General features: G+C 41.1%; 1 protein-coding gene across 1 annotated transcript; it reads right to left on the bottom strand.

The window, feature by feature from the left end:
* Positions 1–28,018: 28,018 nt before the first annotated feature.
* CXADR (CXADR cell adhesion molecule) lies at positions 28,019–49,966 on the bottom strand (the record flags this gene model as incomplete). Its single annotated transcript, XM_082014322.1, has 7 exons — positions 28,019–28,286; positions 28,637–28,775; positions 29,122–29,244; positions 30,746–30,901; positions 31,264–31,468; positions 32,138–32,307; positions 49,909–49,966. The coding sequence occupies 7 exons, from the start codon at positions 49,964–49,966 to the stop codon at positions 28,019–28,021; spliced, it is 1,119 nt and encodes a 372-aa protein (XP_081870448.1).
* Between the last annotated feature and the right edge of the window lie 22,123 nt (positions 49,967–72,089).

The following is a 72,089-nucleotide window of genomic DNA, read 5'->3' as shown; positions in this document are numbered from 1 at the left end:
GTTCCAATGCTTGACCACTCTCTCAGTAAAGAAATTTTTCCTAATATTGAGTCTAAACCTCCCTCCCTGGTGCAACTTGAGGCCATTTCCTCTCCTCCTATCGCTAGTTACCTGGGAGAAGAGACCAACACCCACCTCACCACAACCTCCTGTCAGGTAGCTGTAGAGGGTGATAAGATCTCCCCTCAGCCTCCTCCAGGCTAAACAGATAATGTAAAGATCCTGTACCTTTGCACTTGATAACAACTAGATGTAAAGCTGTGACGTCAGAAAACTCCTATGTTTGATAGGAGTTTTGATGACTACTACTTCATACATATCATTAAGCCCAAAGACATTCGGGAGCTCAGGAAACAGAAACTACCCTAAGTTTTGTTGATTTACTTATTCTTACAGGTACAATTTCTAACCACAGCAAAATATAAGTTGGTCGCATTTTCTGCCACAGGAGGAAGCTTGGGGCAGAAAACATGCTTACTTTCAAATCCAGTTTCTACACATATCAGTGACTGCTGAGCAGCTATCACTCTATATTCTTTTGCCACTTCCAACGTGGAAACAAGTAAGTTAATGCTCTAGGAAAGAAGAGGGACAGAGATAACCATAGCTTATGTAATTTGCTGTGATTTCTCTGAGCGCAGTTCGCATCAGCAGAAGATTTTTGTTTAATAAGGATGGTGTTAGTGAAGCCAGTAATAAAGTATAAGACAACATGTCTTCCTATCCTTTCACAGAATATCATTATGCATCTTCCTTTGGAGAATATGTTCTACACAAAAAAACCCTCACCTACCAGATCGAAAATGCATGATACCAAGAAATCCTTTTGCCTCTAAGTCAAAAGCTAAGCCACAGACTGTGTTGTTTCTTTGCCTGTATATAATATTTACTTGTCTGTCAACTACAGCCCAGTTATCTCTGCACACTGTGAAAATCAGCTGTCACACAAACAGGCATACTACAGCTGCCTCCTTATTAGGTATTTATCTGTATTCACTACAGGTTTGTCATTCATCATATCGTGTGAATGATGGATTTCACAGAGCTGCCTTCCCATTTCATTCACCTATTTGTACCTCTTGGCGTGCATATCTAAGGAAGGTGGGAGAGGCTGGAGTCCAGTACAATTGGACAATGCTCAAAAATTCATCGAATTACTAGTAGGTTGCCATATATATCAGTGTCTTTTGTACATATATATATGTACATATACACACATGTATATAGACTTTATTTTTGCTTTTTCTATGGTAAGCTAACACATGCAGAACTTCAGACATATGATTTCAGTAAAACTGTTCATATGTACAAATCAAACATTTGCTTAGGTACATGGCCATACTGGTACCCAGGCAGCTTAGAATGACTGAAGGGACAGGAAGACTTTATAAGCAAATCTATTTACTATTATTATGATAACAAATGATTGTATGTGCCAAGTTTCAGGTGCCTTTAGCACCTTGTCATGTCTTGGAGGAATTTTAAGAGAAGCAAATATATTTTATGAGAATCTGGTGTCATCTCTTTCTGTCATGTACACATCTACGGGTTTCCAATCTGTCACAAGAGGGAAACTCATTAAGTCTTATTTGCTATTCTTCTAAAGTTTGTCATTAATGCTTAGTAACAATGTATTCTAAATACATGTACGTTTACAACCCTGCTGGAGCATGTCCAGAGAAGGGTGATGAAGGAGAAGGGTCTAGAGCACAAGTCTTACAAGGAGTGGCTGAGGGAACTGGGGTTGTTCAGTCTGGAGGAGACTGAGGGGAGACCTTATTGCTCTCTACAACTACCTGAAAAGGGGTTGTGGCGATCTAGGTGTTGGTCTCTTCTCCCAAGTAACTAGTGATAGGATGAGAGGAAATGGCCTCAAGTTGTGCCAGAGGAGGTTTAGATTGGATATAAGGAAAAATCTCTTTACTGAGAGACTGGTCAAGCATTGGAACAGGCTGCCCAGGGAAGTGGTGGAGTCGCCATCCCTGGAAGCGTTCAGAAAACATGTGGACATGGCACTTCAGGACATGGTTTAGTGGGCATGGTGGTGCTGGGTTGATGGTTGGACTTGATGATCTTAGTCTTTTCCAACCTTAATGATTCTGTGATTCTGTAAAGCAACCAAGGAGATTGGGTCCTGTATCATGGTCCTTCTATCAATTCTTGCAAGCCCCCTTTACCATGTCTTTGAATAAGTATTTCTTGTATTAAAAAAGTAGATTCTGGTGTTTGCTTTATGGCAGAAGATCGTTGGTATGATTCACTAGCAGCACGCTCTAGATGAATGAGAACATACAGAGTTGCATTACAAATATACATAAAAGACAATATGTATTTGTATTGCTTATTGTAGAAACATACCTGAATGTCTTCGTCACAGCCCTGGTGAACAGGAAGGGTAGACTACATAAACAGTGTGGCCAGCAAGAGTGTTTTTTTAAAGGAAGATCTCTCCAGCTGACGTAATGCATTTTGCCAAACTTGACCTCGTTCCATCCCAGCAGTTTAGAGGTGTCACTTTTCATATTACTTTGTTCATTGCGGAAACTGGTGTCTCACCTAGGACAGTAGGCACCAGGGAAGCAACCCTTCCGCCTGTTTCAAAGAAGCTTCAAGAGTGATTGCGATCTTCTCTTCTTCTTGCTTACTTCTAGCCTGCTGCAGAGTCCAACGGAGAGATCAAGCTGATGATACAGGGGAGGAAACCCCTGACAGAATGACAAATTTGGGATTGAATCAGAAGTAACCAACTGAACTTCAGCGGGAGCAGGGAGCAAGATTCCCAGCGCTTCTTCAGGCTTGCTCTGAACAGAGAAACAATGGTGCAAATGCGCTCTTCATCGGTGAATCCCGAAGCTTTAGCTTGCTTGCACCTCTCCCTGGTGTGCTGGGGGGCGGGGGCACAGCCAGGACTATGGTCTGGAGCTCATACTGTCTAAGCAGAGGAGACAACAGTGCTGCTGGATCTAGACTGGCCTTAATATAAAGCTGCCTGGATCTAGACCTTCAGCACGTGTTTATTTCCATCATCACAATAATGGCTGGCTACTTCTGCTTTTCTTCCCCAGGGACTTTATACTTCCCAGAAAATCTGAGCTTTCCTTCAAAGCCTGCTTTCCTCACATACCAGAACAGGTACTATTTCATACATAGAACATGCATAATTTCCCTCCTTTTAGTGCATGAGGCCCAAGGCAGTTCTTGTCCTTCACTTGTCTTCCCATCCCTTTACAGCCCCACCCCGAGTCTAGATCTGGACCCTCGGTGGTCCTTAGGCCAGCACGCCAACTTTGTGAGGTGGGGAATGCAGTGAGTAATGGTTTTATCTCTATTAATAAATGGCCAGAACCTAGGTCAACAGGGAGGCAGCACACCGATTTATTGTGTAAAATCAGGACCTCACAGGTACAGTCATGATGGACTAAGGCGTTAAACTACAGAAACAAGGCATTACTATTTATATATGGCTGGTTGTGTTTCTAAGCACCTTGTTACTTAGATCATGACAGCCCTACTAAGCTGAAAGACAGATTAATGTAGCAACATACGCTGTCAGTAAAATGGTAATAAAGCTTTTCTTCAAGCATCATTAAAATGTGAATGACAAACTAAAAAAAACAGTGGAACTGAACCCTGTCCAGATAGCATTGTCTTCTCCCTGTCTCACAAATCAAGCTGTAAACTGCAATGGACAATCAAGACAGAACCTTCAAATCAGTGTTTAAACCTACATGCAACTGCTGTCAACCAAAATGCAGTTTAGGCTGCTTCCTACCACGCCTCCTCCCTCTCCCGAAAGTCTGGCCATTAACTTTCAGTTGCTTAGTAGTATGTCACATAATCTGTTTTCTAGACACAAACACTGCCAAAATACTGTTAATTAGTGTATGAAAGTCCATTTGATAAAATAATGTTCTTTTAAAAAAAAAAACAAAAACAAACCACAAAACAAGCAGTGAATCGGCTCATGTGGGAGCTGTCTGCTGCATTATACAAAGTGCCTGCTTCTCTGGACAACTAATCCAAAGTAATCCTCTTTTGAGATCACTGATTCACCATCTGATTTGCACTCTGATTTGCACTGGGAATGCCTGCTTCTGCAAATTATTCCAAAGTGCAAGATTATTTTTCACTGCCTACACTTTGATCTCTGGAAACTGAGAGACAGCACAGCCTTTCCCACAGCTGATGAAATAAAACTGAAAAAAATAAGATCCACACATTCTTATAAAGTCTCCTACTGGAAATAAACCTATAATAAACATCTTATTTTGGCAGTCATGCCTCAAATATATATGCGGGGAAAGCTCATAAGTTAAAAGCTTTGCTTTTAGCTTTTCCATAATCCCATCCTCCAGCTTCCAATTTCCTCTTTTTACCTAATGACTTACAATTCTGCCGATCATTTCAACCAATGCCTAGGTATACTTTCTCTTCTTTTACTCATACAGCTGTCGCTGCTGGAAGAATGCCGACCTGGTGCATGCACTGGACTTCGATACAGGAAACCTGGTTTGGGGTTAACTTTCTGCTGCAGGGCTCCTTTTCGATCTGTGGTATCGATCTCTCTCAGCCAGCCTCTGGCTTGGTTCCTGCTCTGTAACATAAAGACAACCATCTGCCCACCCCTTCGTCTCTCAGCGTTTGGTTGTCTTTACTATTTAGACTATAAGGTCTGTGTGGTAGGATGGGTTTTTTACTCTTTGCCTGTAGTGTCTAACACAGCGAGGCCAGTCTGGGTCAGAACATTTAGACCTGACTCTACCATAAGAATAGCAATTGCACATTATTTGCTAGTGGTGAGAGTTAGTATGTTTAACATTTTAACCAAACTAGCATCTGAAAGAAGAACATTAGTAGGTTTCTGTTTTACTACATTCCAATTCCTTAACTACATCATAAAGGGTAACAATACTGTACGCGTGAATATACGCGTGGAGGGGGTGTGTATATAAAATACTGTGGATTGGGTTTTTTTACCTTTTATACTTGATTCATATTTTTAGTTAAATATTCCCACAATAAATTGCCCTTTCATTAAATAATTCTAGCAGTTAGAGACTAAAGAGGAAAAAGTATCAAATATCATGAGATACGATAAAACTGCAGAATCTAGCACTTTCTTTGTACTTGTATGTGCCATTTCATAATCAAGGATGTATAACATTGAAATAAATCAGTAAGGAGGAAAGTTTTAGAGTCTTGGTTTTTTTCTCTACAGTTTCATAGATTAAGTTAATGTTAACTAAGTTGATAAGATAAATCAGGATTACAAACTGAGGAGAGATAAAAGGACAGAAATATTTTCAGACTTCAGAAAGTTTTTGATTCATGGCTATGACAGTCTGCCCAGGGTGCTGGTGTCCACTTGAGTTTCTGGATGATGTACAGCAACAATAGTAACAGTCATTTAAAAAACATTGACATTACTAATTATCTTGAGGCTAATTTTACGAAGCCTGTCAGGTTTCTTAGATGGTTGTATGATATACCCAGCAGAACTGAATATGGGCAAGATGCTATTAACCACATTTCTCTCTTCTGTGTCTGACAAAATACATTGTAGAGTCAATTGATATTCCCTACAGTAACTTCCAAATAGCAGCAGTGTTCAAATAAGCAAATGCAAAAGAGCTTCCCATTGCAAGCTTTGCTGCTTCCGTAGCAAAACTGTCTGAAACGGATGTTTTCATAATGCACTCAGGTTAGGTCTCAGAATTTGATCAACATAGATTTCCACAGGCAACTGCAGTACATCATTTGCATCGCTTCTAATGAAGCTGCAGTTTTCATTCTTAGCTACATCTTGTTGCCTGAGCAACAAGGGTTTGGATTTGGCTTTCTTTGTTTTTCCATTCTACTTGATCAAATTAAATGGAACAAAAAGAAAAATCATCACAGAGCTCAGCAAAAAGTGCTGTGCTTTTCTAGCCTCATCTCCCTTTCATTCAATAACCTGTCTACAAGTTGTGCCCCAACAGAAATAAAAAAGAAATTAAATGGGTACTTGCTGCACAAGTTTACAGGCGCAGAGCTTCATTAGCAGCATCCATAACTTATGGCGTGCCTTGACTCTAATAATGAAAGTTACTTGACAAGGAAAATAAAAAAAAAAGTAGAGAGAGAGGAAGGTAAAGAGGGGAAAGGGAAAGTGGCCAGCAGGGAGAGCAGCAGCAGGGTCCAGAAGGCCCTCTCCCATGTGGTAGCTGGCAATGATGATGCTGATGCTTTTTTGCCGTGCTTTTCCTTTAGTCCTATATACCAGTTCCTAATGGCCCAGCACTTGTGACCAACAGTGACATCAAGAGACCTGCAGTGCCTGGAAGAAGGTGCCTCTCTGGTGAGGTTACGTGGCCAGTGGGAACCAAATTGAGAGGTATAAATAAGCTTCATGTAGGTTTTTCAAGCAGTCTCCCAGTGGCATGAGTGCTTGCCTTTCATCCGCTTAGAAGTCAAACTGACAAGCTAAAGACATCCATAGTCTTATTTGTGGTTTTGCTTTGTAAATCTTATTTTTCAGGGCTTGTATACCAGAACGATGTTGTCATGCCTGGGTTGCTCACAATGAAGACATGAGCTGAAATCTGAGCAGAAAAACTGTTTCTAGCCTTATGTTTGTGTACTGCCAATTTTTTTTTCTCTTTCTTTTTTATACTTCTGGAGGAGACAGTTCAAATGCAGATTTTCTGAAAGTGTCTATTTAAGATTAACATAACTTGCTATTTGGAAATATAAAACTTATATCCAAATGCAAATCTTTCAGAGAAGGCTTTCTACTGAGAAATATGTTAAGCTTGATGTTCCCTTTCCCTTCAGAATAAATTAATTGTACATGAAGAAAAGCAGCCACAGTCAAATGCATGGCTTGTTATATCCTATGAATTTCCACTGTGCCTTAAAAATAAGTAACAAACATAAAACGCATTTCCTACAGTGCTCATTGCTGGATAGAGTTCATGCCAATTACAAGGTTACATTAACATCTCTGGGAAAGCATGAATAATATCAAAGTTGGGAAACACTTTTATTTTGCTAAATAATAGGTCATATCTTAGATGTTTTTAGATAAAGGAAATAACATTTTGACATCTAATTGCTGTTATATTAACTTTAAATATCCATCCCTATTATAGTATTATGTAACTGTTAACATTGTTCTAAAGCAAAATTGTATAATAAAATTGGAAAACCACCTCAGGGAGTGCATATTATAAAAATATATATATAAACATATAAAATAAAATATCTGATATAAATATACATACATATGTATATATTACATAAAATCAAAGAATAGACTGTATATCTATTCTATATATAGACTGTATATCTATATATATACAGTCTATTCTTAAAAACAGATTTTAAAAAACAAATAAAGAACAGCAACTTTAGCAGAAATTTTGCAATCATAATTGCTTAAGATTTCAACTTCTGCTTAAATTCCTTTTATTAAACATATTTTTCCCTGATGAGCTATTGGTTTATTATTGATTCTTATCATAAGCCCCTCTTCAGTGATGTACTCTTGAAATCTCACTCTTTCTGAATACGCACATTCCCCGTACATGAATCATCTCACAGCAGGACAAACCTAATCCTTACTCTTCCGCATGAAAGCGCAGTGCCAAGCCAGTACATTCAGGGGACACAAGAGAAGAGAAGCCGCCACTAATATCAGCGTATGATACATCGTTTATCTTCTTCCGTACATTTTCTCGCTTCAGGCAACCCAGTGACATGCCAAAATCTGGCTTTTTAGTGTAATATAATAGGACAACTATTTACTTGCGTATAATGCATTTTATGAATAATAATAGCATTATTTTAGGTCAGGTAACTGTTGGGTGACTGAAGACACCAGTGGAGCTAGTCCTAAGAGTCAGGGAAAGTGACACTTTCCCCTTGGTGCCCCGGAGGTCCATGCCATGCGAGCCACCTCCCTCCTACTATGGGAAAAAAAGCAACACATGAGTTTTCCATCCGCCACAGCGGTAGCCAGGGAGTCTGAGAAAGGAAAATAACCACACTTTTACAGGACACTCTGCCACCAGAGCGCATTCAAAACCCTGTGGCCCATGCCACCGGTGACCCCTCCAGCCCATGGCTGTGGGTAGCACAGGAGCCCAGCACACCCGGCTGATGCCTTCCTGCTGCTCCCAGCACTCCCAAAAAGCTGACGATCAGCAAGCCAGAAGGAAGCTGAGATTGCCAGGTACCAGGGTATGGACATACTGCTAAGAAAGAGAGGGCAAAGGTCCAGTCCCCAGACTACAGCTTGTCTACCTTGATTCCTTTTTATAGCAGAGTTGTCTTGGAGACACCAGCTGAAGCATCCAAAACAGCACTAGGGAGTGAGCTTCCTCCCCACCCCAGGATATCAGAGATGTGGTGCTCAAGCTCATTTCTCTTTTGCTTCAAAGTACACATGTACCTCAGGCTGCATGGAGGAGGCCATCATCCTCCCTTCCAGTCCCACACTGAATGAACCCTTGTAGATGACCACTGTGCTTCTTTCCACAAATAACGTGCTACAGGAGACAAGAAGGCAGCTTTGGTCGGATAGCATTCTCAGTAGCGTGGGTTTAGGAGTAGGTGCAGCTGGGGACGTAGGTGGTCCGTAAGGGTCCATATTGCACCAGAAAGACAGAGAGGGTGTTAGCGGCACACATGCTCCCTCAGTCCCCTGCATGCAGTAAGTATTACTGCCAATTTCTCCATCAAGGTGCTCAGCCGACATCCGAGTCCCTGAGCCCAAGTGTCCGCTATGACAGGTCACAGAGCACCTAAGTATCTGCCAGCGGTACCATCAAGCCACTCAGCTGTGATCGAGCCCTGGACCATGAGCTGCTTGGTACACGAGTGTCAGTGAGATTCAGAAATTAGGGGACTGCCATTGCAAGCACATGTTTAAAAAAAAAAAAATCATACTCATCACCTAATAAACTGGTAAGACTTCACTGGCAGAATTAAAAAGTTTCTTTCTTACAGGCCTCAAAATTTTTATAAATAAATAATGCATTATTACAATTTTCTTTTCTGATCAGCTATGTAGAAAACTGTGTGGTTTTTCATACAACAAATACAGAGGTTTACGTTAGATTTTCTATTGCTTACTACCATACAAACTATGCCAGTAGCGTCTCTGCAGAGGTTCTGCACAATGGTCGTTACAATTTGTTTCACAAAGAAGTCAGACTCGTTGCTTACCACACCTTTGCTCTATGCAGGTGCTTCTCGACAGCATCTCCTCTTCTGGATCTAGGTGGAGCAGCTAAGACACTACCTACCCACCAGCTCCTTTTTGCTGCCAGGTAGTACTGCTGGCACAGTAGAATATGTACGCACACACCAAATTCACTCCGGTTAAAGCATCCCCAAGCTAATTTAATCCATCCTCAGTAGCTGATTGCACTGAAGCAAAGCAGAGGCCATAGAACAATAACCAACCATCGGACAGTCAAACACTGGTCACTGAAATACAGCCTTGAGAGATGACAAAAGACTCCTCTTGCTTTAAGAAAAGATGAAAAGCCAAGGAAGGAAAAATACTTGAGCAAAATGTAAGGCACCTGCTTTGTCCTAGGAAAGTAACCGCCTCAGCTCTCGGCAGCACAGAGTCTGGGGCGAAGACCAAGGGCTAGGAACCACCTGGAAACTCAAACTTCTTAGAAAAGCCCGAGATTTTGATTTGAAGGAGGGACAGAAGAGCGGAGAAAAGAAATCCCCCACCTCAGCTCCAGTTTCCCTTCTCTCAAGCCACCGCACCCTCACCTCTGGGACTAAAACCGCCCGGGATGGCAGCCAGCGCCGCTAACTATAGGGCATCGGGTCTGTGGTTTGGGATTGCATGACCACAGCCAACCCAGGCCATGGCTGCTATGGACCAAGGCGTTGCACACGTAGTGATGATGACTGCCAATGCTTATTGTTAATGACCGTCAGCCTAGTAAAATTTTGCTCTGAGGTTTGAAATTAGCCTAGCTTTTCTGAAGCACTCCCATCATGGAAATGTCTAGTTTCCAATTTAAATTATAAAAAAAAAAAAATTAAAAATTTATATTTTAAAGTACAAAACTTTCTCTGGCTGTCATAGGACAGGCCGCAGTGTGTTAGTACTCTCTTTCCCAGCTTCAGCAACTCGCGTATAGCTTCCTTGGAGGACTCCTGCAACGCTTGCATGCACTTCGTTTCCATGTTAATGCATGATCTGAGATGTACCAGAATTACCACCTTCTTTTCTCTTAACCTCAGGAGTGGGACTATCAGAGCCTTCGGCAAAGTTTGTTTTCTGCTAGGAGGACCGCATAGAGCTGAGAAAGACATATGTGATTTTTCTGTTAAGGACAGCAAATTCTTGTTGCATTAACGATGCCTCAATCATGAGGACAGAGAGAATAAACATTGGCAAGTTGGACACTCAGAGACGGTAAAATGTAGCATGACACAGTGTTAATACACAAGGCAATAATTCCATTATTATTATTTTTTCATCAACCAAAACTTTCACACCTCCTGTTGTGATAACTGTAATTAATGCCATTTACTTTGTAACTGGGGAATTACTTTTAAAGAACACAGTACCAACAGTGCATTGTAAACATTTTTGCATATGCAGTATCGGCTCAGGCTCCTGCTCACGTCTAGCTGCTTTCTGAACATTAATGCAGCCTGGTTTGTATCATATCAGCAAGCAATTCAAAATAAAATACTTGAGATTCTTAACCTATCCCATTTTCCTGTAAACAGTGAAAGTCATATGAGGAATACAAATGAACTGGAATGAACAACACTCAAAGCATAGCTACTCATGTTAAAATCCAGTGAGCTGGACCTCAGGCATGTGGATTTCAGCAATCAGTCTTCGAACACGCCACCAAATTGTAGTGAAGGATGCTGGGTTTTCCTTTTAAGTAATGGTTTCCCTTTTTACCTTCCACATCTTACTGGATTGGAGATTTAAGTAAGCTATTCCTTTTAATTTGTATTTGATCCATCTATATTTTATACATACCGTGGGAGACCTGGAGCCTGCAGAGAATTGCAGTGCCAGTCACCCACCTGCATGGCCACTGAAGCCAAAGGTGATTAGCCCACGTGAACCCGTTTCACAAGATCCCTTAGGGAGACACTCAGAATTACTTTGGAGTCATGTAAAATAGCTGCATACATTTTTGCAAGCTCATAGTTGAGGACGACATCAGCCTTATCAACTACCATCTCCTCTAAGTACTAAAGAAAAGTGGCAACTGCTGCCAGTTTGGCAATGGCTGGAGCAGGATGCCCTGGGAACACGCTCTGGGTACCTATAGACACTCATAAAGGTTCATACATGTGGTAGCCAATGGGATGCATATGCAACACAACGCAAGCTGTGCATCCTGTTCAGACTAAGGGGCTTCTGAGCAGGACAGGAGGCTAGAGGTTCCTGGAAACATCAGTGTGAAAAGCTGAGGTGCCTGTAGCCTTCCAGCACCTTCAACTTACACGGCAGCTGAGGATCACCATTTTTGGAGGCAGAGAGGATTTGGGTACATGCATCTTTTTCACAGGACCACGGAATAGTTGAAGTTGGAAGCACCTCTGGAGTTCGCCTGGTCCGAGCCCCTGCTCAGAGCAGGGCACTCGAGTGCCTCGCGCGTTTAGCACTGCTGCTGAAAGCAGTTTGCCTTCCTCTTGCACTTTGATCCTCGTTTCCACTTTCACATTGCCTCCTTCCCCTGTAGTCAGCACAAATATCGGTGCAGCCGCCTGGTGAGCTGAAATGATGAACATACCCAAGTTATCATATATAAGTAATTTTAAGCTAAATCGTGTCTCTGATGTGGCTCACGGCAGCTGCACCAGTGCTTATGCTGACAAGATAGGAGGTAGCCCAAGGCCAGGAAAGAAAAGCCAAGAGCAAGACGGGCTGGGCCAATTCTTTCTGCAGCGTGCTGAGCACTGCCATTCCAATGCATATGCTAGAGTGACGGTTTGGCATTTCTTAATTTTATGCAAATAATGACGATGATATAAATTCAGGCATGGATACAGCTGTAGCAATGTAAAACTGACTTGTGCTGGCAGAGATTTTCCCATTTCTGAGCCTGTTGCAGCTATATTGCCTGCAGGGCAAAGTCTGAATCCAAATCAGCCCCTAGACCATGGGAAAGTTCATCAGGAGAACGACCTGGCTTGCCCTAAACGACAGCGAGCGAGACACCACCGAAGCAGCCTGAATCCACTTAACCCACCTGGGTAACAGCCTGCAACATACATTTTTCCAAAGCCTACATCAAACCTAAAGGTCTACATGACTGTAAGGCTTGGTAACCAGGGAGAAGATGCCCGTAAGCGTGAGCTCTTCAGTCGTCTGTGATTATAATGGCTTTGGGAGAAAAGACACTGAAGTGGTCTGAACTAAATGGAGTAACATATCAGCTCGATCTAACAACGCCCATTTGATAGAACAATGTATTATGCAGGGATGGTGGGAAAGCACTGCAAGTAAGTTTATCTGTTTTGCAGCAAAGACGCAGGCTACCGAGTACAGATGATACTTAGGCTTTGTCTGACTGTCCAGGTCCAGGCCAGTTAGCTTGCATATAAAACATCAGATGAGAAGTTTTTGGGTGTGGACAAGAGCACAGTTACCAAATAAACACCCACCTGAACTTTCCTGTGAAAAGCAAGCCCTAGCAAGAAGTTAAGGTATGTGAAATGCAGTACTACGTCTCATTTAATAGTGCTGGCACAAGAGCCAGGGTGTTTTCCACCTGCTGACCATGCATGACCAAGCCATTCTGCGTGTTAGATACAAAGGATAAACGGTTGAAAAATTCATCCATAACCAAGTAAAAATGCCTTCTGATATCTACAATCAGTCCTAACAGATACCTGGTCACAATAATCTATACAGGCATGACCTCCAGGCTTCATTATTGTATCTTCCAAACCTGAGAAAGGTGGCAGAAAACAGATTGAGAGTCAGACTCAATCTTCAGGCTTCCCGTGTGGCATCAGACAAGCTTTCAAACTTGTACCCTGCTTACGCCACAGCAACATGAAGTTAACAACACTTACTTGGTGACCCCACTGGGGTAGACTTCTGGATTAAATATCCAACACAGTACCTTTCAAAAGACTCAGTATTGGTATCTGGACATCTGCTAAGAACATGTGGATTAGCCGAGCAACTCATTAGACAGATGACAAAGCAGTTGTGCAGTTACTAGTTTCCTGAATAAAAAATAAATGAAAATTTCTTTGCAAAATAGAAACACATTTAACATCAATGACAGCACGTATTACATGCTTCTTATTTACTTAAAATATATACATATTGAAAGTTAATTTAGGTAGGAATTTGACTACAAAAAATAGTTTATTTAATTTATTCCTTCAAGAACATACTTCGGTGCATCAGGTTTTGCAGATTTTTTGGCAAAAAAGAGTTCTTTCACAAAACTCAGTTTTTAAACAAAACTTGCACAGTAATTCCTACCTTTCTCCTCCCTTCTTAAATCACCAGCAATTAAGTACTTGGATGTTGGTGACCACGGGGCGGGGGGGGGGGGGGGGGCGGGAAGACACTTATTCATCTTACATTGAGCACACTGTAGCAAAAACTTAAGTTATAGCTATAAATCACTACCTTATGGAACATACGCTAAAGAGGCAGTTGCAGCTTCTTGATCAAGCAACTTTCATACAGATCCAAATGGAATTTTACCCTGATTAATTACTTGCCAGATTCACTCACAGGCAAGTTTAGGCAGCACGGAGTCAAAGGAGAGAATGAAGAATGTAATGTTTTGGCATAAAAACAAGTGCTTCTTAAAGGCAAAGTATCTTTTCTGTAATTATATCATTAAATTTAAATGAGACTTGGAATGATTTCTTTTTTTTAATTGGCTACTTAAACCTGTGACATTTAGAAACCCTCCTCACTTTCATTTTTCTCATGCAGATACTATTTTCTTAGATAGTTTTACTTGTTTATTCATGTACAAACCAATTATATGGATCTTTTGGTCAAAAGCATTTGAGTTTATTCTAGAATTCACTGCACTCCTCTCAAAAACAGAAGCAAAAATAAATTAATAAGTAACGTATTTTTTCAGCATTACAATCACCAGTTTCACCAATGGATTATATGGTTGCCTTCAGAGCACAGCATAGCAGTTATCACTGGATTAAGCTTTAAGTTAATATCTACATATCTACAATAGTAAAAAAAACAGCACTTGCACATACAACCAGTATTTCTCAAGAGCACAGAAAGATGTAGTTGATCAAAGGCAGGTTTAAGTTTGCATACGTTTGCTGTTAGTTCCTAAATGCTGGCGTGTCCTTCAGTGTGCTCTGATTTATGTGGACTGTGGTATCAAAAATGCTCGAGTACCAGCAGGGTACCAGGCTCTGAAAATTAATTACTAAGCTCCCATGCACAGGACCAAGTCTACAGTGGTCTCACCCTTGCATGGTCAAATAGATCAGCGTTTTCATCATGAAATCAACACCCAACGTCTCCATGCCGCAGGAGGCAGCAAGGTCCCCGTAACTAGCCTGGTTTAAAGAGCATGCTCTTCTTCCTCTGGTCTGCAGGGCAAGCTGGGAAGCAGACGGAATGAGGTACTGTACAGACACGAGTTACCACAACACCTGCATTAACAGATTGTGCTGAAGCATGTGTTAACTGTAAAGGTCAAGTACATTTTATTAAGTGTTATAAAATATATACAATCTTAAAATACAGCGCATTTCATACACAGGTTGTAAGACCTCATTGGTATCACTACAGCATTGAATAGATGATACAATTCCTATCAAATCAGCAGACCAGAAAACTAGGAAAAACCAAAACTACTCTGTTTCAGATTACAATCTCTTTCAACACCCCACTGCTTAAAGCTATATTTTCTACTACCTGAGCTGACTTTGTTAACCTCACCAGCTTTTGAATCTTCATGGTGGCGAGGCAGAGAGGAGTGATAGTGCACGCTTTTCAAAATACAGGAGTAGCAAGAAAAACGTTGGTAGTCACTTTGTAAACTTTGCATTAAAAATATGTAATAGAAAAAAAATTGGTACTTACAAAACCGAATACAGCCTACTTAACAATCTTGAATCTAAAGTGAGATCAAGTAAAAAACCAGCACTTCATTTCATAATGTACTTCAGTTTCACACTTGAAAGTCATGCAAAAAATGATGCCTGTTTCTTCATGTTTATACCACTGTTATGTCACCAATCTTGTGTGCGATGTCATACTATAAAAAGAAAGAATATCGTTAATCTACATTAACAAGAGGCTAGATACTGTAACATAATTAAATGCATGATTCCAATCATCACCCAAGTTATGGTCATTCATATCAGAATGTATTACCAGTGTCTCGCAGAAAACCAGTGCAGTGGTGTAGCAAATTGACTCCATTTATCCGTGGACTTTAAAGGACTGTAAGCTTAACTTCATAGCAAATTCTCAGTATCTTCACCTCGGTTATTTGAAAATCCTTGTGGATTTCCCAGTGCATACCTACTGCCATCAATTTTTAAGGTATCTGTCAAAGTCTGCTTAGATGTCTTTCTCCTCAGTTTCATGCCAGTAAATTGAATTATCAAAGAACACACATTGTTGTTGTTTACTGCTATAAACACAGTTTCCTCAAAGAATCCAGTGACTCATCCCAATCTGCATACTTGGTTGTTTCCACCATCAGTTCTAGTCCCTTGACTATTTTGTTGACTTTTTCTGGGGATACTTTTTTGCACAAAGATAGGAAAAAATAAGTCTTTGTTCCAGTTGCAGATCTTTGTCAGCTCTGCATTCTTTGACTTAATATTTCAAGACCGATACTGTAAGAAAAATGATAATTAAGCATTTTTGCAAAACTGCCTTTTCTATATGCGGTACTCAACATGCCTGTACTCAAACTCTGCTGACAGTCACCAATATTAATTTTCCAAACATGATATTCTAACAGAAAACAACTCTTCCTAATTAATAATCCACAAATGTATATCAATATATTGCGTTTACTGGAAACATCTTATTTTCTTACGCCACCATTTCAGCTTATTACAGGCTTTTGTATTGTTATACCAGTCCTCACAGATTTTTAAAACATGCCTCAATGCCACAATAGTTTCTCCATAAGACTAGTAATTAAAAAAACTGACTCAGGCTACCTCCGTAACATCTCACTTTGTTCCTTGCAAACTGTCACACTGCAATTAGAATCACACATCAAACAAACTCTTACAGTTGCACATGACAGTAAAAATAATTCAGTACGTTCACAAAACCTTGCTTGGAAGCACGACTCGAAACAGTACCAAGTACTGCTTGGCATTAAATCACCACATTTTCTTCTATTTAAAGCTATTATCAAGCATCAAAATCTGTTTTACAACTTCATTCTGGCTATTGTTTTCATATATATATATACACACACACTTATTCTTTTAAGGACTCTAACAGTGTAAAAGTGTATTTTCAGGATCATTTATCTAACATTTTCTCCAGTTTGGAAGATTCTGGTAGCGTTTTTTTTTCCCGTGTAACTTACTTTCCACCCTAACTTAATACATCTATCCTCAGCTCTAGTATCACAGGAACAAGAACCCTAGGATCAGCCTGAAATTGTATTTGATCAAATTAACCAATACCCTGTAACAGGCATGTTAATTCGGACTGAACACCAAGGCAAGAAGTGTCCTTTCTGTTGGTATTCCCCTCTTTGCACCGCAGCTAACACAACACTGCTATTCCTGACCTCTTGCATTAATAGCTCTCAAACAGATAACCAGTTAATAATTAGTAAACATACGCCTTCTAAATAAAGATTAGTCTGCTCCTCACACAGTTCATCCTATCCCACCCTATTGGAAAAGCCTGAAGAAACAGAGCTCTTACATGCCGAAATGTTTATAAATCTAGATATTCTCAAGGATAAAGCAGGAGTGTCAGTAGGGGCTCACATAATGACAGCTGCCCATCAAGCATGTCCTGTTCACTCCCTTTCATAAATGAGTCAATACCCTGCTTATTATGAAAAAAATCTGCTATATGGCACACAGTCATGAGCTGGGGATGGGGTGAGAGCTTTTGATCTCCCAGTTGTTTGGAAAAGCAGAAGTTTTTTAAAAATCAGATGCTTAAATGAGCTAGAAGGGCAAAAGGGGACAAATACAACATAATCTGTTCTCCTTTGTCTGCACTGTCCTGATACTTTCAGTCTTGATTTTCTTCTTCTTTCCTTCTCATCTAAATAAATCTCTACCAAAAAAAAAAAAAAAAAGAAAAAGAAAAAAGAAAAATGCAGTCTGGCAAGTGAACCCTAGTATGCAGCTAGAGGTTATTCATGCAACTGTGAAAAAGCAAAACAAAACAAAAAATCCACCCACCAGTGTTGTAACTTATAAACAAGATGTGGTAACTCCTTTGGATCTTGCAAGGAAAAATATCAATTAATGAGAAACTGCTCTCTGCCTAGGTACTTGCAACCATAACCTTATTATGTTTAAGCTCAAAAAACAGGGGCCAATCTAAAATACGATACATGGTGTAGTTAGTTTAAAGTGCCTACTGCCTAAACCAGAGACAAATGAGTGAGACTGGTTAGGAACAAAAACTATGATAGAAAAGATCAGCAAAAGGAATTACCCTCCACAAAAGCATGTTCAACAGCAACATACTATACTCAGAAAGAGGAAAAAATGTCTAAAAATCCATCCTGCTTCAGTGGTGAAATAAATCCAGCAATCAGAAATAAAAAGGTGGCACGTAATAGAAAGAGGAAGGTCAGCCACCAATGTAAGTGGGAAGCTGTACACAGAAGAAAGTTGTATAAAAAGCCAAACACAAAGAGTAATTTGTTTCAACGACAACAAAAAGGTCTCTATGTATCTCAGCCCGGCAGCGTAAGCATACGCAGCTAGATATCGCCAATACCAGTAACGATGAAGAGAAGTACTCAACACATCTTGATTCTGTATTTGCAAAATAAAAAGGATGAACTAACCTGATCCCAAGAATACTTTCCAACACACTAGTAAGCGAGCAGCAGGGAAAAGAGTGGCAAGGGAGTGTCAAGCGACCCAGCAGTGATGAGGGACAGGAGCCCAGGTGAATACTCTCTCCTACAAGCCACCTCCTTCCGAGGTGATGCCAAGCAGCCACCCAAGCTGGGATCTCTGACAAAGCCTCTACAGGAAACACGTTTCCCCCTGCACTAGCAATGGGCTTTGGGGGATCTTTCACCCTCAAGAAGCTGCCTAATGAGATCTGCCCCACTATTATTTTAATTACAACTTGAAATACCCAGGTAGCACTAGAAGTACTGGAAGAGTGACTGTTGTCAGGACAGAATTAAAAAACAGCAAACAGCAGGAGAGGGAGACAACCACAGACGTTCTGACCAAGGTACCTATCTTTAAATACATACCTTCGAAAATTTTCTGTAATTATGAAAGAAATGAAAAGAAGCACTAGATGGGCAGCTGGTGAAGACTGAAAAGATTCATCAAGGATAGCTTTAAAAAAATGACAGTGTAAAGGGATTGAATTCCAGAAGCCCCTAAAAGTCAACAGAACTATCTCTATTCTAACAGATGTGGAAGCCAAGGAATAAGGAGATGATGTCAACATTAAAAAAATTTTTTTTTTAAATCACATGGCTAAGTATGACAGAGCCAGAACATCAACCCTAATCCTCCACTTAGTTAATCAGACTCCCTTGCCTTGGGGTTTTTTTATTATTGTTATTATTGCAGGTGAGTGAGCTTCTGTTAGCCATGTCAAGCATTAAGGACGTCCTAAGCTTCTCTGTATGTTCAGCAATTTCCCCCCATTATGTTCAAACCATAAAGCCAGCAGCAAGTTAACTAGTTAATATGGTTGGCACAGACACAGGATGTTGTCAGAATAAAATTCACATGTGTAATATAATGACCCAATTTTCACTGTCAGTTGGGCACCCTGCTCAGGGTGCTGATTAAAATCCCAGCTTACCCAGGTAACACCAGGGGCAGGGAAATTATGTTAATTCGGGCAACAAGAAGGACTGTTGAGCATAAAGGCTCTAACACTCCTTCTAGCTCTTTCATCCAAGAATAAAGGATTTTAGTGGGTTGGCTGAGATTCCTGCCTGCCCACCCAGTTCATGCACTATTAAAAAAATTACGTTGATATGCATATATCATATTTAAATAATACACCTAAAATACTTCAAGCAGCAACGTAACCTTGATTTTAAAAAGACGTAATTGACGTTTAGAACTTCATTGCTTTTCAAGTATGCAAGTCTAGCGTGATTGGAACTGTACATTATCTGTACAGGAATCACCATTTTCATTGTCTCGCTCCTAAAAGAAAACCACCAGATACAATTATGATGTGTCTGAGGAATACTTTTTTCCTGAATGAGCTGCAAATGAAGCAACATTGTTGGTGGCCTTAACTTCAGTCTAAGGAAAACAGGCATTTTAATGACTAGCTCTAAGCTCTGGTCCACAATAGTCAATCGGGCTTCAATTCCACTTCTTCTTAAATAAAAGGGATGTAGAAGTTTGTACTTCAAGCCTAGCAATACAGTATGTGTAAAGGTAACATAAATACAGCGTTTCTCACCACAACTGTTAAAACCTGTCAAAAACTACCTTCATACCTCAGCTGTGCGTGTTTCCTTTAATGACCTCTCTACAGTCTACAGTTTTGTCAGAGCCTATACAGAGAAACATCTCAGTTGCTGCAGATTACAATAACCCTTTTCTTACCTGAATTATTTTCCTGAGTAAGGGATAAGAAAATAACTTTCCGGCGCTTAGGTTATTTCGCTTTCTGTTGGAAAACCTAACATATCTTAACAAGTCAGTGCAAACCACCGTGTTCAGCCGGAGAGGGAGGGATGCAGGCTGCCCAAGCGACAGCCGCAAGAGGGCGTGCAGTATTCCCAAGCACAAAATTTATTACTTTCAATACAAAGCACTCATATTTAGCCATAAAATGGTTTTTTTCCAAGCGGGATGGAGATGATGTGGGAGACAGTGGCATTTTTTTTTTAATTTCTGTTTTTTTAAACACACTCAGTTTTCCCATCTTAAATAGGGATACAAGGTAATTAAATAGGTTACATAAAGAGGTCACCCAAACCACAAGTCAAGTCTGAAGTGAGAGCAAAAGACATTGCAATTCTTAAGTGATTTCATATTGAATTACAGCATACAAGGACGAAACCAGGGCAAGACCAGTTAATTTGAAGCTGTATCCTTCTAGTAAGTTGTAATTTTTCTTGTGTACCAACAAGCAACAGGGAAAGATATATTAAAGTAATTGCAAGCTTTCTTTCGTATTTTACAACTCTTACAGCTTAGATGAACTGTTTCTGCTCTTGACAGTTACAGGATTGGAAGTGACATGGAAGGGCATTTTATTTATCCGGATAAGAAGTTTGGTGCTAGCAGCCACAACATAAGCTTTTTGACATGTTCCACAAACCACCAGCTGTGCCCCAGAGTTGTCATCATCTTTAGCAGTCACAAGCAATTCAGTAGCTTTATGTATTACCACCAGTTGTCTCTATTTCTGGTCTAAGTGTATCGGTACCCCTCCCACCTGAGCTATTCTACTAAATGGAAATGGAAATCTTAAGTAACAATTTTATCTTGATTTCCTACAGTTAAGTAAGGCACAGAACAATTGTTTTGGCTTCAGCAGGTATTTTCTTAGAAACACCACCCGTGCAGATGGCTAGCAAGCTGCTGCAAGCTGCTGCTCGCAGTCAGAGACCTTGAACACCGAGAATAGATGCTCTGCTGCAAGCTTTAACTGCTGTAATATTTCACTAATCCTGACTGCTGTTTCACAAGTAGAATATAATCAAGTGATATGAAATAAGGAGATCCAGATGCCTGTATGGGATAATAGTTTCACTTACAAATCACAGAGCAGGCCAAATCATAAATTATGAAAACGTGTTACTTCACTTGTACAGTAGTAACTGGCCACAAGAAACAAAATCTCAGCATCTTTCCTAATCATGCAGAACATAATTTGCAAAATTGACACAACTGGGAGCTATTATACTAACGACAGTAGACAAAATTACTTTTATAGCTCTTCATCACCTGATTTACTATTCCTTGATACCATGTTCTGAATTAGTTGCTACCTAACCCCAGTGACCACTGCAGCCCTGAAGATGTTTGGGCCCCAAGGACCAAGAAGCTGTGCTGTCACTGTTTGTCCTGTTGTGGGGTGTTCAGGAGACTTCTGTTTACAGTATTTGCTTCTTTATACAGATAACCAAAACCATCACATACAGGAAGTACTTCACGGTAGGAAGAGTACCAGACCTTGCAGTTCACGCAATGAAGATATACTGGCTATAATCAACTCTAAATGCAAAAAGTTTTTGCAGATTGTCTGAAAACCCCTAAATCGGATGCTGCTGGGAACCAGAGTAGAGAAAGGCTTCAAGAAGTTGGACAGTTCATTTGTGCTTCCAGAATTCAGGCCCCTCCTACAAAATGCCTCACAAAACAATCAGACTCCCTGCCATTTTGCAATTAGGAAAAACACCCGGGGGGGGGCAGAGAGTCCAATAGCCTTCAGGTACAGCACTCAACTTTCGTCCTGCCTGCCTGCGGCTCTCAGAACCACAGCATCCAGCCCTGAGAAGTGGGGCAACCGTCACTGCATCACACAGCTTTCTGTGCTTCCCAGCAGACATACCGCCTCCAGAGGTTTTTCCCCAAAGAAGTAATTAGATTACTGAAGGTAAAGTGATGTGCTTTCAGATGTTAATGTCTCTTCTAATATTGCCATGTTTTAAAGTTGTTACATAATCAAGTTGTGTAACCAACGCGCTCAACTTCATAAAGCTACTCCCCTCCTGCCATCTAGCAATCCTGACATCATACAATGTTCCTGTAAATACGAGTTGCACAACTTTAAGGTTTCCTGAATAATGCAGTAGAGTTGTCCTTCATCTGGTCAATGCTAGAAAAAAAAAAGGAAATTTCAATGACTCTGCTAATCCACTAAAAATGAGGACCCAGATAGCAGCTGCTGCTGTTAAATGCTACTGATTTTGCATATTCAAAGAAACCTGGCCAGTACTCAATAGCTGAAAGTTGAAGACTTCAAAACTCCAACTTATGAGGGCAACACTAACATTGACTTACGATAATATGAAAAAAAAAAAATCAAAGGATCCTTAAAGGATCCCTATTTTCAGAAACTTGAATGGAAGTCAGAAGCAGGGACAATGCAATCCTCCGGGCCATTTTGCTGCCAAAGTGGTTATTTTATAAAATTAAAGGTTCGTATTTTCCTCCTGATAGTTGAGCCTGTACCATTCTGCAAAAAGCCTAAAGCAAGTTAAAAAGGCAACAGAATCATTGTAACTCAAGTACACACATTACTTTTATGTTAAGATGCAAGTCTTCACCTTGTGAGCAATTACCTACAGTCATCCCACAAGTGAAAGGTAATTTTAGAATAAGCTGAGGCTTGGAAAGCTAGGCAACATTTAGCTGCTTTCACTCTACTCTTGTTTTTGCTCCTTGGTATTTTCCTCACAAGCTCTTTTGGTTTTGTTTTACACACAAGAAAGCAAGGCTAAGTGACTGCCATTAATTGTTTTCTAAAACAGTCTAACAATTAATTGCCTAACATCATTATCATAGAACTTGAAAGAACCCAAGCTTCTCCATCCAAGAAGTAAATCTGAAATAGTAAGGTTCAAGTACATAGTCAGTCTAAGATGGTCAGAGAAAAAAAAAAACTAGCAAGACAGACCTTTTAAGAAACTTTATGCAAGGCATTGTCTAACAGATATCTAAGGTCCACAAAGGTTTTGTGGAACTGCCACATGTGGCAGTTCTTCAGTTCTTTCAGGACACTCTCAGGAAAGCAAGGACTAGCTGCTTTGCTGGAATTCCCACAGACAAGCTGGAGGTACTCAGCTTCTCTGATTCATGATCATCTCATCTCCAAATGAAAAAACCTGGAGCAGCCAAGGCATGCAAGTGCCCTCTGTGACGAAACTGCCACTTTAGGGAAGGATGGAAGTATTGACATTAACAGGGTGCAGAAAAGTTCTTAGGCCTCTACATACAGAGGCAATAGGAACCTTCATTTTTATTAGGTTTCCTTTTGTATTTAAGCACAAATCTTAATTAGAAAAAGAATTCCTAAAGGTTTTTCCACCAGTACTCCATTTAACTTCATGTGTTTGTGCACACATACATCAAACATTTTTGTTTATATATACACAAAGTGACTGAAACATCTGGCATGGCACAGGTACACATTAACATATAAAGATATGCATACATTAATGTAAATGTAAGCTAATTAGGCCTCCAATGATACAAACATAATACATGCCACTAATACAAACAGAGCCCCTGCCAGACTTCCTTTCCTAAAACTAAATGCATGCCCCAGACGACACTGGAGAAATTGCATTAATCTTAGGTAAAATTACAAGGACAGTAATCGGTTGGTTTGCAAGGCCAAGGGTTGGGGAGTATCCCAAGTCAACTTCATTTGAATCAAAAAAGATCCACGTTAGCTGACAATATAAAACCAAGCATTTTGCCAACATGCTTTGAGTGCTGTAAACCTGCTGCTTTGAATTTTAAAAGACAAGAATTTATCACTTCCAGAAAATTTTTGTTCTACCTAAAATAAAAAGGGATGAAATTTAAAGTTCCTTTCCAGCCTTATGTTTCAGAATAACTGTTGAGATCACTCCGGTACGTTTTAAAAATTGATCACTACATTTGTGTATCTACAATTAGAAACTACAAATAAATGCATGTTTTAAACTATCTAAAGTTTTGCTTCCATTAGAAATTAAGGGGGGGGGGGGGAAGGCAAGAAATACAAAGATTAGTGCCAGCGTGGTATACACAGCCATATTTATTAGTTCACTTCCAATTACATAAAGAGAAAGCTGAAGTCATACACAAGTGCTGCTTTAAAATAAAGACAGACTATTGTTTTCTCCAACAGTTTTATTTCAAAAAGTACACAAGTCTGTCATGGAACTACAGCATTTTAAAATTTTGAGTTTTATTTTTACAAATTCACTCACAATACTTGTATTTTAAAATACCATTCCCCCAAAAGTGTGAATATAAAACCTCATACTGAAATTCATATCAATATTCAAGTCCACACTTTGTGCATGAGAAGCATAACGTAACATTGTAACATTTTGGATTCCAGGAAATATTATTGCTCCAATTTCAACTGAGCTGTGTGCCTCAATGCTAGGGACCAGTAACCAAAGGGTCCCATAAAGCACCTATCAAGTGTATAAAACAAGGTTTAAGTGACACAAATAGCATTAAGTCTTTAGACTGGAACAAAGTTCTAAAGTGATCCAGAATATACACTGTTAAGAACAAGACCAAAAGCCTATCATGGAAACCAGTAATATACAATATTCAGCGTTACAAAAAAACCTTGCAATTAAGAAGTCTTACTTGCACTATTAAGCAGGAAGCATACATCTAACACGAATGCAACTATCGGAGTTGATAAAGATGTATGCATTGTACATTTCTTTCAAAAGTCATGTTTTACCCCTCCAACAAGGCATTGCTGTGCACTACAGAGTTTTGGAAGAAGTATTCCTTTTTAGATAAGAAAGTTTTGCACAAATATCTTTAAATATCCATTTCAGAAAGTTTATGAAAATGCTTGTAATGTATGGACAAGTGTTACGTAACCTCTACAGTATTACAAGTCTAACACTTTATTCACACCATGCTAAAATTGAGGTTTTTCTCCTATATATAGTAGTCCTCAACAGGCAAGTTTACAGTCATGACATTAACTAGAGGTTTCTTGAGTTCACTCAGAGTATTCACATAATGGTACCACCCCCCCCCCTTTTTTTTTAATAAAATGAGACATTAAAAATGCCACCTTCTAACTGGTATATCAGCTGCCATTACTTCCTAAAAGAGTTCTATTAGCAGAGTTATCTGTAAGATCGGACACCTCACATGTTTAACCAGTTCCTCTCCTACACAGCTAGAAATCATTGCTAAACTATAGTAGCTGCTTTTGAGAATCATAATCCAGTGTAAGCAAACAATCTACTGACTAAAGAAATAACTTATAATAGTAGTGTTGTGTTTTCATAGTAGTGTTGTATCCATTCAAAAAGGCATGACACCACCAACTTGAGGCAAACTTTACCCCAAGTCAGAGGTTCTTTTTCAGATAAGGACTATGTCAGATTCTATTTCTTTTATTTTCCATGCAATTACATAAATAGACAGACACTGTCGAGGCTGCTAAGCCTAACAGCTAGGCTCTGAGGGCACACCACACTGTCCTTCTGTTCTGTCCATTTATTATTTTGTACAAGCTGACAGAGCATTAAGCATGTGTAAAGTCTGCTCTGTATGCTTTAGTGAGACGTTTCTGTTCTTGAGTGTCCTAGGGCTTACCTGACTGAAAGCCAAACAAACAAACAAAAAAAACCAAAATCAAAAGCAAACAAAAAACAAACCCCACATCTAATCTCACATATGTCCACAGATGGCTAAGAACCAAATTCAGTAGGTTTGTTGACTGGTTGCTTAGGTTTATAGCTATCTCTCAGTCTGTGATTCAGTTTAGTTTTATACTCAACTTGCATTTATAACAACTATACCCTTTTAATTAAGGAAGGCCTTAGGTTGGAGGTAAACAATCAGTGTATGATTAAAATCTTGGAAGTCTCTTCTATCACAATAATTGGATGCAAGAAGATGTCTTCTCATCTATTGTTCTTCATAAGCATATGTTTGGCACAGTTACTAAACCTGTTGTTTACCACACAAGTAGCAGTCAATCATCCATCTCACTGGTGCAACAACTGAACAGTTTTCAGGAATATAAACACTTAGATCATAATTAGCAACTGGAGTTACTGACATTTTGAAATACAGAACAATACAGAGAGAGCCACTGAAGTCACATCCAAAAACAGGCATGAAGAGGTATAAATAGTACATAAGAATCAAAAAATCAGATCACAGTGTCATGTTTTAAGAACTGTACCATCATCTAAGCACCTGTTCAAACAGTAAATTTAGGCACCAGAAATTTCATAAAAACTGAAGTTACAATCAGGCAAAGTTTATTGAAAAGGCACACATGAAAGATAAAAAAACTGATCTCTAACAGTATCAGTTTACAATCTAAAAAAGTCCCAAATGTGTAAAACTAAGTCTAGAATACTTAATAGCCATTCAAGTTTCTAAATTCAGTATGAAGGGTATGTTCTTTACAGTAATAGTGCCAGACAAAAATTGTGCACTTAACTACAGATAGGACAAACTTTTAGTAGTAAGCCAAAGAATTTACCACAGATCTATAAGCAGCTACAAAAAAGCAGACACTAAACCTAGAGGTTTGGAGAAATATTCTCTCTCACACTGTTGCTACTTACAAATAATCCTAATATCTTTCAACAGGCTATTCAGATATTTCCTTCATCAACATCAGTGCCACATACTATATGCCTTTAGAGTTTTTCAAAATACCTCGCATTTTAACACCTAAATAACTAAAACAAGATGAAGGGACTCACCCTCCCACACCCCAGCACAGGATGAGGAAAGAAAGTAGAAAATAGATCGGAAGAAGAAAATCCACAAAGATTCAATCAGCACTAAGCTTTAAATCCAGCTTCCAGAGGTATATAATATCAGTCATCAGAAGCTATCAAAAGTCTTTAAGTATGTGTGAAAGCAAGATAAGGAATTATTCTGTTCTTCCTCTAATGCTTTAAGTTTGCAAAACTGGGAAAAAGGTTTTTTAATCCTGAAATATGAGATTTGTATCAACAACAATTCTGGATAACTTATTTTCTCTGCATGCAGCTCTTGCTCTTAAAAGAGTAAAAGTCTGTTAATAAAAGTATCTGGGGCTGTTGAAAAGGCAAGGAGAAGTGAGCTTTAAACTCCTTGCAAATTCTTACAGAAAATATTAGCATCTGAAGTAAGGCTAACTACTGCTTACGTGTATATGGGAAAAGATGTTTCCAAAGTTAGAGCAAGAGGACAGATACCAAATACCAGTTACTTAGCAGCTTTCATTAAAATCCCATGGAGCTTCTAGGTAATCGGTTTGGAAAAAAGTAAGAACACCGCCTAAATCTAAACAGGCTTTGGAAAATGCAAGGTACAGTTAACTTAAGACCTGTAAAGAGATACATATTTATTCTCACTGTGACAGTAACAGTTGATCTACAGATTTTAAAGATTAGATTCCACTACCAACAACCCAATAGGACCTCTTGCATCAGATAATACTTAATACTTAAGTTAAGTTATCTGACATGACTGAACTAGATATTACAGAAAAATTAATGTTTCAAAGAGCTTGCAAGGTCTCCGGTCACATTTCCACTCACTGCAATTTTAAGTTCAGAATAGATTCATTAAATTAATTCAACCAATCAAATAACTGGTAGCCCCTGAAATAAGAGCTCAAGAAGTGACCCAAACAAACACTGCCAGGTTAAAGAACTGCGTAAGTACTAAGAGTTTGAACAGAATTCAAAGTCATCCTCAGTATTTCAGCCCCCTGAAACTTCATCAGACAGTGGCCAAGTTAGAAATATTTCTATTACTCCAAAATTGAGGATGAAGTTTCAGGAACTCTGAGAAACTTCATGGTCTAGATATGAAATGCTTCTGTTACTTCTCACTTGTGTCTCACTGTTACAAATTCAGAACTGCACGTTAGTTGACAGTGTCTCTTCAGCAACCTACCAGAGGTCCAAATACCTTCAGTGTCTGATATTTATTCGGGAACTTCAATGCTTTTAGCAGATAGTTCAACTGTCATATACTAGTAAGTTTAAAATTAAAAAATTATAATTGGTGGCTTTCCAAACTAACTTGTTCTTTTTCTTCAAGGAAAATTGCATGCCATTGTTTAAATGAGGGATGGAACACAGTAGTTTTCTCTAATACTTACAATGAACACTTAAAAAACAGCATTTAAATTAATAATATTTTATACTATGGACCCATCTTTGCTTTGTGCTGGAATCATCACAGGAACAGCTCCCATTCTACTTAAATTAGGTGCAGCTACCTTTGAAGGTGCAAAAGTTGGGTTTTGACTGGGAGTACGTTCAAAGTCTTCACTTGGGACTTGGCTATACGGAGTTTTGGTATATCCTTCCATATTTGAGGGAGACATCGAACCCAGAGAAGAACGATTGCTGCCTATGTAGCTGCGAGCTGTCGAACTGCGACTTTTTGGAGGTGGAACATCTTCTCTGAAATAAACAAAAACACAATTGCAGAAAAAGAGTTCAGTCACTATTACTATGTGTGAGCTTACAAAACAGATTTTCAGTTTGTTTCTTTCTATTCTGACACAGTAGCCAAAAGAGGCTCACATATTAAAGTTTAAAAAAAGGTATTCCTTGCTTTTAAAGTCTTTACTGAAATTAAACATGACTACCTACACCACACTCAGAACAAAAAGTTGTCTGACAAGCTGTTAGTATGTTAATAAGTTTTCCAGATTAAGACAGTCTCAACTGTTAAGTATCTCACTTGCAGAAACACATTTAGAAGCTAATCTTCAAATAATACTGCTCAGAAATTAAAGATATGTCATTACCTGATATCATGATGTACTTCTTTCTCATATTTCTTCTCTCTATGTTTCTTACAGCAACTGAAGACAAGAAAAGCCAGTACAGAAAGACCCAACAGAGTTCCTATAATAGCTCCAGAAATTATACCAGCTGTATTTATAGCTAGAATAGATAAATAACAACACTGTTTGTTAAACGTCAAGTTTATATGACCAGCTTCTTTTCTCTCAACCCAACATTAGAAACAGTAAGTTGCCACATGATCCAGGTTAATAGTGTATCACTGAATCACAGAGGGTACGTTTCAATCATATGCATTTAAAACAACAATAAGTTACAGTTTTCTGCATAAAAAGCAACATTTTGGGAAATAAAGACTTGAAATGGTAACTATCAGTTACACAACAGAATCTTTTTTTTTTTTTTAAACCTTTTAGGACTTCAGAAAAACAAGATTATTTAGTTTTAATACACAAAACACTGTGACCATTACATAGCAAACACTTACGAGGGGTGACATTCAGCTCAACAGAACATTCATCCGTGCCAACTCTGTTTGATGCAACACAATTGTATGTACCAGAATAGTCTTGAGAGGCATTTTTCAAGAGAAGTTCCCCTGTATTTTTATCTACAAACAACAAAAGGTAAAGGTTTACCATTATCCAAAGTTTAATTCCATATTCAATACTACAGAATCATTAATCCAGCACACAGATGAAGTCTTAACTAAAAAAATGCTATATTCAAAATATCTAAATAAAAACAGAAGTCTGTCGTGCTGCAAAATACTATTGTTTATAAATGCCTTTTTACATTGTTAGAAATTTATTCCTCGGCATTTGACTTTAATATTAAGCCTACAGACTAACTGCTCTGTCACCCAAAAAGATGCTTAAAATGACAAATTCTCTCATCTTCACATAGAATTCTAATACACAAAAGATGAACTGCATCCCAGAAGTACCTCCTCCTCTTCTGTCTAAACCAATTCTATACAGCTGGCTCAGATGCCTGCAGAACCCATGTTCAACATGAGGTGGATCTAACCTAAAGACTGCACTCCAAGGGGTGACCAATTAAGTCTAGCTATGCTGACTAAGTAGGAGACATGAATCAGTGACAACAAAAAGAGTATTTCCCCAGGGCCTTCAAAATGCATTGACAGCTACCTTTGTGAGATTCTATGATATGAATTACAAATGGTTTGCATGCTTTAATTGCTACCAGCTGATTATTGCTGATTTGCTAACAGCCCTGCAAGAGACTACATCACAGAAACAAAGCACCACACACATACTTAGCTCTTCCTGCTGAAAAAGTTCAGTAGTGCCTAGATTCTTGAGAACATGTTCAGTGCCCCAAACCTACATTCACAAGCCCAAAACAAATATTGTTTTATCAAGTTACAGATTCTTAAACTGCTTCATCTGCAAGGAAACCTCACCATCTCAAGGTTTAAGGTTTTCCTAAGTACAAAGAAGATCAGCAATAACTGGTATTGAGCAGTACTCTTAAAAAAAAAAAAAAATTCCAAAATAACTTTCACAAAGCCAAAACTCAAAAGTAACCTTCTACAATAAAGTTCGCACAATAAAAATCCAGTACCACCACTGTAACAATTTGGAATCCATCAGTCAAAATTCAGAATATATAACTCTTTCCAGTATGTCAGCTGTTGTAAGAAGAGGGTAAGCCTTCTCTGCTACCCTTGACAACTTTTCTTCTAAAGACGTGTATCCCTTAAGCAAGGGGTTCTGTCATTTGATCAGGAAGCAAAAACTTCAGTTCAATCTCTAGGAAAATTCACGCTCTTATCCCCACTTCCCTGAAGGCAGCTCTAACCACTAGTCTAGACTCCGTTCTGATTCTTCCTTACTGTCCACTTGAGCACAAAAGCATAATTCCGAAGCCTAACAGGAAGAATCTCAACGTAAAACATTTCCCAATATGAATTAAAAAAAAAAAGAAATAACTTGTTTCAAAGTCAGTTGAGTGAGATGGCAGAAGTGACACTTAACTTGACTACTCTATACTAATATTAAGCAAGAGATGCTCACAAGTCAAGATAAGCCAAAATTACAAATGCAATCTTTAAGTATTTCAGTGTCATAAATAAAGTTTGACAGTACTCAGCATTGAAGTGGTGGGAAGTTCCTGTGTGCCAGATACTCTCCTCCAGTCATAAGACAAAAGCGGGGATCCTTCTTGTGATGCACATTTCAAGATAACATCTTTTCCAATCTCCTGTGATCCTTCAATGGAACACTTAGTTCTTGCTGGCTTTACTAATAAACAAAGTATTATTGAATTAATAACAGTCACAATCAAAATGCTTGCTAGTTGTGTTCTAGTAGGTCCATCCATTTTGCTAAAGACAAAGCTTGTACAACAAACCATTTCTATGCTTGGAAAGATTTTCTACAAAATACAAGCCAGGCATAGAATTTTTAAATATACTCATTATTCTGAATATTATTCCCTTCATCCCTCAGGACAGAATGATGTCCACCCCTCCCAAAACCTCAATAATGGATACATCATCATAGATTCAGTATGACTTTGCCCAACAGGAGTTTTCATTTCAGGTATCAAAGATAGGATGGAGCAAACACATAAAAACGTCACTGAAAAGGAACCATTATCTTACCAAGTACCGTCAATTGTATTTTTTGGCTTTGAACTCCAGGAGCCTTCTTCACTTTGCACTGGTACGTGCCAGTGTCTGCTGACTTTAAATTCAGGATATCCAACGAACCATCACCAGATCTGGGATCAGGATTAGTAAACTGCATCCGCCCCGTCATAGCAGCATAATAATGATTATAAATCCTGTCTACAGCATACATAATTATCTATAAAAAAAGAATTATGGTTCAGAAATCCATTTGGCATGTAAACATTCAAAATAATTTGGTATCTCCAGATTCTTGACAATTTTTCTACTGTTTTAAATAATGCCAGAAGTATGACACAGCCAAATATCTCAATCTTCAAAATATCACCAACAGACAGTACTCTAACGAATACTCCAGCCAAACACCTGCCCAAGTAGCAGTAATATCAGCACTGACTTCTAACTAAAAGAAAACTGTTTAAAATTGCTCTACTTTCATTCAGTAAAACCTCTCCACTAAAAGGAGTCACCTTATTAGTAAGGCTTCCAGAGAAAGGGAAGAGTTAATAACTAGAAGAGTTAATATATTTAAAAATCAAATCCTCATAAATCAGTTTTCAATCAGGAAAACAATGCAGGTACAAAAGCATAGTTTGCTTTCTGTAATCGAAGCATTTTTAAGTTGAGAGTTCTTCTAAAGAAGTTTATAGTGAGAAATTCCTTGACATTTTGTACTTAATCTGCTATTCCAAAACTTCCACTACATTTCAAACGACTGGTGCTTCAAAGTAAGTTAAGATCACAAGCATCCCAACCTGAAAAGTCGAAGTTTAAAAAGTCAGTAACAAAGTTCATACGTTGACTTACTCAACTGAATTAACACTGTCCAAAAAAAGTCTCTACTTACTATTTGTTCCTTCTTTTGGTTATCTGCCGGTATCAATACCCACTCAATATCTAGTGGGCCTTCATCGTCTTCTGAGAGTACAAAAGTACATGGCAATGTAACTTTTTCTCCTTGTGCTTTTTCAAACATTGATTGATCAACTGAAGTTATACTTAGGCTTCTTGTTAGACCTATAAAAATATTTATGTTTTAAAAACACTTCACATATAGTTTCCACCATAAATGTTCTGTTAGTATATATTCAAATCCATCATATACTTTTCTTGTATGGAAATCATGCCACGAGCAGACTTGTCCCTGCTCAAGAGATCCTGTGCAGTATGTTACTGAACACAGTGCAGAGTCATGTACTGCTCATTTGGAATCATTTCCAACAGGCAGTTACATCTTTCAAACCATAAAATGTTTTTGTACAATTCAAGTCCCATACGAAGCTAAACCAAAAATTTTCAGCAGCAGGTTTTTCAAGTTACCACTACTCCCCCATTGGCAAAATGAAAGCATGGAGCAGCAATGACGTCTGCCAGGATGGGCAGAATTGTTGTGAAGTCCTGGGTTAGATGAAGTTAAGTTGCCCTGCCTTGAGGTGTAAAGGCTCTTCTATCTAAGGAAGGGAACAAAAGAATCCTTTCCAAAAATATCAATGAGTTTAGATTTGCTCGCCCTTTCCGTTTGTCTTACTCCTCAAAAAAAGGCTGTACAATCCTTATTTGCATGCCTCTAAGCAAAACAACAAATTTTCCTCAATTCAGCCCTAAAAAAGAATCTCTATAGTGACACAGACAGACTTACTCAAAAGGCCTGAAGCAAGATTCCCCCTTTTTTTAGAACAAAAATAGGCTTCCCGCATTCAAGTGTGTAGACTCATACATTGCCATGAGGTAGGGGAAAGCTCCATCTGCTCATTATGGAAACATCTGGCATTTGTACATCCACTCTCTTGTCCACCTTGGTGGGTACCAAGCTCAGATTTTCACTGTGTACACGTTGCTGCCCATTCATTTTGTGTGTGTAGGTTGCTGCCCATCATAGTCAGACAGTCACACAGATGTTTCCACAGCCACAACAGATGCCAGGCCACAAGAAGAGTAGCCAGTGTAAAGAAGCTAGATTGTTTTGGTGCATCTGTAGAATCACAGCCTCAAATGAAATACGATTAAAAATTATTATAAACAGTGCATTTATGCTTTAAGTTGCACTAGCTCAAGTTAGATAATAACTTGTACTTCTCCCTATAGTAGAGATGTGCGTTTCTGCACAGATCTGACTGCACAGCTATCCTTCTACCTTACTAAGATTTTGGTCTGCATCAAGTCTTTGGATTCTCTTCCTGATGTCAAAAACAAAGAGATCTTTAACAGCTATTTAAAAAAATTTAGAAAGCACCACATACTAAATTCCAGACAAAAGCTTATAAGAGAAGACCTTTACAACCGTAGTTACAAACATACAGTTACAAATTAGGTAGGATTATTTCGCTTCCTATCATTCACTGTATTACTTTGCATGGCATGACCTTCATTCCAGAAAAAAACCGAACAAACATCAATCTGAAGTACAAGAGAGATTTAGGTGCAATGTTTCTTATCAATGCGTGTACATCTTTTCAAAGATAATTCTAAAAGGTTTGTATCACCTCTTTTTTCACCACAGTAAACCTGTCTGAGCAACTAATCCTCTGCTACTAGGTTGAATTAATACTATTTCTTCAATTATACTGATCTCCATGTTGGCTTCCCATAGATGCTATTCCCTTCCAAAGGGTCCTTTCAGATTTCCAAGTGTAAAACTAGCCATTCTAAACCTCTTAAAAAGATCATTTGAGTAGTGAAATATATTACAGTGTAATCTTTAAGTTTAGTAAGCTTTGCATAAACAAAGACAATATTACTACTAGCCATCATCTCTAGAAATGGGTAGATTCAGAGTACATTCATGTTCCGAGAAAGCACAGTAGCAAAGAACGCAAATTCCTAACTTGTTTTTCAGTGACTTTCATACTCTTTTGTTCCTCTCTCCCCTATTGCCTCCTTAGGGAACTGTAATACAATATTCTCAAGTTCATCTTCAAATTGCATTTCTGCATTTCCATTTTACTATATTAAAGAAGATGGGACATTAAGTACAGTTTAGTGAATGATTAAGAAATACATTACGATGTTACTTCCTTAAAAGCCTCCAATCTATAACCTGGGAAATTAAAAGCTTTCATTCTGAACTAAGGGTTAATCAGTTGAAGCAGTACTTCTGCTCTGTGACAGCATCTCCAGTAACAGTTACTTTACCATTTGAAGTTCCACAACAGATAGCCACAGAACACACATTTGCAAGGGGACCTGCTGAGGATTTCACAAAGTGTTCAGTAATTCAGGTAAGAGGAACACAATGATATCTGCCTCTTCACAGTGTGTAGTAGGTAAGAGAATTCATACTTTGGAGATGCTATGACACATCTGTACTACTAAAAAGTATAAAATCTCTGATTTTTAGTTGACACCTGCTGAAACGCACAACCTGGCTGAAAAACTAGACAGATGCGTATTCATATGTTGATTATTTTTACTAATTTTCTAAACAAATGGGACTTGTACAATTAATGTTTTATTTCTCTCACTCTGCCATTACTTGTTCATCACTGACAATTTCAAACAAATACAAAAGCAGAAATAACAGTCCAGTGCAACCACAAGTCCTGAAGTTATTAATTTGTTCTGACATTGCTAAGGAATGCTAAATTCTTCAACTATCTCTTGCCTCTTCATTGCCAGACAGCTCCATGTGACTACAATTTCAAAGTGGACATTACACAAACCGCTTCTCATTCAGACAGCAGAACTCTGAGAAAGGGACACTGGGAATAGGGAACAAAAATTATGCTAAAAGCTGGAAGCACTATGTTTCAGAGACACAATCCTAGGAAACTAGGCTCCAGTAGTGCTCCTTATCACATGGCAGCTTGCTTAAAATGCTTCAAAAGCCACAAATAGCAAACAGTTCAGTCTCAGCTTCTACTACAGCACTCATTTCTCTGATACAATAGATATGAAACTACACAGCAAGCCTAAGACAAATAAAAGCAGAACCCAACAGCCAAAAGCAACCTGCTGGAAATTTATCCCACATAGAAGACTGTTAGAAAAATTGAAACTTTTGAAGTACAAGTATTATGTTCATGCACATTGTCTGCCCGTAAACATGTCAGTGGAAGATGAAGCACGTGAACCTCAGGACAGCTCTCAACAATCATTTCTGCATGTGAAGCTTGCAGCACACATTAGCTGATATGAGAGGTTATCCAAACATTGATCTGAGCCTTCCAAGTCTCAGAGATTTTTCATAAATTTCAACTCCTTCAGTGCCTCCCAACACTTCATTTTTATTATTCTAGTGCTCCACAGTCTCTTTCTTATGCTAACACAAGCATATTAAGCTATTTTCCACTTTTTGTTTTTTGTCAACGTAGAATGACAGGCATCAGAGCTAGCTGCGTTTGAACTAAGTATTAGCAATACGAAGGAGTGGCAGGTAACACTAGTTGGAGATTTCCTTCTGCAGAGGAGACACAACCATCTGCTGCCAGATATGCTGGTCAAGGAGGCTTGGCCAGATTCAGCATGTTAGATTGCCAAGGGTCCTCCAAGCCTTGGACTACTGAACTACCACCCCTTATTATTACTACCATTATTGCCCTCCCCCCCCCCCCGCCTTTTTTCTTTTTTCCCTAACTATTACTATTACCTACTCACATAGGCACCCATGCTACTAACAAAGGAGACCTGGAGCAAATCAAGAGTAACCTGAAAACTCCAGGGGCAAAGAAGGATGTGGGACCCCAGGTGATGTTTGTGCTCCTTGCTCTTTCATGTGAAAGAGAAAAGTCTTGTAGAGATATATCCTGCAGGTTAACAACTCGCTGCAGGACTGGCATTGCAAGCAGTGTTTTAATTTTTATGGCCACAAGTACCCCCAAGAAATGAGGGCTGCTAGGTTAGAGATGGTTAGGAGCATCCTCATCAAATCTGGTGACACACATTTTAAATCAGAGGTCTATCAGGGAATGGTGACAGAAGTTTGCAGTTACAGGAGGGAACAGAGATTCAGACATGTTAATTACAAGGGTCAGGCTGGTGGGAGGCAGACAGACCCTGGCTAGGATAAAACATGTTGAAAGGGGAACCACCTCAAGTACCTGTACACAGAACTACGACAGAGTAACTGAAGCATGTGGGATAGCTCACACGACTGGAGCTTTGTCATGGATGCATACAAGCTTTAAGAAAGCCGGGAAGGAAAGAACACCATGTGAATTGCCCTCTACCTGAAGGAGCAGCTGGAACACAAAAAACGGTTCTACAGGACAGACAACAGGATGGTTAAGAGCTTGTGGGTCAGGATTAAAGGAGAGGTCTGTATGGGCAACATCACAGTCAAAGTTTGTTACAAAACACCTACTCAGGGTAAGAAAGCAGATGAAGTCTATTTCAGCAATTCCAGAAAGTCTCTAAAAATCACAGATACTGGTTATTGTGGAACACTTTAACCTCCCTGACATCTACTGGAAGGGCAACACAGCAGGACACAAACAATCCAGGAGGCTTCTGGAAGATTTCAGGGAAAAACAAATGTTAAATGGGTCAACCCATTTAATACTTTCTTGGAATTGCTTTCAACAAAAAAAGGAAGAACTTGCTGGGGATGGGATCAACAGCAGCCTTGACTACAGTGACCATGAAACAGTGGAGTTTAAAAGTCCTGAGAGGAATGAGGAAGACACATCCAATACAGATTCTGCACTTCAGAAGGGCAGGCTGACTTATTCAGTAGGTAGAATTCTGTGGGACCCAGTTCTGAAAGGCAAAAGAGCTCCAGAAAACTGGGGGGTATTTAAGGACAATTGCTTCTAGCCACATGAAAAGTACACCCCAACACTTGGGAAAATAAGCAGATCAATCAGCGGCTCGGCCTAAGGAGGAGGAAGTGAGAACAGTCTACCAAGGGAAGAATACAGAAATATTGCCCAGGCATGCAGCATCCCTGCTAGGGAAGTCAAAACCCAACCAAAGCTGAAGGCAACAAGGGACTTCAGTGCAACATGAAAAGCTTCTACTAGTACATGAGCAGTAAAAAATCAAAAAGGAAAACATGACAGGTGATTTAGTGACAGCTGACACAGAAGACCAAAGTGCTCAGTGTTAACTCTGCTTGGGTGACTGAGGTCACGTCCCACGCAAACAATTCTGTAACTGCGTTAAAGATCTATATGAAGTCAATGCACATAGTGACAAGATGACATTTTCTCCAGCTTTCCCAAGCCTCACCTCCTTCAGTTTCCACTCAAATCAGGAAGATCCAATTTCTTTTCACTCCCCTAGGATGCCACTCAAAACATGCATGGATCAATTGTGGCATCTAACTGCTAGTATGTGACTGGCAGACATTTTATCAAGCTGAGTGAAGACCTGTATTTGTTTTGGTTAGCAGAGTTTCATGGATGACATTTCAGACCTTTTTCAGGCTTGTTTTAAGAAGCCAGAAAGACGAGGGTTTCTCAAGTCAGTTAATCCACTTATTGAAAGATGCTTAGTGTTAAAATACCTAATTTTTAATTGCAGCAAACAAATCACTGTAAAGCTTAGACTCAGAAGCATGCAACAGATTCTCAAAAAATTACTGAAAACTATCAAAATAGAAGTGCAGTTGGTCCAAATGCATGTATATTGTTATCCAGATATTTTGTAAGAATACGTGACATTCAGTTGGGGCAAACAGAAAAATGAACCTTTGTGTCTGGGTGAAGAGAGACAAGTACCATTCCTCAATGCAGAATAATATGTATTATCCTTTATAAAAGTTTACATCAAAAGAAGTTAGGAGGTCAATACTCACTTTGGATTCTGAGCATTCAGATTTAAGTTTCTTAATGTGGAATAAAATACACTTTCTCTGGGAAATTGACCTTAAGGAGCATTGAAAACTGTATCTGCATGACTGAACAAGTTTTTTGCATGATTTCCAAAGGAGTGCAAACCAGTACACCCTCTTTAGTGAAACTGTATTTCACCCTGAATATCTGGACATACCTTCAAATACCACTCAAGTGGAACACAGCTTAGCAAACTACATTATTAATATTTTAAAGAATAATCTAGGGAAAATGAGATGGTTCAGAGAGTTTGATGGAAATTGTTTTCTAGTATAAAATAATCTTCAACACAGAAAGCAGACGAAAAATTAAAATGGAGCAAAGCTTTCTCCATTCCAACACAGATACAAGCAGAGCTGTGATATATACTAACAAGTAATAGAAAGAAAAATTTAATTACTTATGCATTTCATACTTTTTTAAATGAGAAAAGTTACAAGCTCAGGGTGCACTGACATTCTGGATTGCTGGCTTACAGGAATTTAAGTGTAAATTTAAATTTGGCATGAGTGTTGCTGGCATCGGGTAGCAGGGTGTTGCAGAAGCGTTCCGTAACCCAACGGACACAGTCCCTCCCTCAGTGGGTGACAGGGGAGGAACACAATCAGCTGGAACAGCAGAAAGTACGGTGGCAGTCACCCACCAAGGGGCAGGAGTAGGGGAGGAGCACCACGACGGCAGGACTGCAGCCAGGTTCAAACTGATGTCTGAAATGGCAGTCACTAAGGAGCACAGCTGCAGAGAAGGACAGACTGCTCCTACATGGGGTAAGAGTTGAGTTCAGAGATGTTGCTGTACTTAAAGCCATATGCAATCCATCTGCAATATGCATTTGCACAGTACTTCCAACCTTACTAGAGGGCTCTCCAGAAAAGTCTTGTTTGCCAATAACTGCTTGTAAACACGGAATGGCTGTAAATACATAAGTGTTAGTCTTTAGAGAGTGAGGCCTTAAGAAGTAAATAATAATGACAACCAGAAATGTGTGTTAGTGCTTGGAGGGATACAAGCTATAAAATTCACTTAAGAGATGCTTCAGCTTAGACCCCTCTTTCAAATACATATATATACCTGTGATCAAATTTCTTCACTTGACAGACTTCAGTTTCACAAACCAACTCACCACCATCCTCCTTTTATTTCTGAATATGCTTCTCATCCACAGTTAATCTACTTTTTTCAGCTAGCTCTAATGATATTATAAAGCAAAGTTCCCCAACTCTCCCCCTTCCCACCTCCACTCAGGCAGAAGTTCTGCAACATCTTATTTCAAAACCACATTTCTGAAATAGGCCCTGTAGAACTAAGGGAGACAACTTAAATTTACACCCTTGGCAAGCAGGGAGTACACACCAAGGTAGGTACACACTGAGGAGTGCCTAGCTCAGGGAGACTTCCCAATGTTTATTGGCACAATCTAAGACAAACGTTAAGTCTCCTTCATGGCTGAAATCCCCACGAGAAGCCACCATCTCACAATCTTTTCCTGCTTCCTCACTACACAAAACTTCAGTATCCTCAAGTGATGCCAAGACGAGCCTCTGCAAGGCAGCATGCTCCTAATGACCTAAGTGGATTAAAAGTTGCCTTTGCTAAAGTAAAGGGAAAAGAACATTTGATATTACTCGTTTTAGTGATTTTTACAACACCCAGGAGCTGAGTCACATCAGCACAGCCACGACAGCCACAGGCTGCAGAGTTTGCTTATGCTGTTTTGCCACAGTTTATCATAACTGACTGCACCGCAAACTGAATCCTAGCTTTACCAGTGGGACCCTCAAAGGCCAAAAAGCCTAGCTTCAGATTTGGGTTCTCAGTTTCCAGCATCTTACCTCCAACAGCAGGAACAAGGGTCCATTACAGTCATAGCTTTCTGGAACTTCGGCCAAAAACGCTACGGAGCTTTGGTGCATCTAACTTTCTACGCATCATAAACCCTACAACTTCTGGCAACCATCACCATACCGCAAAAAATCCTGAAAACATAGTGTCCCTGGTCCTGACAAGGTCTGACATAGATTAAGGCACAGTTAACCCCACTTCAGTTTCTGTAGGAGTTATATTCGGCTTCAGAAATTCAGGCTAAGTAACTTGGGTGGACAGGGAATTAAGGGAAAAGAGTACATTTCAGATTTTCAATCAGCTCTAGTCATACTTATTTTCACAACTTCACTGTTTTTCCATGGGACACATGACACAGAACACCACAAAGAAAGGTCGCTAATGAGTCATCTTTAACTTAGTGAACATTAAAGAAACAATGGCAAGAAGGAAGAAAAACAGAAGTTTAATAGAAGGACAAAAATATGAATTGTCTTCCCTTTAGAAAGCAAATAAAGATTTGGGGGCTTCTGAAGTCAGAAACTCTAAAGTTCTCTTTTACAGCCAAAGTACCCAGATATTCTCATCAAACGTTTCAGGACAGAATCCAAAATACGTATTACCTCAATACACATCCTATTAATTTAGTCAGGCACCTAGGCATCAAAGAACTCTTAACCTTCACAGCAACCTCACCTGAGGTAAGAACAAGCAAGAGATGAGGGAAAGGAACAAGCAAGCAACAGGCAATGAACTACCAAAAGCAAAGTAATCATGCAGCAGTGAATAAAATAAGAAAAAAATGGCACAGCAGTACTACACCTTAATCTATAGCAGATATGTATCCAAAGAGTAGGTTTGGTTTTAGTATGTAACAATTGTAGAACTCTGCAGAGAATTCAGGTTTTTCAGGTAATCCACTGCGATAAAGGCAAATCACAAAGCTTTTTCTAACAAAGACTGTACTGTCCTGCTAGTATCAAAAGTCTTAAAAAGTTAATGTTTAATATGCTCCACAGACCACATTTTTCCAATGCTTGACACTAACTGTGCTTATCATACAGTGCTACAATACAAATTTCATAGAAAAGCACAGTGCAGTACATAGTAAGTAGTAAAAAAAAAAAACAGCCCCCATCTTAGCAAAAGCATCAAGCACTTCTAAATCTAACATTTCCAAAGCTATTGACATTAACATACTCCATATCCCTCTACTTAAACCTCAAAAAGGCCAAATCCCAAAAGGTTTGAGAGAAGATAAAAACCTGCCTTTCTATACTAGCCTAAGTCCGCTAGGCAGAACACTGATAAATCCTGGAAGACAGAACTTTAACATTCAGACAAAAGAGGTTCACACCTGCATTTCATACCCCCCAAGATAGGGGTCTTTAAGCTACTCAGTCACACATCTTACTGAAGCCCTTCTATTATGCAGAAAAGATAGTTTATGGAGCCAGAGAAAGTACAGACAACCCAGGAATAAAAGCACTCACCCAGAAGAGATTTTACTCCCAGTCCTTGCTCCAAACACTGTCTCCTTCCTAGTGCACTTAGTCCCAGACTAAATATAAAACTAATTCAAGAAACTAAATCCACAAAGCAATTTCTGGAGAAGAGAGCTTGAGTTTTATACGGACCATCAGTGTTAGCAGAAGCAAGATTTTAGATCACTCTCTTTCACATTTCACCTCAGCTGCCTTACCAATAGCAGAACAAAGCTGAGTGACCAAACTCCCAGAGCTCTGGTCTGGTTAAGTTTTCAGGACACTTTTTCCACAGGTGTGGAAGACTTAAATGGATGCAGGAAGGTTTTGTCATAAGCTACAAAGAAAAGGCTGATGAAATGGCAGGAGCATTTAAAGCAAAATGCTGAAAAAAAAACCAAACCCCTGCATGTCAGAATGAGCCTGACAAAGTTCTACCGCCTGGATAGTCAACTCTGCTGCATCTACGGGAGAAGCACCACTTTGCTGAGACACACTTACTGTGCAAAGTCTCCCAGCTGTAAAGTAACCAGCGTGACATTATTTCTTCAAATCATGAATTTACTTTCTCCCTGCCTATTTCTGACTTTTCTCATTTCATCTGCTTCCACAATGAAAGAGGACTCCACTACTAAGTTTTACATTCCCTTCTACTGTCTGGTCCCCAGACTCACAGAAGAAACATGGTTTTCAGCAACCACTGAAACCTGACCACTTCCAAAAATTGAAATTTTGCCACTAAGCTCACCATTTCTGCAGAACAGCTCAAAAAGACCTATTCCCCTTCAGAATACCACAAACACTACATTAAGGTCATCTGCTTTGAACCGAAGCCAAAGCTGAAACAATCCTGCATGGGTCTAGCCTGAGAAATCTGACAAAATACATCAATTCAACAGTAACCGTTAAGTCACTGAGTATCTACCTGAGTTCACCTGAATCTACAAATCCTCTGCCAAATCACACAAGAAAAAAAAAAACCCTAAACCAACAGGAAACTGGCTAAGCATACTTCTTCAAAGACAGTAAAAAAAACCTCTTTCAATCTGGATGTCCTCAGACAGCATTAAATTAATAAGTAGCTCTAATTCATGTAGTGTTGCAGTTTAAACTGCACTGCACAATTAAGGTCTAAGTTACTCATCCTTCCAATCTAATAAAAAAATTCTTCACTTTAAGACTCATAGAAACAGAACTACAAATAACCCCAACCCTGCAAATACATAGCATGAGCTTAATTTCATTCCCAACTGCAGTTCACTGAGATCAGCTGGAATAGTTATGCAACTAATAAAACCTAAAAATCACAGACTAAAGCTTTGCTTATCTTTTATGTCCCTCCACCCGCCCCCAATTTTCGCTTCTTCCTTGACATCCCTGTTCCCTTCAGATTCTTCTATCCAACGTCCCTTTGCTTTTACAACTGTCCTTGTGCTCCTTACTTGTTCAGCACATTCTTGAAGCTTTTTTTGCTGCTAAACCCAAAGTCACCAGCCGAGTATCCTAGCAACTGCAGCAAGTTGATGACCTTACTCAAGAGGGACCAGCTTATCAAGTTGAGAGAGGGAACATTTGTATCTCATTACTGAAGGACAGGATACACTTTTGGAGGAGGGCAACGTAAAGGGGGAGGGGATACTGTAACAAAAATGGGGATTAATCTTAATTTTAAGCACAGGAGTATTGTTTAGCCCAACATCTACAGAAGATCACTACAAGTTCCAAGTTTTAATGCTTGGTCACGTTTAAATGATCCAGCATGACCTAATTCAACCTGCAGTGTTAGGGAATGACAACTAGAATACTTTGGATTTGCCGAGGTCCTGCCCTCTCATCCTGGGTTTGATCCTGTCACCTCCCTTTACGCCAGTGTAGCACTTTATGCAAAAAGGCAGAAAACCAGAAGGAAGAGCTGACTCCACTAAAAACTGACACCGCGTAGGAAGTTTTGCTTTTTCTCTCCTGGTGGGGTTCTCCAAACAAGAGTCCCCCAAGCACAAGGTACACGGCGGGAGCACACAGTCAGGGCCAGAGCAGCTGATAAGGGTTTGCTCAAGCTGCCAGGGAGACCCACCCACAGAGAGCAATTTCACACCACACCTACACCAGCACCCTGCTGCCAGCTCCCAGTGAGCGAGCGGCGCTTGCGCAGCCATGAAGTGGTTCGAATTCATGAACTCGCCCAATAGGAAAACACCACACTCCGGGGAAAAAAAAAACCACACACCCCACGTTTTCTTTTGCATCAGCTGAATGGAGTCCCCCAGCAGCTGCACGACGCTGCTCCAACACAAGGGAGGGAAGAAGGAACCCAGCACCATCACTGGAAACAGCAACAACCTCAATCAACACATGAAGTTACACCAGATGTAACCACATGTAATGTGAAACTGTACCTTCAGACTGCACTTAAGCGCCATTAAGGAACCACCCAGAAGAGTATCAAGGAATCTAGTAAGGGCAAACCATTACAAACATTTTTTTCAGCCAAAGCAAAAAAAAAAAAAAAACCAAAACACACAAACCCACACACAAAACCACAAAAAAACCCACAGAACCCAAATCCTCTCCTCTACCAAGTCCGCATCAACTGCATGAGTAGTTTTTGCTTTTAGCCCTGCAAGTCACTTATTTTCCAATCATAAACTGATACTGAAGGCTTACACAGTCACTAAGCAATCAAGTCACATGATTTATTTTTTTTTATCCTGCCCATTTGATGGCATTTAAAAGCAAACTGAATGAAACAGCCCTTCCGCAGTGTGAATGTGTTAGGCACATCTGTCAGTCAATGTATCCAGGAGTTAAGTACAATCAAACACTTAACTGAGCAGCCATGTTATTTTCACTTGAGTGAAGGGGTTTTGGCTCTTCCGAGCTACTGAACAATTGATGTTTTTTCCTAGCACATGCAAGTTTTGCATTAAGATTGAAAATTATTTCATTCAGTAGTACAGGGTTGTTTTGTTTTGGATTTTTTTTGTTGTTGCCTTTTTTTAAATGAAGAGGTGAAGCATCACAATGACAGAAAGAAGCAGCTGTCCTGCTTTTCCTTCCCTTACCTGCCCGCCCCCACCATGCAAGGAACAGCCAGCAAGGAATCCCCTCAAAGAATTATGATATCCACCCTAAATAGCCATAAACTTAACTGGTCATTTAAAAATTTAGGGAAGCTTTAAAATACATATACACACACATTATTTTTACATGCCTTAAAACAACAAGATGAAGCTTTCCCTGTAGCTTATGCTGTTAATACATCCAACAGGAAGAACTGAAAATGCGGAATCAATGAATATATGAAATTTCAATTCTCTATTCAAACTTACTCTGCACAAGTTAACACAGACATGAATTTATGAAATTTTCCTCCTTCCTTCTACACACCCCCAGTATTTCTTGTTCATTAATCACCTTTCAACATAATAAGCATAGATTTTAGCTATAGGGCATGAAAAACATATCTATTGATAAAAATGTAGCAGCAAGTAGAACTGCAAAACTTGTGACCATCAAATACCTCAGATGCTTCTTAACAGTAGCTAAAGGACATCATGGCACTGGCAAATAGCTCCAGCCTACAGCCAATAAAGCCCCAAATCTTGCCTCTCTTATCACATCACAAGTTGTGAATATATAATCCAGTAAGTAGGTGACAAAAAAAAAATCTATAGTAATATACTCCACCCACATGGGTTTGAGGTTCCAGCTGATGTTCTTTTGTTACAACTCAGACTCCGTCTCATTGAGGTGGATCAGGAAAAAGAACAGGTAGAAAACTGACCTTACAAAAACTTAGTATTTTTCTGACTTTGAGACTCCCTGAACTGGCTCAGCTGAATGTCAGGTACAATATGAAATGGGATTCAAAAAATAATCTTTGAGGTAACATCTAGCCATTCAACCGATTGCCTGACTGAGCAATTCAGTCAGACTCCCCAGCTAAGCTCCCCCCAGGCCCACATTATACACAGACATTTCTCTCCTGTGGGAGAATACTGATCAAGCAGAAAATGAGTTTTCCTCCTAATGCTCTTGTGCCATCCTTCCTGTCACTCATTCCTGCCCTGTACCAGGACAACTTGTTGGCAAAACTCTTTCTTGTTTCAAATCCTGCAATCTAACCGGTTAAAAAAATTAATTACAGTTTTAAGCAGCCTCAACTCAGACCCATTGACCACACACTCACACAATCAAGGCAGTTGTGCAGTAAAGGAAATGACCAGCAAGGATGCAGGGGCTGCTTATGTTCAAGCCGCTACTGACACAAGTTTCCACGGAACTATAGCTTCACTGCCACTTACTCCCATGGCAACAGGCTGAAGTGGCTCTTCTTATAACCATCACTTGAAAGATGCAAACTAGTAAAAAGAGAAATTCCTTAAAAAGAAAGAAAGAAAAAAAGGGAGAGGGGGGGAGGGAGAGCTAACTGTATATGTAGCTAGCAGTAACTAAAACGATGTAAGGGTGAGGAGGAGCATTGTTACAAGCTGGTGAGCTACACAATTGTTGAAACTTTTCCTTATTTATCACATTTCAGATAGCATATAAAAGCTCCATGAAGTGAACCAGAGTTTGCAACAAGAGCAAAAAGAGGATCCCTGCCATTAAAAGCTTATGAGTGCATGCAAGCAACAAATTATTAAATTAGTTAGGAAGTATGATGAAACAATACTGGCCCCAAAAACAAGTTCCCTAGTCTGTAAAAATTCTGTGAGCACTGTGGCAAACAAGTTTTAAAACGCTCTGATACTGAGGTAGCTTTGAAGGTATTTACAAGGAATTCCTCAAAGCATGAATGGAACAAGTAGCAAAGCATATTAGTACTTGTATGTAAATATATTTTTTATAAAGCAGCAATTGATGCTAAACCAGCCATTTAGGAGTGGTAGTTTCATCTCTATATTAAATGAACTCAGCTTTGGAAGAGGCTGTGACAAGCACTGGAAGTGAAGACAGACAGGCAGCTGCAGTTTGATGCAATACAGGGGAAGCCAGCCCGGGGCAGGGGGGGAGCAATCAGAGGAGACCAAAGTGACGAGCTATAATAATCTTTTACAGCAGCATTCTGAATGCATAAAATACCTTCTGATAACACAAGATTAGTGAAGGCAAGATGACTGTGATTCAAACCCTATGGTCAATGTCACAGCAGTAACTAGTTGATTAAGCTATCTCTGGTTAAAGTTTTTCATACTTCTTGAAACACTAAGATCCTGGAAACCTAGGAAAGAAGTCCTGAACTTGAGATAACTTTTAATGTCAATGGACACTGAAGAAGAATTTGAACCCTGCAAACTGTTACAATTACTCTGCAATGGATGAAGTATATGAGGTTCAGCAATTAAGAGACTGGGATAGGAATGATCATTCAACTCCTGTGGTAGTCAAATTTCTCCTAATTTAAGCGTCTGTGTCTCTAAGATCCTGTTGCATGCATAAAAACATGAACAGGCTTAAGTTATTATACATATCTGACAAAATGTACTAGCCACCAAATGCTAACTTACCATGTCTGCATTAGGTTCTGCTCCTACATGCATGTTATTGGAAATACTTTTGCAAGTTCTATGAATACCACTTAATGACAAGGTAATAACCACAGACTTTTCTCAAAGCTTACCTAACTTTACTTTTAGTTAAAAGCTTAATATTCTATCAATAAAGCATCACACATTGCAGAATTTCAATATAGTACAAAATTACCACCTACTACTATCGGGGGGGGGGGGAAACAACAACAACAACCTTCACCACAGGGTTGGAGCACATCTTTAAACAGAGAAGAATTAGTACAATTAGAAAAGCTGTTATGAGTGCAGAAATAGCCATCCAAATGTAAATTCATAACAGAAGCCTGCAAGAGCAGAAGGCTGAATTTCACTACACCAACCTGTTTTGTGGTCATCTTCTAGAAGCACCAACGTAAGGACAAACTGCCACAAGTTATTTGTCAGTTCCAGAGCCATGTAATACCAGGGCAGTCACTAGAATTAATTCATTACTAATTACAGAGATAGAGCAGAAGAGAACTGTTCTTCCCTAGTACCCCGAAATGCTCAAGGATGAACCCTTCGCTTCCTGCAAGAGAAACTTAGTTCCCAATTCAGCTATTTATTACTATGAAATTGACCTTAACAGAGGGATTAAACCCTTGAGCAAGGTTCAGGGACAGCTTAAATCCAAACACTTTCCTATTTCAACACATAATGGCATAGCCCTGTTGCCTGCCGAAGGTGTATTTTTGTACAGACAAGATAAGCCTCCTTATTTATACAGTATCAGTTATTTTCAATGTTCTTTCAGTGATAGAGAAACAATGAACTTGAGGCTTACGGGGCTGGGGGCGGGGGGGGGGAAGGAGAGAAGCTGTGAAAACAGCACATAGTGCAAGCCCTGAAATACCATGACAAATTATTCCAGTACCACAAACCCAAGTAAAGACTCTAGCACCTAGACAATCCTCCACTGCCAACAACTTTCACCCAACTGCACACAAATTAGCTTCCTTCCTCTAAGTTTGGTGCATATGGAAGACAGCAACTTAAGGACATCCACTCCCTCAGTGAAGGAAGTAATGTCTACCCACAAATATTATTAACTAAATCCAACAGAGGGAAAACATAAGCAAGCTCAGATGATGTAGCAACTCCTGTGATACATAGATTGTTAAATTATTTCCTTCAGAGGACTGTGAAATGTGTGTGTCTTTCAGGGTACAGTCACCCAAATAACCATGCAAAAGATATTCTTAATCAAAACATAAATACATTACTTTCTTTACAAAGTCATTCAATATGACAGTGAAATCTGAAGACACCTCAACACTTCAGTAAAGCTAAAGTGTAAAATTTCATTCTGGTTTTACATTTCATCATATATTAATTATCCCTAGCCGTATAGCCTTTGATATCCTAGCAGTGATTCAGCTCATTTGCGGTACATATAATAATTCTACTCACAACAAGGTTTTTTCATACCTTTAGTTACATGAAGTGTTTCAATCTAAATCTTAATTGTTAACCCGGTTAACTATAAATACTAGTAACTCATAGTTCTTCCACAGCATCTATCTTGTTTCTAACTTTGCTTAGAGAATCAGAGTTAATGCAGAACTACCAATATCCTTTCATGCAGGAGATCAGAGTTCATCATTCCATTAGAGACAGAATTTTGATCCCGTGAGTAATTTCCCAAAACAGCAGTGACATCAACAAAAGCATTAACATTTCAACAGGAAACAAGAACTGGCCTCCTGACACCACTGATACTGAGGTTCAGGTTGGCAGTAAAATGTGTAGGTGTTTTGTCACCTTTTACAGTTTCACATAAGTCTGGATCAGCTTCAGTGGAAACTAATTTTTTTTTTTTTAGGGTATTTTTAGGAAATGTTAACATGGCACTCCAACCAAGTTCATTACAGAAACCTAAAAACATCTCGTGTTTGAGATGAAAAACGTTTCCCTACTTTTTAGTATCCCAGGCACATTCGGTTTGTTTTGGGGGTTGGGTGGGGTTTTTTTGTTTGAGAATATCTACTCCTTTGTTTCCTCCCAGCAAGAAAAACAAACGAGTTTAGCTCTACCTAATCCAACTCCTTTCCCCCACCCTCTAATTCTCTCAGGTTTTCTCCACGGAGTTCCATCACAGCCACCGAGTCCGGGACAAGCCGGTTGCGTGGGCTCTCCAGAAGCCACCCGGGCCCTTCCACCCTCTCAGAACAGGAGCAACCTTGCAGTCACATCCAGATGCTGCGGTGCTATTACACGTGCAGGGGCGCTTCTGCTGGTTTTGGGGGTTTTATTTGTTTGTTTGTTTTTAATTCGGCTTTTTGCCTCTTCTCAGGCGTGGCGCTCCCTCGGCCGCCTCCCCGCCGGGGGAGCCGCGCCGGCCGCCGCCCCGGGGAGCAGCACCGGACGGGCGCCACGGCACCCTACGGCCGCCGCGGGCTGGGCGGAAAGCCCCTCACGCACGGGGCCTGCCGCCGCCGCTGCCCGAGGGAAGAGGCAGGCCACGGGAGACGCGGGGAGCCCGCAGCGGGGCGGGCCGCCTCCCGCCGCGCCGAGGGCTGCCCGGTGGGGGGGGAAGGCGGGGGCGGTGAAGAGGAGGGGGACGAGGCAACCCGCGGCAGCGGCGCTGGCCGCCCCGCCAGCGGGCACCGAACAAAGCCCAGCTCGGCCCCGCAGCGCGCCCCGGCCGCCAGCGCCCGCCCGGGCACCGCGCCTCAGGCGCCGCTACCCGGCCGCACCCGCCGGCGGGCAGGGGCCGGGCGGCAACACCCGCCCGGGAGGGGGGCTGGCGGAGACGGAGCCCCCCGCCCCCGACACACACCCCCTCACACACACGCGCGCAGGGGCGGCGGGGCAGGCGCCCACCTGTCACCGGGGGAAAGCCGGGCGAGGAGCAGCCCTTCGCCCGACCCGACAGAGTCGTCGTCGTCGTCGTCGTCGTCGCCGCCGCCGCCGCCGCCACCACCACCTCCCTCCCTCCCTCTCCCACCCTTCGGTTCGGCCCCCTCCCCTCCACCTGCGCCCGGCGCCCACCTGCGGAGCACAGCAGCACGAGGAACACCACCACCGGCGGCAGCGGCACCGGCTCCATGGCGCGGCGCGAGCGGCGGGCAACCACCACCAGCAGCTCCGTCCCGGCGGCTCCCGACGGGTACCTCCCGCGCACCGCCCAGCAGGTGAATCAGCCGGGTCCCGTCACTTCCGGCCGGCACCCGCCCCAGCCCCCTGGGGGCCGCCGCGCGCCTGCCTCCGCCCCACCCCCTTGCCCCAACGGCCGCTCGGCGGCGCCCGCCTCCGGTAGCGGCACCTGCCGCCGCCCCCGCCCCGCCCGGGGCCGGTACGGAGCCCTCCGGGGCCGCCGGCTGCTCCCGGCGCGGCAACGCGTGCCGGCACACCGCGGCGAGGGGCAGCCCCAGCTCTCCGCCGGGGCTCTCCGCGCCTCACCCGCCGGCGGCGCCACCCGCAGGCAGGGCTAACCCGCGTCGGGGCCTGAGCCGCCGCAGCGGGCTCGCCGCGCCGGCCGCCCGGCAGTAGGAGCGAGGCGTCGCGTTGGCCCAAGCGCCCGAAAATCGGTGTGAGTGGTTGCAGGGTGTCCCTCATAGCTGGCGTGGCGCCCGGGGCGCCAAGAACCCGGTGCGGGTGGGCTGCGGTCGCCGTCCCCGCCACGAACGCGGGGCACCACTCCCAGGCGTTGCTATTGCCCTCCGCATCAAAAACGTCTTGTCTTAAATCAGTCCCCATAGCAACGCTATGGTAATGGCTTCTGCTTTCCTTATAGAGAGCATACGTATTTTGACTGAAAGATCTGGAATTGAAGAGGAGTAGAAAACCAGACAAAAGGCAGAGAAGGACGTTTGCAAAAGGGTGCAACCAGACTTTCTTTCATGGCGTGATGCAGCTGCACGACGCCCAAAATGGCGGGGCCTAGCTGGTTATGGGAAAACGTGGTTTGTGCTCCACGTATGGCAAAACTGTCAGTTACCTTTATCAGAAGATAAAGCAGACTTGACGGGGTTTATTCTCAATAATTGAGTGTGTTCTGTGAATTTATTGCTATGCATATATTACTGTATAGCACAATAGGAAAACTGTTAACTGACATGAATGTGTTTCTCTCGCTATCGTTTCATTCTCGTAGAGTGAAGGGATAAGTGGTATTGGTACCATCTCCTTTGTTATGTCCACAGCTCTATCTATATTAAGAAAGCGTGCCCATAACCAAATATTTACACAAATGTAAAAGCTACATAGTGCAGATTTTGCAGTCCAAACAAATTTTGAAAGGAATCATATTACTGTTTGTTATTTTTCTTTAATGTCCATAATATATAAAAATGTATTTTGAACTTTGATTATGTTCTGTATGTATGAGAGTTTAAAAAGCAAAGTTCTTTCTGCCTTTCTTGAAAACGTTAGATCAAATAGGTAACTACTCATGAGTATTTTCCCAAATACTTGGCTAAAAAGGAGGTGTTATGCCTTTCATTCAATAAAGGATTTTTAGTGATGGAATCGGCAGTGTCTCCTTTTCTGCTGGAATAATGAATATATGACCGTGCACTACACATCTTTCAAAATGGTTGCTTAATTCAAGGAAAGCAGCAGCATTTTACTTGCCAACTCAGAATTATTTTTTTGATAAGTAGGGTAAATGCATTGTCATTTTCCATGAAGGTACAGATAAGTACAGGTTACATCTTGTAAGGACATGACAATTCAGTGTCTGCTAGGTCTCCTTTTAAAAAAAATCTACCCCATAAGATGCTAGATACTATACGTAAAGCATAGAGTTTTAAATCGGGAGATTTCAAGCATTTCATTTAATGACAGAACAGAATCGTCTTTCCCTGCTATGAAGGTAAGAAAATACCATTCATGTAGTATTAAGCTAAAGGAACCAGAACCTCAAAGCGGGGATATTCAGATTTTGTTTTTTTCTGTTGTTTTATATGTGCTGCAGACTTGTGCTTGAAAGGGTAATGACTGGAGGATCCCAGGCTGACTGGACGAGTGAGGTTTTTTGCTCTACATCCACTTGTGTCAACACAGAAATTATATACCATGGAAAGTATAATGAGGCAATCACAGTCATTACAGAAAGAGAAAATGATTCGCGATTAGAATGGAGATGCTCACCCTTCTGTGAAATAAATCCTGCCTAGCAGTTAAAATAAATACTGTACTGCATTTAGGAAACATGAGGTCCACACTTTGTCTAGCCTAGACAGACGTATTCCTGGTCTCATTTAAATCAAAAGCAACACGGATGCAGTCATGTTCACACTCCTGAAAACTGTTCACATTCCTGCAAATTAAGAGTACATAAAAATATAGTGTTTAAATAATAATTATTTTTTAAAAGGCAAAAATCCCCGCTTCCCCGCTGCAAATGCTGGTCAGGCTAGTAAGGCATAAAGCAACCAGATTTATTAGAGGATGTGACATTCTGTAGATTTTGAGTGGCCTATGCTTCCTGGAACACTAAACACAATGAGGGAAAAAGGTAACTTGTGAAAATGACCAAAGCTATTCCACTCACAAAGGAAAAGGTCAAGTTCAGAACTTTTTGAGCAGATTTCTACTAGTGCCAGTATTTTGGATCAAGCCCAAAAAAGAGTCCGGGGTGAAGGCAGAATCCGGTCAACACGGAAGAGATATCCACTGGAGCAGAGGCCTGCAATCCAGACCCACATTTTGCAAATGGATAATTGTTTAGCATTTCTTTTACGGCAAATGGTGTCTCATCCTCAGGAATCTTAAGATTTAGGTTAAATATAAAAAATTAATTTCATGTATTTAAAGGAAAGCTTCAGTATAAGGATGCCTACATCAAGCGTCAGCCTAAATTTTTAGGTATCTTGAAATACAACGATAAAAATAAGTTTACAAAATCGTGTGGTGGGACTCTTCCGTATATCCAAAGCTAAACTTTTCAGAACCTGAATGAAATGGTTTGCATATTTCTGCAACTTCCCTCTACTTTTTGAAGGGAAATTATCCACCAATTTCAACCCCAGGTTGTGAATAGTTTCTGTTCCGTGCTTTGGAAACGCTTCCGTATCTGCCTCACCTCCCACAGAGTGAAATTAACTACTGGTTTGGTTTTTTGAGGGGAAGGATGGAAGAGTACCAAGTGAAGTTACTCGGGCTTGACCTACAGAAGCGATGAAATGGAAGTCACCCATGGTTGCGTTACACAGCTCCCGCAGGACGTGGCCATGCCATACAAGGAAAATGGGGTTATTTTCTGTGTTGGTTTCCATCCTGCACTGGAGGATCTGCTGTGGTCAGCCACTGCAGTGGTTGAGGAAAGAGTCCCCGTTGGGCTGTGCGGCTCCTGACGTGGACAACAACATGTCTCAAAGAAGGGCAAGAGAAAAAAAATGGGGAAGAAAGATAAAGAGAAGGAGCAAATAGTACCCTCGGGACTTTGGGTCTGGATTTCTACTCATAGGAGGGAGTCATTGCATTTTTTTCTGGGACACGTTTTCTCCTGGCTCAGCAGACTCCATCGGTTTGCTCTGTAATTCAGGCCAGAGCCAGCATGAGGGAGGACGCAGGGGTGTTCAGCCAGGACAGGGGAGACGGGGCAGGAGGATGGGGCCATTTCTGCTCAGCAGTTGCAGGCTGCTGCCGTTTGGTGTGAATCCACCTGGAGGCTGATGGTTATTTACACTGGAGGTGTCACAGTCCTGCTCTCCCCAAAAACTCAGTATTCCCACCTGTGCTGGCGCTGGAGCATTGCCAGAAGATAAGCAAGTGTGGGAAGCCAGGCTGGCCAAAGAGGAATACCTTTCGCTTTCAGCCAGCTCAACTCCCTGAACTGTTTTCTTGCCGATTTGCCTGAGTGCCAGCTGACATTTAAAAAAAAACAAACCACAAAGGTGGGGTGCTGGGTGACAGGCAGGGCAAGGGCTGGATCATGGATCAGCAGAGATCAGTTTAAGGGGCTGTGGCACCACATCCAGAGCTGTAAGAAGGGAAAGGTCTAGCTCGCACAACCATTGGGGTTTTTTTTTTGTCTGTTTGTTTGTTTTCAAAATAATTTTCGGCGTCGCGTATGCTGATGTCTGTACCCTGATGCAAGGAACGGGCACGTTGGTACCGCTGAGGTTTTTGCTGTTAGCTGTCCTTACGGGCACTAGTTAAATCAGCGGGGTTTGCTGCAAGTAGCTGCCAGAGCCAAGGGAGAGCCTACGTTAAGGTCTCGCCGACAGAGAGACGGGGAGATGACAGCAAAGGATTTTAGAAGGCAAAGTTACAGGGTGCCAAGTATTTCGTGAGACAGCTTGGAGAAGGCGGGCCGGCGCGCTGGGCCCGGCCGGCAGCGCCCGGAGCGGTGCCGCGTTGCTCGGCCAGGGTGCCAGCACCCCCGTCCGCGCCCCGGCTCCCCCCGGGAGCGGCCGCTCTCCGGGGCCGGGGCCGCCTTCTTTAACAACCTGCACCTCTCCCATTCAGCTTTCACGCCCTTGCTGCCTTTTTATAGTGATAACCAAATGCAATCCATTACTGGGGAAAATAAGAAGAAATAAAGGAAAAATTGACCAACAATAGCTGGGGTTTAATTATCCTTAATTCGGGTTAATGTTTTTCAACAGACTGTCTTGTTTAGAGTTAAAAGACAGCTTTCACATTTAGCACCTCAATCAAGTGACAGCTGCTATCAGGGTGAAATTCACACCTTGCTGTGCTCCTCTTCTGGAGAGACAATTTTTAGCAAAGACGTTTCAAGAGGTCAGCAATTTACACCTTTGTGTCCCTGTGATATTAAAGTTTAGAAATACAATTTGCCTCAAACAATTTTCTCTCAGAGGTTACTTGAGTGTTTGTGTCGTTTAGGCACAAAAACAGCAGAAAGAAGGAACCCTAGTTCCCTACCAATGGCAGAGAGCTGACCCAAACTTAAAGCTACATATTTATGCTCTAAAAGAGAAGCGAAATCTGTATAATGTAAGATAGATCTGGTTTGTTTAAAGTCCAGAAGAGTGTATCGTGTGATTCATCTTTAGAAAAATATTAGTACTACACACCTTTTATTAGTTGTATATTGGAGGTTTATTTGTATTCAAACTTTCATTGTATATGCACATAGCAGTACTGGAACATTAATACAATTGGCAATACAGATCTGCCCTGTAGCAAACTGTTTTTCTCAGCCAATATTCACCACAGATACTCCTTGATTGAAGAGAACTTCCTTTAAGAGGAAAAATAGATGTGATTTTCTGAAGTGATGAGGAAGTGCTTCTTTAGCAGCTGACCTGAAGATTCGCTGTTTCCAAAAGAGGTGACATTCACATTCCCCTCTCCCCTTTTCTCTCTTGTCTCTCTCTTTGCATTGAATTTCAGCCTGACATTTGCTGATGCCTATATGACTCAGCAACAGCATTTCACAAAAAGCACAGTCCCAGTCCCCTCTCCCCACTTTCAGTTTTGCAAGTCACCAGACTTCCCGTTGTGCCAGCTTCGATCATCATCTGACAACTTAGTGAGCTAACTTGGCTCATCAGACTAGCAAATAATTACTCCCCTCCACTTTTTTATCAGCTTGGTTTACCTGCAGAATAGATTACTGACCATTGCTGGAGCCACAAAAGCAGCACCAGCACAAGCACAAGCAAGGAGGAGGAGGTGAAGTTGTGATAAAGGACTGGAAGAACAGGCCCATGCTTCTTGGTTGTAGCAAAAACTAGATCTTCTCAGCTGCCTCATGAAATTTGGCCTTTAGAGTGACGTTAGCTGTACCACAAGGGCAGTTGTGTTGAAGCACAGCTACACTTGTGAAGCAGCGCTGCATTCCCACTCCTACAGCTGGCTCCTTGTGGAAGGAACGTGGCACCGACACCCAGCGACCATCCAGGGGTGCTACCCCTAACATGGATCTTTAAAATTGCAGCCAGAAAAAGAGAGCAGTTATGTGCTTCCTCACAGCGTTCGCATGGGTTATGCTTCGTTTGGGTTGTATTCTCCGACTGGAGCTGCTTAGCACTGGGGGGGCAATTCTTGCACGGCCAGGCTGGAAGTGATTATTACAGAGCTAAAAGGCCAAGGGAAACACGGAAACCACCCATAAATAGGCTGAAAGGTGCACTGTAGAAGCTGGCATCTGTGAGTAGAAGGAGGATGTTCACAGCATGTTTCTCTAGTGCCCAGGAAAAAAGGATCTTCTTGTGAGAATCGAACAGACAGGACTAGGAACAGGCTCCACACTTACAAAGGAGAGAGAGGAGAGAAAATATCTGAAAACCGAGAGCATTCATGAGCCAAGAGTAGTGGGACGGGGTTTCTCCAGCCCTTCAGGGAGTACAGCTGAACAGGACAATAATCACAGATATGCCAGAGGCAATGGCATTTTATACGTAATCCCCAAATTAACTCAGGTCAGTTTTGATAGCACAGAGCTAGTAGCTGATGGCTGCTTGGACTGCATCATGAACTTTCAGATGATTTTGCTTGTGCAAGGCATTTATAAATGGCGCCTTAGCGCTTACTAGCCTATCTGGTGTCTGTACCTACCACTTAAGACACCAGTGATATTTTCTGAACTGCTACTCAGCTGTCACTGTCCTACTAGGCAGCCCAGTTTCTCCTGGTTGTCACTGCTGACATTGCCCAGTCACTAGCAAGCTGCTCAAAGCCCTTTCCTGAGATGAAATCCCAGAACCCCTGAGGCAAGATCCTCCATAATCAGGGGAAATTATGCTTTCATACCAAGCTTGAGGCATACGTGTTAAGTGGTATGAGGGAGTGCCTGTGACCTGGAGTGCACAAGCCTGCTATGCAGTATTTCTATTGACTGCCTTAGCAACTGTGTTGTGATACAACCATTAACCGGTGGAAGAAGCGAGAAGGTGCATTAAGGGTGGAGCCAACTGCATGTAACACTCACTTCATCTGACATTCATTCGCTCATTCTGCCAGTGAGACCAGATCCCACAGGCATGCCCAGATCAGTCCTAACTTCTGTGGCCTGTCAGCTCACGTGCTCAAAGGTCTGGGTACAAGCCAACGGTGGATGGAAGAACAGAGTGCCAGCACAAAAGACAGCAGGAGGAATAAAACAACAGGGCAAAACTAAGAGGTAGGGAGTGCAAGTACAGGATGGGAAAACAAAGTGTTTAATCTGGTACTGGCTAACCAGTCTTTAAGGAGTTCATAGATCTCAAGAACAGGTAGGTAGGTGCTGTTTCAGGTCCGTCAGCTGGTTACATGGAGTCAGTAGCTTAGATACCTACACTTTACTCCTCGTCCCACACTTCACCTTTCACTCTTTACCAGTGTGAGACACTCTGTGCTCAGCTGGCTGCTTCCTGAAATATTTCTTGTGTAGGTTTCTTGATACTGCCCTTCCACAGGGAAGCCTGGTTCGTTAGCTGGCTGTAAAATCTGCTTGTCGCAGGTTTTAGGTGTTTCACGGTAACTGCAACAGTTCTCACAGCCAAGCTCCTCAAAGGTATCTCAGTGTTAACTGCTGTTGTTTTCCAAAAGAATAGTTAAATAACGCTGTGGATCTGTATGTTGGCGCCTACAGTTATAATTCTGATGGTACTTCCATCAAATACCTATTGTTACTATACATTAAATCATTGAAGAATGGCCGTTTTCTCCAATTTGTTGAAGCCTTGTGCTGCTTGGCCTTTTCTTTCAAGGCATCAGCTTCTACTGTCATGAAAAACAGAACATTCATTAAAAATGAAAAACTATCAGAACCTGTTTGCAGCTGATAGACTGGGAAGACAACCTGCAGAAATCACAAAAAACAAACAAACAAAAATACTCTTCACTTTATTTTTTTCAAGAAGATTTTTTTTTAATGCTGTCTCAGTATTTGGGGGTGTGTGAAGAAGAGATTTACACATAAATTTTTGGTTTCCTAGCCCTTTCTGAGGCAGATGCCACCTCCTCATCATCATTTCCATACACACCTGCCTCTTCTGCTTAACACTTTGCCTCTTCAGGTTCCCTTCCTTAAATTCCATTTTTCCTCAGGTGGACATGTATCCAGGCTACATTTAACTATGGTAATCCCTAAAATCCTGAAAACTTGTCTGTCAGTGCCGAGGAGCTCGAGAATGCTGAAATTGCTGTTGTGAGTCACTTACAGATGTCCCTGCTCTAAATTATGCTGTGTATCAAGGGGTTCTGCACAAGCAGAAGAACGGATGTGACTACTTTGATGTTTAAGCAAACTATGAGTAAAATAGTCATACTGTTGGCCCCATGTTTCTTCCACTTCCATTATGTTGCCCTCAGTTTCCCTTAGCTTGAGTACTGATCATGTACCCTCAGAGCAGATCCAGCTGATTGATACATGGGCAAGTGCGACATAAACCATCTTTTGCCCTTCATTGCTTCCCTCATCGCAGCCACACCTGCTGGGTACGGTACGGACTTTGGCCCAGGGAATCCACTTTTTTTTTCCAGAGCAGTTTCTAATTCTTTAAGTTGGAAGTTCTGGAGGAGCCTTCCCCCATGAAGGCAAAAATGAAGGTCTAACAACTTTCAGTGCCGAACCTTACCAGTTTGTGAAAGGGAGCGTATGACGTGGCTGCCTGAGATAGCAAAGGACGTTGCTCACTGACCTGAAGAGGAGCCCTCTCAAATGTGCAGGTGTCCTTCACTGAGATTTTCTTCCCTGCCCAGTGCATTTAAACAGCATCATGTCGTAAGGGAGAGTTCCAGTTTGTGTTCCAAGGTGACTCGGATGCATTTCTATGTTACTGGATCATTTAACATTACACTGCTGTAAAATCTGTAAGAATGTCACTTTGTGAAAGTTTTTTTATGGGTTTTTTTTAGGTAGGTAATTTTCCTTTCTGCTGTATAAATGGGTTGGTTTCAATAGTGCTTTGTAATGACTATAGTTCAGGAAAAAATACTGACAGTGTAAAGAATACATATTTTTACTGATAACAACCATCATGATGTCTTGTGTAACTATTGACAGTGAAACCTGTTTTAAACGGCCTCCCAGAGAGCCAGTGAAAAGTATTTGCCCTGTAGAGGTAGCCCCTAACTGGAAGTCTAGCACTGTTAAACTAATGGCAAACTATAATAGTGACATTTCTTATTGAAAGTGGCACTCATTGCAGAATTGTGGTGTACTTGGGGACATTCTGCAAGTAATCCTCTACAAAGAAATGAAACTACTTTTCAAATTCTGTAATCCATTTGTTCTGCAAGCATTTTTTCCGCAAGCATTTTTTCCCCTTCTTCCATGGTTTCAGCTTATTGCCTCTTGTTAAGGCACATTTCAGTGGTGAATGTCATCCTGAATTGTATTTTTATCTTTCATCAATTAGTGAAATGCTCCAGGAGGATGAGCAAAATGTATTCAGGAGTTCAAAGCCAAAATGGCATGATATGGAGAAGAGAGTGGGGAGGCAGGACAGCCAGACTCTTAGTTTTGCTGTTTGGCAAAATCTCTGGGCAATTTGCTGCTTCTGTCCGTTTCTCTGTTGTTTCATCTGAATAACTGTATAATTAAATATTTGCTTGTCTGAAAGCGACAATATGAAAACCTAAAATAAGTAACTTATATGTGGCAAAACACTTTGTCCTGCCCCTCCATACAGGAAATACTGGAAGTGCAGGAAATTTTATAGGTGCTACAATCTCCATAGGAGAATTTAATGCATTTTATGACCTCGCACTGAAAGATCAGAGATGTCTTTGCAGTGCCAGGTGGCAAAGGCTGACGCTTGGTGCGCAGGGACATCGAAAGCAGAAGTCCTGGCGCTTGCTTTCCCCCATGCTCCCACCGCTCCACGCTACTCCTGTGCGTTTGGGCAGCGTTCATTGCCTTGCAGCCGCCGGCGAGACGGGATCAGGCAAATCCCGCAATTTAGGAGGAGGGAAAGAAGCACCGAGCCAGGACAGATGAGGGTTGGGGCTTGCCTCTTTCAGCAGCAGCAAACTTTTAGGTCAGCTCAGCTGCTTTGTGCAACCTTACCTCGAGACGGCACGGATGGCTGAAAAGCTGGTGATACTTCACGCAGGTACAGGCTGCAAGAGAAGTCCTGGCACCGCTGGAATGAAGGGCTCACCTCCCCACTGAGCTCAGGGAGGTCAGAGCTTGCCCTTGCAAGGTGTGCCTGCCTTCCAGCCCTGCGGCAGCAGCTCGGGGCAGCCAGCATCTTACCGCGCTCTACAACTGCCTGGCAGCGGGTTGTAGCAAGGTGGCTGTCGGTCTCTCCTCCCAAGTAGCAAGGGGTAGGAGGAGAGGAAACGGCCTCAAGTTGCGCCAGGGGAGGTTTAGATTGGATATCAGGAAACATTTCTTCACAAACAGGGTTGTCAAGTGTTGGGACAGGCTGCCCAGGGAAGTGGTCGAGTCACCATCCCTGGAGGTATTGACAAGGCGTGTAGACGTGGTGCTTAGGGATGTGGTGTAGTGGTGGACTTGGCAGTGCTCGGTTAACGGTTGGACTCAATGATCTTAAGGGTCTTTTCCAACCCAAATGATTCTGTGATCAACATACATGTTCATGGCATCATCACAAGACTATCATTTTTGCAAAAAGGCAAGGACGACCATGTGGCTGGGATTATTACATCAACTAACGTGATTATCATTTTAGCTAAATCTGCTATTAAAAGACTGTCAAAACTCTGTATACTATTGTCTATCTGTACTACAGCAGTGTCCAAGGCTCCAGTGGCTCTGTTTCACCATGTATGCATAACAAAATGTTGATCTGTGTCCTAAGTAATGTGTCTACTCTGTTGTCTGGAGCTAGTGTTTCTTTTTAGCGCTCCTAAAGGTGAGCAATTAAAACTGTCATAATGAACCCGGCTATTTCAAGGTACATTCTCAGTGAAGATAAGGCACTTCAGTTTTACCACAAAGTAGTATTACTCGGATGATAATTAACCTGGCATTGTAAACTCATGCCAGGTCAAACATGATTGATTTTCAGTGTGACTTTATTTCATAATAGGTCCTTCTTATGGCTGTAGCCTCCTAGCTTTTTTTTTTTTTCCCCCCAGTCTTAAGATGCTACTGTTGCAAATGTTTTTCGTTTCCCTCTGTCAGAGATTACTATTTCTACAGCAGAAACAGCAAAATAGCAGGTGTATCCACACCTCAGTTTCTCCATTTTATTGTCTGGGAATTCATCAAATCAAAGAGCTTTCAGCTCATCAGCTTCAGGATGAGCTGCAGTGACCAGAAAAGGGAAGGACGGTGAACAAACCTGCCTTTTGGTGGCTGGAGGCTGGGGCAGGGTATCTTAGTGGAAGGAATGGGGCAGAACACCCCATAAACCATCCTTTTTTTTTTAAGCAAATGTTTATCATTTGCTTTAGCTGGCCTGAAGCCAAGTGTTTTATACATGGCACCCCTTAGCAGTGCAGACAAATCAGAACTAAAAGAAAGTATTTATAGTCTTGACCAGAACTACGAAGAGTACAATTCTCCCTACAAATATACTTAATACCATAAATTAACTGACCATTTTTGTAAAGAAAAAAAAAAACAACCACCAAAACAAAACCAAAAACCAATGCAAGGTATAACATAGACTTGTAATTTAGTCAATGTATGCAAAAAGTTAAAAGAGGTCTAGTGAGAAAAGATACTAAGTGCCTCTAAGGTAAGTATGAAATGGACAGGAGGAGATGGTTATGATACAAGTAAAAAAACCCAACTGCCTACTTACTAGCAAACTATTCGTCTTTCCTGAGAGAGTGAGGCTTTAAGCAAGGATGTGGAATAAATTAACTTAGTGGCCTTACTTTTTTCTTTTGTTTGTTTGTTTCTTTCAGAGGGGGTCCTTTGATGCCACTGAGGATCAAAAAAGAAAGCAAAAAGGTGTTATGGGCAATAAAAGATGATGTCACCTGACAGAGCAGAGGCCAGAAGGTGAACAGATCTATAGAAGAAAATATAAATATAGTAGATCTCAGCCAACACAGGACTAAATCAAGTGGTATTTGTGACATGGTGGAAAGAAGGAAATGATGCAGACACACAAAAGCAGAGATGGTACAGTCAAAGTGATAAGCCTGGAAGAAAGATGTGTTTATTCTCGAATTCAGAAAACAAGATTGTATCTGCTAAACTGCGGGAAAAGCGGTGGCAGCACCGTATCTACGTGACCCTGCTATAACAGAAGCAGCAAACACTTTGTAATTTAAGAAACGCTTCCCGTGAAGTTGCACAACAATTACTCATAATGCAGATACAATTTGCCACTCGTTCCAGACGGAGAATAAACTGAGCCTCAAGTGTGTCTTGGATTATGAAGACTCCTGTGGTGCCCTCATGACCAGGATAAGGCTTTGTGCCACCTCTGCCTTGTCAGATCCTTCCCAGATGCCTTATGCTTTCTTCTAATAAAATCTATTGCCTTTCTCCATAGGTATATATCTTTTTGAGCATTTTAGAAGTGGCTAGTATCTCTTCAGAGCGCCAAAACAATCCCGGTGTTTTGATGGGCTAACATTTTGCTTCATGGATTTAAAGTGAAGACCGCACAGTCTTCCCCTCAACAATTTGTATTCAGGTGTCTTTGCCCCATCATGTTCCGCTCCCTCCTTGCTCACATACAAATGGGAACTGGTTGGCCTATTATGAATATTACAATATTTGTGTATTTCCCAGCGCACAGCAGCTACTCTCACCAACCTTCAGGACCTCCACTGCCACCAGTTGCTGGCACAGGATCTATGACCTCTATGCAGAAGAAAGATTTTCTCAGGACCTAGTCTAAGACTCATTCCACCAGAAATACTTCAAACCTGTCCATGTTGGCACAAATATAAACTTCATTTTTTTCAGTTCATTCTTTCTTCTGCATCACAGATGAGTTATGTATCGACTGAAAAAACAAACCAAATAAACCTCCTCAAATGCTATTCTTTCTTGCCAGAGAGGAAAAAGGTTGAGCCAGATGCTGATCTTTATGTTTCCACTGCTTTCCTCTGTTTTTTTTTTTCTTTAATTTCTTGTATTTGTTAATGATTATACAATGATCGAGTACCTTAGAGCTGAGCAGAAGACAGCCATGTTAGAAACATCAAAGGCTGATCAGGTTGGAAACAGGGGTTAGGAGATTCTGACATTTGTTTTAAATGCGCTGGAAACACACGATGACCCTGTGAACCTTACCCGGATGGAAAGAGCTGCCCGCCCAGCAGTGGTGCCACCAGCTGGGGACCATCCCAGGAGAGGGCTGGCTGGTGAAGGCTGCTGACTCAGAGCAGAGGCTCATCTTGGGATTTCCAAGGTACCTGGTGATGGTTATCCCACCCGTTCTCCCTTGCTGGCCACTATAAGTGCAGGCATAGGATTCAGGAAGATACCTCGGGAGCGTCGAACTTCACTCGCGGGAGGTCAGGCCACTGACGTTTGACAGGGGAAGGTGCAGCTCAGCAATGCCGAACAAAGGCTCCCGGCCCCTCAGGTCTCACCCTGCACCACGTCTCCCTCCTCTTTAGCGCAGGTCTTTTCAGGCAATTCTGTTACAAAACAACCCTTCCAAAACTTGCCTCTGCACCACTGCGGGGCCAGTGAGCCGCAGGGCCGCCGGCAGAGGCAAGCAGCGAGAGGGAGGGGGGTAGACGGATGAGGAGCTTCTTGAAAGGGCTGGGGAACGTAGCGTATCCTTCAGTTGTGCCGAAGGAAGAGTACGCTGGCCTGAGCACAGGAGAAGCTAGAAAGAGGACAGGAGGAGCTGCAGCCTGAGAGGTGGGTTTGTCCTCATTAAAGAAAGCGTCAGTGATGTTTTTTAGTAGATGTGGAGGTAAGGTACCCCGCTATAATCTCTGGTATTTGAAAATGTTGACCGCAGGCAATACAAATGAGGGATGTATTAATAGGAGCTAATAAAGCTAGACAAATGATGTTTGACACTTGCCTACATCCTCTGCTCAGCTAACTGGGTACGTTTCTACATCCAGAGAGCTTATTGTTAGGGATACATGGGGAACAATCACAGCAAAAAGTGCTTCAGGTAAAACAGGGTGATAAAGGCAAACTGGACCGAGTTCAACAATTGCAAGCATTTCAAGCACTAATAAATTCATAAGCACTGGTGAAGACATAATCTTTTAACAAAGTGAGGCAAGTAAACAAATAGAAGAGCTAGGTTTGTAGCTACCCTATGGGAAGAAATAAGAAACAACCAAATGAATAAAACAACTCTTTCAGTTAAAGAGCCTGCAGGGACCATTTAAATTCAAGCCAACACAGATGCCAGCTTCAGTTTTTAAAGACCAGGAGGGATGCTTAGAAATGCAAACCTTTTCTAAAAAAATACGTGACATTATTCAGAATAATTCATTTAAAGAGCTCCTTTTCTGAAGGTCTTCAGGTTCTTAATTGTGTCTCTGAAGTGAGTGAGGCCACTTAAGGAAAAAATAAGATACAGAAGCAGAGAAAATTATATTGTTCAAAAAGATAATAAAAAAGATAGCTTTTAAAAACGTAAAAGAAGCCCAACCTTCCAAGCAAAAAAAACCCAACAAAAACAAACAACTCTCACAAATATTTCGTTGCATGCAAAACAAAACAAAGCAATTCTCTGATACATGAATCAAACTGTGATGCTGCTTAATTTGTAAATGTAACTTTCAAAACAAAGGGATGTTCTAATGATCTTTTTGTTGTTACTATGATCATTAACATGGGCAGAAAGAATTTTTTTTTTAAACGTGTCTGCTGCTTTACATTAGGAACCCCCTGTCTACAAAAAAGGCCATTCAGATTTTCAAATATATGTTAGGAGTTCACAGCAAATATTGTTTTAAAGACCATTTTCTTCTAGGAATTAGTCAACATTTTTGTCACTCTGTGGTGGCACTCTAATTGTACTTTTTTGTGCCAGCGTAACTGCATTCACACAAAAAACTACAGTAATGCAAATGCTCTTCCTCCCCCTCCTCAAGTGCTTACATTCAAAAATTACCTTCCAGACAAGGCAATTACAGGCAAGACCAAAGGCAGGAAAAAAAGGAACATTTAAAATAAAAGATACCTCTAAAAATGCATGCCTTAGCTACACCTTATAAAATAAACAAAAATAAATCATCATATGTAAACATCCAGAGTGCTTTTAAGATTCTGAAATGACTCAAAGCAGCGTTGTCAGCATGAGCTAGTTCTGTCATGAACTACAGCAAGAAGCGAAAGGTAAAAGTTACAGCTGTCTTCCAAAGTAACATTTTTTTAACAAAAAAAAGTTTTTTTATTAATTTCAGAGATCTAGAGAAGTGCTTTCTTCAGCTAAAACCATAAGTCAAGAAGTAGAATCAAACCTGAAGTAAATCAAAGGTAGAAAAAAATGAGTGTAGGGCAGCAACAAAGTAAGAATGAAAATTAATACAACGGATGGAAAAGTGGAATTAAGCATGGGAAAAAAAATCAACTGAGTTTCTTTTTTTAATATTTCCCCCCCGGTCTTTTTTTTTTTTTCCCCCTGTTTCTTTTTTTCTGAACGGGATTAGTCTTTCTAAGTATTCCATTTATTTTACCAGGCAAAATCAAACACAAAGAGAATGCAGGGCAGTCAGGAATGTAGCACTTTCACACTGAAATCCGATACCACCAAGCTGGATGTAGCCTTCGTAAAGCACTTTTTGGTCAAAGGAGGAATGATTAGTCAAATGAACTCTGAATCACATCTCATTGTGCACGGTTCAGGCAAATAAATACATAAAAATAAAAACCCACCACAAAAACACACTAGACCGAAAAGACTACTAACTAACAGCTTGGTCGAGGAGAAGAACAGAATGAAAACAAAATATTCAAGAGATATCACTGGAACAGCATGTTGACCATGTGAACTTATTAAGCAATTTCTCAGATTTTTCTCAGACTTCTTTGCACATCAAGAAAAGCAGCTCGTGGGGAGCTCAACGCGCGGTGGCTATACGGGGCTCTAGAGACAGAGATAAAGCTGACCAGACAAAAACTGCAACCCCTGCCAAAGCACTGTCATCTTCTAGGAAAACAAACGGCAGAGCCTGAAACTAAAGAACTTCAGGCAAATCCTTCCCCCCGCCCGCCCGCCCCTGCACACCCAGACACAGCCCCGGGCCGGCAGCGCAGCCATTGAAGTGGTGCGATCCCCAGAGTAACAGCACTGCTGCTTTCCTTTGGGGCCTGTAACGGGGTACGAGGCTTCCTGGGAATTTTTATTTCCGATCAGGGAAAACAATGACATTCCTACCTCAGCAGTTAATTAACGAGCTAGCTCATGCTAAAGACAATGATTGCCTCTGCTGTATGTGCTTTTATAAATCTACATGGACTAAAAATAAAAATAAGCCGTTCAAAATGGATTGAGTAACTACCCCAACACGTGTCGCAGAAAAAAGGACCAGAATGACGACGTTAGTGGCAATCCAGCATCTAATTTCCATCCAGCCAGCTTTCTGTCCTTCCTTCAGAAAAAGGAGGTCAGTGGTGTGACTTGAGGGTTAACACATGCAACCTGCGCCTCCTGTCAAGGGAAACCGGCGAGTACCTGTCACGCATTATTTACCACCTATGAACTATGATAACCCTCTTTACAGACTGTCACTCAAGGTTTGTCTCTACTAGTGCCTCTTCGGCCTCTCGCTCCATTGGCAGCAGCTTTGTTGGCTTTACCATTCGGCTGGAACAAGCACCAGCGGAGGGGCAGCTCCTATCCGCCTCTTCCGCGCAGCTGCCTGGCAGCGGCAGGGATCTTTGCTCTAACAGGAACTCCAGGCATTTGCTCTTTACAGCATCATTAGCACCAGATAACAGGAGCGGGGCCAGGGTTTGGCTGGGGATTTTTTTTCTCCCCCGCCCCCCCCCCCCTTTTATCTTTCTAGCGGTACTGCTCAGAACGTCAGAAGCACAACGTGGAAACGTAGGGAGAGATCGGCAATCAAAAAAATGTACGGGAAGAAAATCAAAGAGGAAAAAGACAGGGGAGGAGGTGCCATAAGGAATTAAAATAAAAAAGTAAATTCACAGTCATTCCTACTGCATGGGGTGTTTCTCAATAAAGCTTAAGTATATTGCATGCATGCACCCAGTGTCTGGTAAACTGCTGCACTAGAAAATACTCCTGTCTCAAATAAAATATGAAACACTGTTGTTAGATTGATTCATATTTCACAGTGCTATAAACCCATTTAACAATTTAGGTTATATATTACCATATAAATGCTGAAAGGAACCCAGAACTGGGTGTGTATACCTTCATTTCATTTAACCGGTTCATCATATGTTGCTGCTTATTTGCTGCCTTTGTCTGTCTGGGTGGAGTCCTACGAGAACTGGTTCTTTCACAAACTTCTCAGTTCTGCTCCTTGTGAAATGTATGTAACTCATTATACAGACGCATTTACTTTCTAAATATACCTCTATGCCCTTTGTTATTCATCCTAACCCAGCAAGAACTTCCTGGATTTGTAAGACTGATAATATGGTCCTTGCAGTTAATGACGATTTCTCATGTTTACAAACTTTCCCAGACAACCTTTATGAGTCAGAACCAGGGATGAAACACAGCTGAGTGCAATTCTGCTGAGCTACTGATGCCAGCCCTGTCAGCCAAAGACACTAATTGCGACGAAGAAGTTAGAAAACATAAAACAGATCTAGAGGAATGTGGACTTTTACTGGATAATGTCAACAACCTGGGGGTTGCCTATTAAGGGAGAAAGTGTTCTTGAGTGATCAAGTAGTTCTGCATAAACACATTTTATTAGGCAAGGAATATTTAACCTCTTCATGAGGTATATTTATAAATACTGGAAAACTAGTGTTCAGATGAGAGGAAAATGTGAGGCGTCTATTATCTAATGGGTAAGATGGGAATAGATGTTGGGAGGAGAAGGAAACGTTACACCCAGCTGCTGGTGGGAGGCAAGCACAGTGCCTGTTTATGGCATAGGGTCTCAAGGACCACAGCGGGAACACAGGTAAAAAGTTGCGGCATGAGAGGTGGCAGTGCCTTTCTGCTGTCAGTCCTTCACGCTGGCTGCTCCTCTGGACTCCCGTGTACGTCCCCTCTGGCCTATAGGTGCTAGGGACCACACCGAATGCTGGCGTTCGTGGAGCAGAAGCTGCCTCTCCGCAATTGCCTATGCTGCCTGGCCTCCTACAGGAGGTCTCTGACCTGTGGGCACCTGGGCTGGGCTCCGACATGTTTTGCACGTAGAGGTTTGGGAGGTAGGCACCTCCAGCTGCAGCCAGAGGCTCCTGAAGTCTCCAGTCATTGCCTGGGCAGAGCGGCCTTACCACATTTGGATTCTGCATGAGCAGACATGCACGGACGTTTAACACATGGAGACCTTGCAGTCTACAGGTTCTGTACATTGAAGCAGTACTACAAAGGGACTAGGTGATGAGATGGCACATAATCTTACAGGTTTGTTTTCTTCCCGCTGCAAAAGAGTCTTTTAATGTTGGAAGAAAATGCCGGAGGAGAGATTGCTGCTGGTGGTGTTCCACAGCTTGTCATTTGTTGTGGTTTCTTTGGTCATTGGATCAACAAGGAACCTAGCTCTCTAGTCTGTCAAAATTACTTCAGTTACAAAAGCGCTTGCTGTGAGGAAATGAGCGCTAATGTTTGGGCAGAGAATGCTACACACCAGTTAAAATCATTGTCGTTCAAAAGCTCATGTGTAGGAGTTCCAGGATCTGGATAATTCCCACTTATTAGAAGGCTAGCAATTTAGCTTATATTAGGAAAACATATGAACCTACTGACTGACATTTAGACTTGCCCAGTGTAGCTTCTGTACCATGTCATAAAAGTGGGAATAACTTGCAAGTGAATTTGAGGTGTGAAGGAATGCATCTCGCTGAGTTGACAGTACAACTTGAAGTTGTGCAACTTGCAGTTTGGCTTATTCATAATACGCATTGACACAGAAAGGTTTAATAAGATACTCGACGAACTCTCAATGATTTTTTTTAACAGTTTTATCAATCAGTTTCCAATTAGTTAGAAATCTATCAGACAAAACAATTTAGTAATTCAGGTGATGGTTGAGTATTTTCAAGCACAATCAGGAGATAAGCAAATCTGGGCAATAGCAGCTGGTACTGTTGGGACTGGGGGAAAAAAATGGACACACTTGGAAAGCCTCTTACTTGGGAAAACTGCTTCATAAGACTTAACTACTTTGATAACTTTCAGCTAGATACCTCTATCATTCATCTGTTGGAATATACTTTTCACTCCATTCATCAAAACGTAATTCATGAATATATTGTTATTGTTTCAGACTTTTTTGGGTTTGACAAGTCTGATAATTTTTTGTCATTTATTTGCTCATTATTCTGACTAGGATTTTTTGGCTATTTGTGATCACCCATACTTCCTCCTTTTGTTCGCTACTGAAGTAATATTGCAGTATATGTTGCCCACACCCATGCTTTCGACATTTTTAATTTCTTGCATCAGCTACATGGTGACTTTTCAGGAGAGTTCAGCTGTAGGCCATAACCTGCTATAATAATAAAGTTCAGGGTCAGAAAGTTACACGTGTGGCGTACAGGACTTGACATTTCCAGTGCTGAACACTAAAATACAAAGCTAGGGAAGGAGACCTGTGACGGATTTGAAACCTGATGTATTGTGAAACACCAGGAGTGCAAATACACATTTTGTATCAGCAGAGAGCATACATTCCTAGACAGTTGGCTGTAGATGCCTGTGGTTTAGAACCTATCTGATGTTAATATCATGTCCTCTGGATTTTCATTGTTTCTTTTGTTTCCCACTTAACATTTAGATGTATTTTAGTACATTGATTCTTTAGAAGGGCTGATTTGGGATGGCAGTTCTTTGCAACAGCTAAGTCTCTGGTTAGAGCAGTAATTCTTGGTGTGGACGGTTCATGAGGGGGAGCGAGTTAAATTAATCATGCAGCAAAATGTATAACACTGCAGAAGTCAATGGAGGCACTTTGCATGTACAGCAGTGCTGCTGAGAGCACATCTCTCACCATTATTTATAAATGGTGTGGAAGATTCCCCTCCAGCAGCATATTGATTTAGCAGCCTATAAACAAACACAATATAATGCCTCCTGTTGTTCTCAGTGCACAACCAGAGCGAGTTCAAGGACGTAAACCCCAGGTATTACCAGCTAGGTTACCCCAGTGAATTTACACTTCATCCACTAGTAAACATTTTCCTACTCAGCTTTATGCAAGAGCAAAGTATCACTTGGAGAAGTTCAGGACAGAATCACATAGAAAGGAAGTGCTGTAACTGAGTTATGTCCTAGAAATGTGGTCACTGGCCATAGCCACAAAACAGCAGCTAAACAAAAGCAGACCAGATAGTCCAGTATTTAATCCTGTTTGATAGGCACTAGTTTCTAGACAGCGTTACTGGGAACAAAAAGAGCAGCATGTACACCTACAGGCCACTCAACAAGCACCAGAACCAGGGGAACTTGATTTCCTGCATGTTTGTCATATGCATGACCAACTTGGGTGCTTTTTCTGCTGCTGGAGGGTCCTGCTCTTTGTCTCTCTGCTGCTTCTCCGCTTTCCCAGGTAAACCCAAGTGTTATTGTAAGGTATGAGCTCACACAGCAGCTTCAGAAGGTAATTACTGGAGTCTCGATATGTTGTAATGACGCTTACAGCACATGTGTTATTTCTGAGACCTCTATGTATATCTGTGAAGTTAAACTGGCCAGCACGTCCTGAGCCACCATGGAACGGGGAGGACTCACAGGTAGAGATATACAGAAATTGGACGTATGATCACAGAAGGCTTGCTTCTGTAGAAAAACAGCAAAAAATGGGGAAACTTTAGTCAGTAAGTCCCTCAACCTAGGTCCTTTTTTATGGTAAAAAGATACCAGATTCACTGAACTGTTATAAGGTACGCGTTGATGGGGTCAAATGGAGGGAATGATGGTTTTGGCAATTTGAGAACTTCCCATGGCGTTGATACAACAGCAAATAAATCTTCATTCTGAAATTACACTAGAATAACTTGATCAAAACCACAAAAAAAATTTAAGAAAAAAATCACAAAATGCATGTGAAATAATATAATTTTATCTTTTATGCACACACACCTGCAGAGGACATATTACGAGCAATTTCATTCTCTTGTGATTAGTTTTGAGGAATTAATTTATCTTTGCTTACAGATGGGCTTGAGATGATCAAGTTAAAAGTATGGGAAGTGCAAAATCTTATAGTATCATTCAGTTTATCAAATAGATTTACAAAATACTTTAACTCAAATCCATTCTTTCTGGATGAACCCATCTCTTGTTGATTAAAATGGTGTTTGCTTTTTTTTTAAAAGAATAGAGTTTTAAAGGGTAAAAGTGATGTTACTTCAGCTGCTAATATTAAAATTTTAGAGCCTGTGTACTTCTAAATATTTTTAATGGGGTTTTAATGGAGGTCAGAAACAGGAACTGGAAAATGTCAGCTATCAGTAGGCAGACTGAGTTTGAGAATCTAGTCTATAAGCTTTTGGAATAGCTACAGTAGAAAATGAGATGGCAAATCCCAAATTTCTCTCCTAAAATTCTTAGAAATCTATTTGTTTGCTTGCTTCAACAGCATTTGTTTGCTGCTGAAAAGGTCAAGGTCTGTTTTGCAAACACCCTTTCCCAGCTTCATCCCCATCCCCATCCCCAGCAAAGTGATATACAGGCAGGAATAAGGGATATCAACTGATCCCAGAAAGTCAGTCTCCCAAAGCAGATGCAGCATAAGTCAGTGCAGTACCAATGCTGTATTTATTTTGTTATGTCACAGGTCTCACAAGCTCTCACAAAATTACTCAGAACTGATTGTTTCTGTAAATAAACCAAACTTTGCTGGTTGCAGCACAGAGGCAGAAAGGCCTGAGATTTGAGAAGGCAAATGTAATTTACATAGGTTTAAAAAAAAAAAAAAACACAGAAAGAATTTTTATTTTCAACAGGTATACACATACATGTGATTCATGAAAGAAGGAAACCAGCTTGCTTTATTGCTCCCGTTCTTTAAGGTTTTATAACTTTTTCTATTCTCTTGGAAAGCAATTTAGAGAAGATACAGTCCGTGGTGTTGGTGGTCTACATACCTTCCCCTTCATAAGTGGATTCCCAGCCCGGTCACCTGTAAGCGGTTGGCTCTGACTGCCCATGGGTCAGACCTCCCTCCTGCCCAACCTCTGCCTGTAGGCTGGAGGAGGCGTTCAAGACACCAGGGTGCAACTTTGCAGCCTGGCACTTGGTAAGAACCATAGGTGTGGGTCCCAT

This window comes from Phaethon aethereus (genome assembly GCF_964289735.1).
Source record: "Phaethon aethereus genome assembly, chromosome: 1".
Taxonomy (NCBI): Eukaryota; Metazoa; Chordata; class Aves; order Phaethontiformes; family Phaethontidae; genus Phaethon; species Phaethon aethereus.
The sequence above is the reverse complement of the archived record's forward strand: the minus strand, read 5'-3'. Positions and strand labels throughout refer to the sequence as shown.